We start from the raw sequence: 72,089 nt of genomic DNA, 5'->3' as shown, positions 1-72,089 counted from the left end.
GGTATGCATTTTTTTGGGGTTTTAGTCCAAACCTCGACTTTTTTTGGCTTCGTGGTCCTTTTGACCATGTTTGCTTGTGATTTTGATCCCTTGGAAAACTAAAAAGACTAAAATGCCCTTTGTGATATATTTTTTATCTTCTTCCATTTTAATTTAAAAGAAAAAGAAAATAATTAATTAATTGGGCCCACATCCTCTCTCTCTCTCTCTCACACTCTCCTGATCGTCTTCTTCATCAAACACACATTGAGATTAAAAGACACACACTGAGGTAGCGACCGACGATTCCTCAAACTCTGATGCATCCTACTTGTCCGGTAACAGTCAGGCCACAAACTCCTCAGGTGCGAGTCGAAGAGGTAGGTGGGTGGTGTTTTGTATGGTGGTTTGAGGTTCCATATGCTCCCGCTACCCCAACACAAACAACATCGACCCTCTCCAGCCTCCTCTACCGTTGCCATCTCCTATGTGGTTCTTTCTTATGTTCCCGATCTGTCATTGTTTGTGGTTACCAATCTAGTTTCCCCCTTCATTTTGGTGCCCCCAACTACAGATGAAAACTCCGATCTGGTTATGACATGGTTTCTCCGTCATTGAATCATCAGCCACCATAGGTTATGTGAGGAAGAGGGTATAGGGATTTCGGTGAACCAAGAACAAAACACACATACATACACCCACTGTCTTCTCCAAACAATCCCAATCTTTTAAATCATGAGTCTCCTTCATCGAATTCTTAAAATCCCCATAAGGATTCTCAAATTCCAAGTATTAAACTTGTAAGATCAAGATCAAAAAACAATCGTGCAGGCTTACCTCACATACAACCGTCTCCTACATGCTGGAAGATTCTGATGAATTCATGAAAGATTTTGGCGAGGCTATGCTGACAATTCTGGTGACTCCGAGGATTATGGAAACGATATGGTATTTGGGCCTCATCGAGCTTTTTCTAAGTAAGGTAATCGATTAGTAATTGCTCCGGCCCACCTCATTCATCGATCGATTCATCTTGTAAATCAGAGTCATCCTAAGGAATTTTTCTCTGTTATCGGTGTTATCAATAAGGGGAAATGGCACCAGGGGGAAGAAGATGAGGGAGCGGTGAGTAGTCAGGTTTGGAGAGAGAGGGAGAGAGAGAGAGAGAGAGAGAGATAGAGGTATGGTGGATATGTGGGCCCCAATTTATTTTTAATAATAATCATAATTTTTAAAAGTGAAAGAAAAATAAAAACTAATTTCATTAAGGGTATAATAGTCATTTTAGTTTAGACAGGGACCAAAATTGCATGTAAACTAACTCAAAAGGACCACAAATCCAAAAAAGTCGAGGTTTGGACTAAAACCCCAAAAAATGCATACCACAGGGACCATTTTTGCAATTTTGTCTTTAAAATTTGATTAAAATTTTTAATTTTAAAATATTAAATTCTAAAACCCTAGTATTTTAAAAGTTTAAAATACACCCTTATACTATTATAATATTAGAAGTTATATATATATATATATATATATATATATATATATATATATATATATATATATATATATATATAGGGGAGAGTTCAATTGAGAAAAAAAAGGTTGAGAATGGGGGAATCATTCTCAGCCAATCATTTATTTTTGCCGCAAAAGCCTCCAACGTACCGGCGGAAATGGGAAACGAATGAACATGTGTTTTCCAACATAACATATTTCCTTAAACTATGTTAATCATTACCTTAATATATACAAAAACATAGTTTTTTCGTTTTTTTTATAATTTTTATAAGCTATTTTTATCAAAAAAATGATTTTAAATATACCAAAATTCATGATTTTTTATTCTCTACAAATAGACATCCATATTGATATAGTTTTAAGATAAAATAAAAAATTTATTTTTTTTATATTTTCAGCTATCGTTATTCATAAATGAATAACAATGCATCAGGTTTTATTACAGTACATTCGTTATTCACGTATAAATAAAAAATATGATTTTTTTTTACAATTGAAGGATCATTCATATATGAATATAGCATATAATAAACATAGTATATTCATATTCTAATATTGGATGATGAATTCACTTGTGAATATTAACATAATATATTCACTTGTGAATATTAGATAATATATTCACTTATGAGTATTAAATTATATTTTATATTTAAATATTACATGGTATATCACATGTGAATATTACAGAGTATATTCACTTGTGAATATTAGATGATATATTCACTTATGAATATTACACAGTATATTCACATATGAATATTACAAGGTATATTCATTTATGAATATTGAAGGTATTTTGACAAATATATATAATTTTTATATGTTATTCACATATGAATAATATACAGACTTGCATATTTGTTTTGTGTTTTTAATAATCATATACTGATTCAGGTGAGAAAACATATCCATATGTGAATATAACATGGTAATTTAGTTTATGCATTTCATCAAACAGTTGGAGTGCAAACAAGTTAACTATTTTAAAAATGTTAAAAACATCAAGTTAAGAATTCCAAATCATCATATACTTCCGATTTCGACTTCAGATGCGACATCCTATCTCTGATCGATTTCTCAATTTGATTTTGATTTCCGAAAATCTGATTAGGAACCTGTGATTACCGATTCTAAGTCCCTCAATGTCGACTTTGACTGCGAGTCCATAACTCCGATTCCAATTTCATGAACAGCGAAGAAATTTCGGTTTAGTTGAAGAAATCTGGATGATTATTGAAGGTTGGAGGAAAATTTTTGATAATGAACGCACAGTTATCGAATTCTCTATAGTTACGTATTTGAGATTGAAGGTTATTACGATATTTACAAGTTTGTCATCGTGTCTTTTATGCTTAGATTAAATGAGTGGCTGAGAATGATTCCCCCATTCTCAACCTTTTTTATTTTCTCAATTGAACCCACCTCTATATATATATATATATATATATATATATATATATATATATATATATATATATATATATAGGGAAGAGTTATATGGAAAATGAATGATTAGGGCAACACATATTTGAACCAATGAAAACATGACAACACATCACTTCCACAATAACTTCCACAATACATTACTTGTGAAGAAAGAAATGGACACATGTCATTTGATTATTGGTTCCGGTAGATGTTGCCCTAGTTATTTGTTTTCCATAGAACTCATTCCTATATATATATATATATATATATATATATATATTGTTGGGTTTTGAGCAATCTAACACTTCCTAAGTGTGCATGCAACCCTAATAAACCTTGGATCTATGTTTGTCTAAATACATGCAAAATAATAATTTTCCAAGGTTCATAACCTATCTAACATGGCATGGGGAACATTTCAACATAAAAGAGTTAGAAGAGATTACATACCTTTTTGATGAGTTTGGTTCTTAAGGAGTTTGAGGGCCAAGCACCAATAGTGTGAATGCCTCAAATGGAATCACAAAACACCACAAACTCTTGGAAAACTTTGAGAGAGAATACACACTTGTATTTTCCGCCACACACAAGCACACACACACACTAGTTCACCAGTTTCCCTTAAGGGCCATTTCATGCAACATAAGCATGCTTATATAGTGTACATGATTAGGGTGAAACCCTAATAACCCATGACTTTTCCTTTCCAAGGATCCATGGGTTAAAAGCTCCATGGATCATCCATGGACTTCCATCAAAGCCTAGCCCATTAACAAATGAGTGTTAGCCCACACTATATAATACCAATAGCCCACAATCTAATTAGTCTTCCTTTTAATCTCTAAATTAATTCATAATTAATTTAAGACTAAGACTAATTAAATAACATGACTTCATATTAATATATTATAACTTGTAATATATTAACAAACATATGTGTATAACTCTCATAAAATTATCCATAATAGTTCGGGTGAGATGCAACCCAAATGGACCATGCCGGGTCGGGTCAAGTATATACCAAATAAGTTATGGACTTAGACACCTTATCCAACAGACTCCCACTTGGATAAGTCTAATAACTATATTTGCGTATGTTACTTCAGGAACCAACCAACAATCGTAGCTCTCGAAAACTCCGTTGAACTATGAAGCGCCATTTTAGATAAGTGATCAAATAATCCTCTGTTCTCATGATATCAGCCGGACAAATACATGGAACAACGTCGTACTTATTGTCCAGCAGTTTGTTTCCCGATTTTCTGATTTGTTTGACAAAGAACTTAATCGAACACATCAATTTTAGTTTTGACCGGCCGGTACATAGGTCACAACAAAATAATCGAGAGGCCCAGATATCGCTTCTATTTCTAGAAGGAACAGATAAACTTCGACTCATATGCATTGTCTACTATTTGTTGAATTGTACACAAAGGCACGTTTTATAACATCAAGTTACTGATGCGTTTACGTGCAATCAATGCACAACCAACTCATAGGTAACAACTCATATCTCTAGGTTTGAAGATTTATATGATATTACCGTCTCACGATCACTCGAGATAAATTCCATGAAGTGATACAAGTGAGCGTGGGTTTAATCCAATATTCATAACTTATGAGCACTCATGAATGTTGTAGCAACCATTGCTATGACTAAACTCATTTAGCCATCTACAAACTCGATTCATGACAGTCTTGATTCATACCTACTTCCAACATATGAACGACTGTGGAGTGTTTAAATAAGTTAGTCATTCGGAAAGAATAACCTAGCTATTTTGGAAGTCAAAACATGCAAAGTGAAACACAATAATAATCGAATCCAATATGGTCTCAGAACCCTTTTGAATATAAATAGAACCACCTTTTATTTATCACCATATTGATTACACATTATTCATTGTATAATGTTTCAAACAATCAACTTAAGACTTGAATAAAAACAACAGTCGTCCCATGCTCCTAGCATGTACACTTTGTTTTTCTAAACAATAGTTATGCCATACTCCAAGTATGCACACTATGTTTGTCTATGATCCTTACATTGTGATATAGATCGATTGAACATGATTCCATTGATACTCATTTCACAATCCCAAATCCTTATTGTAAATGTGAGAATCCCCGATTCCTATCATTTACCAAAAAAACTGTTAGATTTTAAACTTTTATGCAATGTTCCTCTTGTAATGATTATTCACAAAGTCACCAAAACCTTGTCACCAATCATTACAGAGTATTCCAAAGAAGGTCAACTTCTATGGAACGGAAGTCTCATATTCAAAGTACATTGCTTTGAACATCCTTCTTGCATTAAGGTTTTCTAATCTTACATAGATTGAATAACTTCCACCTATGGAGACATTTCCACAGTCCCATTTTAACTATCACTTCCGAACAAAAGTTACTTCTTTTCAGAATATGTTAATATGGTCCTTTCTGACAACTTACATCATACTTCCAACTTTCCCTGAGCAACCAATCTTTGGCGAACCTCAGATTTTTCCTCGACAATTGCTTAATCACTTTAGTCATATCCAGTTCTAGACTTTTCCCTTCTCAATGCCTTAAGCATTTGGAAATTTAGAAAAGATGAATATTATAGCACAAGCAATCGATCCTATATCCGAAGCATATGGGACACGATTTATGATGTTGGACATAAAGACATGATACTAGACCAGTCTTTTGCTACAATATTTTTTTATTTGCCATATTTTCAAAATTTAACTATGAAGAGGGATGCCGTAATCATAATCGAATTTTGAAAACGCAATATATATAGAATTTCTTCAAGTTGAACCATTCCAACATAAAATTCATATATATATATATATATATATATATATATATATATATATATATATATATATATATATATATATTCTTGACTAAAGATGATTAAAATCTCAATCTAAGCTTTAGAATTGAAATGCAGTATAATTTCCTCTCCCTTAATTATAGCAAAACAACTTTGCAACTCCTGCAACTTCACGAATTGAAACTTTGTTTTCTATAATTAACATTGCTAACTTGCAACACTAAACGTAATAATCATGCTCCCACTAACATGATGATTATCAGCATAACACTTATGCTCCCACTAGCTCTGACATATTTCCAGAAATCTGTTGGACTTCTGAAATTTAGATTCATACACCCTTTCTTAGATAGCTCACATGTGTGTCTAAACAATTTTCAGAACTATGAAAAGGGATGCCGTAATCATAGTCTCAATTGCTTAGGCATTTTCCATTTTTCACAAGTCCATGTTAGTGTGCCGGTTAACCACACACGCTCCACTAACGACTTTTGAAAATGCAAATAACACAATTGCTATCTACTTAAAATCTACTTAGTGAAAGTGTTTCCTCACCATCATTCTCATGAATCGGAGAGAAACCTTATGACACTTAGATTTTATGGTGTATGAGTTGCTATCCATGTGAAATTGTCAAAACCATAATCACAAGATAAGGTTAGTGACAATTCAGCCCTACATGGATTAAACTTGTGCAATCTTAGTTTCTTGTCACCTTGGTAGCACAAGGCCCACCAATGCTTCCAAGTTGAACTCTGATAACTCACATGCAAGTTCAACTTATTTGAAGTAGGTACAGAAATAAGAATTATGTCAACACGATAGGTTGCAAACCTTAAGTCGTGTGCTAGTGATAAATTACAGGTTTTACTCTTGATTAAATCTTGAAACTCTTTCAGGATCTTTAAGGCTCCCACTGTCCCCTTGACATATAAGTTTCCCCAGTCAAGAACCATTCCTTGACAAAACAAATATTCAAGGGACAATGCGGATTCTTATCAAGACTAACACTTTACACAATTGGTCTTAGTTGGTCTTTGTCTCATCCAAGACATCACAACTTACCAATCTCAAATGTACAAGAGTAGAAAACATTTTACTCTTACATTTGACTAGTGTTAATAAATCTTCCTTTATGTTACTCAAAGTTACAATCTTGAAGTATGACTCTAAGAATTGTTTTGGAACGAAGTATGACTCATCTTCTTGATCTTAACCAATCCAACAATTCATGACCTCTCTTCTTAGCCATAACAATGCACTAAGACGCCCTTAGAGTATGAATTTGTGATATGGTTTCATAATCATCAAGATGATCATGAAATACGATACTAAAGTACTCTCCCATCCTTTCAGATATGAGAAACTTTTATCTTTCTGCCTAATTTGATTCTTCTCATTTGTTTTGTCATACATTGTAACCTTTCTAATGTTACAGAATTTTACTTAACCTTATAAGTATAATCATATTTACTAATCTTTAGTAAATCATGACAAATCAATCTTTATGGTGGACCTTGACCAGCGCACACCCAATGTATCTAATTCCTTAGTCCTTCAATTGACTCACATATACATGTGATCAAAGAATTAGTCTTAATTTTCAAAGATGAAAATTCTCATTCATCATACAATACAACTTGTATGATTCCAAGTTTCTATCCAATTGAAACTTGGGTGATGAAAAAACTTTCTTCATTTGGTAAATTCAGACACTACCACAAATGAAGGAATCAAATCCACTTTCCAATATTGCTATTACTGGAAACATATAAGCAACAATTTTCCACAGATGCCATTGTAAGGATATTTTTAAAATAAATAAACTTAAAACCCTTTTTTTCTTTTATTTTAAAACTTTGCGGAAAAACTTATCCTTACAATCCACATGAAAACCTTGTTGTTATCTATTCATAAGCAATATATTATAACTCTTAAGCAACAGCTCAAAATTCTGATTGCCGAACCATGCGATCGAAACCCACCTTTGCAATCAGAATCAACATATACTTACTTTAAGCTTCCTATCTTTTCTTTGATGCTTAAAAACATCAGCATGTGACCCATTCACATTATGTAATAAGAATCTCCGAATAGGAACTTAATAGAGTTAGACAGTGGACTTTACCCGAAGTAGAGTCAAACCTCTTGACTTGATCAACCTTATGACCTTTCAGGCGAATAGGGCAGCTTCGCAACCAATGCCCCTTCCTTTGGCAACAAAACACATGGACCCTTTGGTAATGGCACATGAGACTATCTCAGACTTAGCATTTCTCTTTACCATTTGGTCAACCGAGTTGACTATGACCGATCCCTTTCCATTGGGAAGAGAAATGCTTTTCTAGATATCCAATGCTACCATTGTCAATGTCCATTTAAGACTTGGGAAGTTGTTCTTTTAATCAAATTTGCTTTACTGGTGTTCCAAATCATTGCTGATTCCACAACACCATGCAAATAGATAACATCATTAAGGGTCATGTCATAGTTTGTGTCATAGTAGTCCCAAAGAGACTCACTATGTTACTAAGAAAGTGATTGAACATCCAACCTTCACGATACTTTGACACCCAACTCTCCCGGCTTGTCAATATGTGACTTTATCTCCAAGATGTGAGCACACATAGACTATGCTTGCCAATAGGGATTGAGTGACTTTAAACTTTTCAAGAACTTGTGGGTGAGGGAGAATAATTGGAGGAGGTGGAGGAAGTGAAGCATGATGTTGAGGGACACCATCTTCAATAGATTTGGGAAGATCATAGTTGTCTGAACCAGACATCTATAATGGGAGAAAATCAAGTTAGTTGATTCAAAGTCCTTAATATAACACCCAATATGAAATATTAAGGCTAGGACCCAACACAATATTTTATAATTTGGAAGAGGGATGCCGTAATCCAAGCTATAAAATATTTGAAGGTAGGCGAATGACGATTCACCAATTTCCACCATGAAAAACGAAATAATTTATTAGGTTTTAATTGGATTTGAAATTCCTAGATCTTTTTAGATTCATTGAACTTTTCAATGGCATGTTTCAATCTCGAGTGTGCCCTCTCAAATTTTGTGACTGGGATGCCGAGGATCACAAAACATGGTGTGAATAACCATGCCAATTCACTTGGTACCCTTAATATTATCTCCCAATCAATGTGCCGGTTAACCACACACGCTCCATTGATCTATGACAAACATTAAGTCACCCTTCGTGATCCTTAGTAGTCCAAGTTAGTGTGCCGGTTAACCACACACGCTCCACCAACGACTTGGTAAGGTACAAAGTGTGAATTCCATGGGCTAGCACCAAATTCATATTTTTCCTAAAGTAACTAAGATTGGGAATTAAATAAAAAAATATTTAGTTACTTTATAATAATCATTATACTTTTAATGAGGATTTAAAGTCATTGTCCTACCCGTTCGGCTAACGACCCTCCACCGATCAAGCAAGCGGTGGGTGAGAGTGGACACCCATTAAGTCGCCATTTTATAGGCAACAACCTTATACCCACCTTATAGACCGGCTTCGTGAATGAGGCCTACTAACGGTAAAACGACTTGTTCTTATACATATATATATATATATATATATAAAAGTAACCATTAATGTTATAAATAGTATAAGTGTTGAATTTTAACTTTTAAAATTCTAAGTGTTGGAATTAAAGTTTATTAAAGTGTGTGAAACTTTTCCAAATTCCAAAACTTGAGGACAAGTTTTGAAACTATTCAAAACTAATTAATTCCACGATTTATGTGTTTAAAGTAGTTTTAATCCAAAAACTCTTCAAGTTCCATAACTCGAGGACAAGTTATGGAAGACTTTAAACTAATAAAAGAATTACTTTTCTTTATTTTATAACTTATGGAATTAATTAAGGTTACACTTTATTTATATATTTATAAATGAAGTGACTCTTGAACCTCCATAACTTAAGGACAAGACTCTTCATCTTTTGTAACCATCCAAGACTTTTCATTTCATAACTTATGAATTAAAGGTTCATAAAAATGAAGACTCTTCATTTTCATGTAACTTATGTGTTTTAAGTGTGTGTTAAATAAAAGTGACCTTTGGATATCCATAACTTGAGGACAAATTATGGACTCCATTAAAACACATAAATGATCAAGAATTAATCCTAAACAATTCAGCAAATAATTCCTATCGTCTTCTAAATTCATAAGAACATGAACATGATCATCAAAATTTCAAGAATTATATGAACACATAAAAAACATGGAATTTTGATATATGTTATTGTAAATGGATTAGAACAACCATTACACCAACTAAAATAAGTTTTAAAACATCAAAACAGTTTAGGGTAATGTTTCTAGTCCATTTCCAGCAGCAAAAGTCAAAAATCTGCACTCTGTGGCTCCTACTCGTCGAGTGCATGAACCTACTCGGCAAGTAGGTTGAAGATACACATGGACTCTGCGAGTCCCCCCATGGACTCGGCGAGTTCATCAGTCAGACAGCAAGTTTTTCGACTTTTTCAACTATTTTGCATCAAGTATCAAACAAGCAAGCCTAGGCTTTGATACCACTGTTGGGTTTTGAGCAATCTAACACTTCCTAAGTGTGCATGCAACCCTAATAAACCTTGGATCTATGTTTGTCTAAATACATGCAAACAAGTTAACTATTTTAAAAATGTTAAAAACATCAAGTTAAGAATTCCAAATCATCATATACTTCCGATTTCGACTTCAGATGCGACATCCTATCTCTGATCGATTTCTCAAATTGATTTTGATTTCCGAAAATCTGATTAGGAACCTGTGATTACCGATTCTAAGTCCCTCAATGTCGACTTTGACTGCGAGTCCATAACTCCGATTCCAATTTCATGAACAACGAAGAAATTTCGGTTTAGTTGAAGAAATCTGGATGATTATTGAAGGTTGGAGGAAAATTTTTGATAATGAACGCACAGTTATCGAATTCTCTATAGTTACGTATTTGAGATTGAAGGTTATTACGATATTTACAAGTTTGTCATCGTGTCTTTTATGCTTAGATTAAATGAGTGGCTGAGAATGATTCCCCCATTCTCAACCTTTTTTATTTTCTCAATTGAACCCACCTCTATATATATATATATATATATATATATATATATATATATATATATATATATATATATATATATATATATATATATATATATATATATATATATATATAGGGAAGAGTTATATGGAAAATGAATGATTAGGGCAACACATATTTGAACCAATGAAAACATGACAACACATCACTTCCACAATAACTTCCACAATACATTACTTGTGAAGAAAGAAATGGACACATGTCATTTGATTATTGGTTCCGGTAGATGTTGCCCTAGTTATTTGTTTTCCATAGAACTCATTCCTATATATATATATATATATATATATATATATATATATATATATATATATATATATATATATATATATTGTTGGGTTTTGAGCAATCTAACACTTCCTAAGTGTGCATGCAACCCTAATAAACCTTGGATCTATGTTTGTCTAAATACATGCAAAATAATAATTTTCCAAGGTTCATAACCTATCTAACATGGCATGGGGAACATTTCAACATAAAAGAGTTAGAAGAGATTACATACCTTTTTGATGAGTTTGGTTCTTAAGGAGTTTGAGGGCCAAGCACCAATAGTGTGAATGCCTCAAATGGAATCACAAAACACCACAAACTCTTGGAAAACTTTGAGAGAGAATACACACTTGTATTTTCCGCCACACACAAGCACACACACACACTAGTTCACCAGTTTCCCTTAAGGGCCATTTCATGCAACATAAGCATGCTTATATAGTGTACATGATTAGGGTGAAACCCTAATAACCCATGACTTTTCCTTTCCAAGGATCCATGGGTTAAAAGCTCCATGGATCATCCATGGACTTCCATCAAAGCCTAGCCCATTAACAAATGAGTGTTAGCCCACACTATATAATACCAATAGCCCACAATCTAATTAGTCTTCCTTTTAATCTCTAAATTAATTCATAATTAATTTAAGACTAAGACTAATTAAATAACATGACTTCATATTAATATATTATAACTTGTAATATATTAACAAACATATGTGTATAACTCTCATAAAATTATCCATAATAGTTCGGGTGAGATGCAACCCAAATGGACCATGCCGGGTCGGGTCAAGTATATACCAAATAAGTTATGGACTTAGACACCTTATCCAACAGACTCCCACTTGGATAAGTCTAATAACTATATTTGCGTATGTTACTTCAGGAACCAACCAACAATCGTAGCTCTCGAAAACTCCGTTGAACTATGAAGCGCCATTTTAGATAAGTGATCAAATAATCCTCTGTTCTCATGATATCAGCCGGACAAATACATGGAACAACGTCGTACTTATTGTCCAGCAGTTTGTTTCCCGATTTTCTGATTTGTTTGACAAAGAACTTAATCGAACACATCAATTTTAGTTTTGACCGGCCGGTACATAGGTCACAACAAAATAATCGAGAGGCCCAGATATCGCTTCTATTTCTAGAAGGAACAGATAAACTTCGACTCATATGCATTGTCTACTATTTGTTGAATTGTACACAAAGGCACGTTTTATAACATCAAGTTACTGATGCGTTTACGTGCAATCAATGCACAACCAACTCATAGGTAACAACTCATATCTCTAGGTTTGAAGATTTATATGATATTACCGTCTCACGATCACTCGAGATAAATTCCATGAAGTGATACAAGTGAGCGTGGGTTTAATCCAATATTCATAACTTATGAGCACTCATGAATGTTGTAGCAACCATTGCTATGACTAAACTCATTTAGCCATCTACAAACTCGATTCATGACAGTCTTGATTCATACCTACTTCCAACATATGAACGACTGTGGAGTGTTTAAATAAGTTAGTCATTCGGAAAGAATAACCTAGCTATTTTGGAAGTCAAAACATGCAAAGTGAAACACAATAATAATCGAATCCAATATGGTCTCAGAACCCTTTTGAATATAAATAGAACCACCTTTTATTTATCACCATATTGATTACACATTATTCATTGTATAATGTTTCAAACAATCAACTTAAGACTTGAATAAAAACAACAGTCGTCCCATGCTCCTAGCATGTACACTTTGTTTTTCTAAACAATAGTTATGCCATACTCCAAGTATGCACACTATGTTTGTCTATGATCCTTACATTGTGATATAGATCGATTGAACATGATTCCATTGATACTCATTTCACAATCCCAAATCCTTATTGTAAATGTGAGAATCCCCGATTCCTATCATTTACCAAAAAAACTGTTAGATTTTAAACTTTTATGCAATGTTCCTCTTGTAATGATTATTCACAAAGTCACCAAAACCTTGTCACCAATCATTACAGAGTATTCCAAAGAAGGTCAACTTCTATGGAACGGAAGTCTCATATTCAAAGTACATTGCTTTGAACATCCTTCTTGCATTAAGGTTTTCTAATCTTACATAGATTGAATAACTTCCACCTATGGAGACATTTCCACAGTCCCATTTTAACTATCACTTCCGAACAAAAGTTACTTCTTTTCAGAATATGTTAATATGGTCCTTTCTGACAACTTACATCATACTTCCAACTTTCCCTGAGCAACCAATCTTTGGCGAACCTCAGATTTTTCCTCGACAATTGCTTAATCACTTTAGTCATATCCAGTTCTAGACTTTTCCCTTCTCAATGCCTTAAGCATTTGGAAATTTAGAAAAGATGAATATTATAGCACAAGCAATCGATCCTATATCCGAAGCATATGGGACACGATTCATGATGTTGGACATAAAGACATGATACTAGACCAGTCTTTTGCTACAATATTTTTTTATTTGCCATATTTTCAAAATTTAACTATGAAGAGGGATGCCGTAATCATAATCGAATTTTGAAAACGCAATATATATAGAATTTCTTCAAGTTGAACCATTCCAACATAAAATTCATATATATATATATATATATATATATATATATATATATATATATATATATATATATATATATATATATATATATATATATATATATATATTCTTGACTAAAGATGATTAAAATCTCAATCTAAGCTTTAGAATTGAAATGCAGTATAATTTCCTCTCCCTTAATTATAGCAAAACAACTTTGCAACTCCTGCAACTTCACGAATTGAAACTTTGTTTTCTATAATTAACATTGCTAACTTGCAACACTAAACGTAATAATCATGCTCCCACTAACATGATGATTATCAGCATAACACTTATGCTCCCACTAGCTCTGACATATTTCCAGAAATCTGTTGGACTTCTGAAATTTAGATTCATACACCCTTTCTTAGATAGCTCACATGTGTGTCTAAACAATTTTCAGAACTATGAAAAGGGATGCCGTAATCATAGTCTCAATTGCTTAGGCATTTTCCATTTTTCACAAGTCCATGTTAGTGTGCCGGTTAACCACACACGCTCCACTAACGACTTTTGAAAATGCAAATAACACAATTGCTATCTACTTAAAATCTACTTAGTGAAAGTGTTTCCTCACCATCATTCTCATGAATCGGAGAGAAACCTTATGACACTTAGATTTTATGGTGTATGAGTTGCTATCCATGTGAAATTGTCAAAACCATAATCACAAGATAAGGTTAGTGACAATTCAGCCCTACATGGATTAAACTTGTGCAATCTTAGTTTCTTGTCACCTTGGTAGCACAAGGCCCACCAATGCTTCCAAGTTGAACTCTGATAACTCACATGCAAGTTCAACTTATTTGAAGTAGGTACAGAAATAAGAATTATGTCAACACGATAGGTTGCAAACCTTAAGTCGTGTGCTAGTGATAAATTACAGGTTTTACTCTTGATTAAATCTTGAAACTCTTTCAGGATCTTTAAGGCTCCCACTGTCCCCTTGACATATAAGTTTCCCCAGTCAAGAACCATTCCTTGACAAAACAAATATTCAAGGGACAATGCGGATTCTTATCAAGACTAACACTTTACACAATTGGTCTTAGTTGGTCTTTGTCTCATCCAAGACATCACAACTTACCAATCTCAAATGTACAAGAGTAGAAAACATTTTACTCTTACATTTGACTAGTGTTAATAAATCTTCCTTTATGTTACTCAAAGTTACAATCTTGAAGTATGACTCTAAGAATTGTTTTGGAACGAAGTATGACTCATCTTCTTGATCTTAACCAATCCAACAATTCATGACCTCTCTTCTTAGCCATAACAATGCACTAAGACGCCCTTAGAGTATGAATTTGTGATATGGTTTCATAATCATCAAGATGATCATGAAATACGATACTAAAGTACTCTCCCATCCTTTCAGATATGAGAAACTTTTATCTTTCTGCCTAATTTGATTCTTCTCATTTGTTTTGTCATACATTGTAACCTTTCTAATGTTACAGAATTTTACTTAACCTTATAAGTATAATCATATTTACTAATCTTTAGTAAATCATGACAAATCAATCTTTATGGTGGACCTTGACCAGCGCACACCCAATGTATCTAATTCCTTAGTCCTTCAATTGACTCACATATACATGTGATCAAAGAATTAGTCTTAATTTTCAAAGATGAAAATTCTCATTCATCATACAATACAACTTGTATGATTCCAAGTTTCTATCCAATTGAAACTTGGGTGATGAAAAAACTTTCTTCATTTGGTAAATTCAGACACTACCACAAATGAAGGAATCAAATCCACTTTCCAATATTGCTATTACTGGAAACATATAAGCAACAATTTTCCACAGATGCCATTGTAAGGATATTTTTAAAATAAATAAACTTAAAACCCTTTTTTTCTTTTATTTTAAAACTTTGCGGAAAAACTTATCCTTACAATCCACATGAAAACCTTGTTGTTATCTATTCATAAGCAATATATTATAACTCTTAAGCAACAGCTCAAAATTCTGATTGCCGAACCATGCGATCGAAACCCACCTTTGCAATCAGAATCAACATATACTTACTTTAAGCTTCCTATCTTTTCTTTGATGCTTAAAAACATCAGCATGTGACCCATTCACATTATGTAATAAGAATCTCCGAATAGGAACTTAATAGAGTTAGACAGTGGACTTTACCCGAAGTAGAGTCAAACCTCTTGACTTGATCAACCTTATGACCTTTCAGGCGAATAGGGCAGCTTCGCAACCAATGCCCCTTCCTTTGGAAACAAAACACATGGACCCTTTGGTAATGGCACATGAGACTATCTCAGACTTAGCATTTCTCTTTACCATTTGGTCAACCGAGTTGACTATGACCGATCCCTTTCCATTGGGAAGAGAAATGCTTTTCTAGATATCCAATGCTACCATTGTCAATGTCCATTTAAGACTTGGGAAGTTGTTCTTTTAATCAAATTTGCTTTACTGGTGTTCCAAATCATTGCTGATTCCACAACACCATGCAAATAGATAACATCATTAAGGGTCATGTCATAGTTTGTGTCATAGTAGTCCCAAAGAGACTCACTATGTTACTAAGAAAGTGATTGAACATCCAACCTTCACGATACTTTGACACCCAACTCTCCCGGCTTGTCAATATGTGACTTTATCTCCAAGATGTGAGCACACATAGACTATGCTTGCCAATAGGGATTGAGTGACTTTAAACTTTTCAAGAACTTGTGGGTGAGGGAGAATAATTGGAGGAGGTGGAGGAAGTGAAGCATGATGTTGAGGGACACCATCTTCAATAGATTTGGGAAGATCATAGTTGTCTGAACCAGACATCTATAATGGGAGAAAATCAAGTTAGTTGATTCAAAGTCCTTAATATAACACCCAATATGAAATATTAAGGCTAGGACCCAACACAATATTTTATAATTTGGAAGAGGGATGCCGTAATCCAAGCTATAAAATATTTGAAGGTAGGCGAATGACGATTCACCAATTTCCACCATGAAAAACGAAATAATTTATTAGGTTTTAATTGGATTTGAAATTCCTAGATCTTTTTAGATTCATTGAACTTTTCAATGGCATGTTTCAATCTCGAGTGTGCCCTCTCAAATTTTGTGACTGGGATGCCGAGGATCACAAAACATGGTGTGAATAACCATGCCAATTCACTTGGTACCCTTAATATTATCTCCCAATCAATGTGCCGGTTAACCACACACGCTCCATTGATCTATGACAAACATTAAGTCACCCTTCGTGATCCTTAGTAGTCCAAGTTAGTGTGCCGGTTAACCACACACGCTCCACCAACGACTTGGTAAGGTACAAAGTGTGAATTCCATGGGCTAGCACCAAATTCATATTTTTCCTAAAGTAACTAAGATTGGGAATTAAATAAAAAAATATTTAGTTACTTTATAATAATCATTATACTTTTAATGAGGATTTAAAGTCATTGTCCTACCCGTTCGGCTAACGACCCTCCACCGATCAAGCAAGCGGTGGGTGAGAGTGGACACCCATTAAGTCGCCATTTTATAGGCAACAACCTTATACCCACCTTATAGACCGGCTTCGTGAATGAGGCCTACTAACGGTAAAACGACTTGTTCTTATACATATATATATATATATATATATATATAAAAGTAACCATTAATGTTATAAATAGTATAAGTGTTGAATTTTAACTTTTAAAATTCTAAGTGTTGGAATTAAAGTTTATTAAAGTGTGTGAAACTTTTCCAAATTCCAAAACTTGAGGACAAGTTTTGAAACTATTCAAAACTAATTAATTCCACGATTTATGTGTTTAAAGTAGTTTTAATCCAAAAACTCTTCAAGTTCCATAACTCGAGGACAAGTTATGGAAGACTTTAAACTAATAAAAGAATTACTTTTCTTTATTTTATAACTTATGGAATTAATTAAGGTTACACTTTATTTATATATTTATAAATGAAGTGACTCTTGAACCTCCATAACTTAAGGACAAGACTCTTCATCTTTTGTAACCATCCAAGACTTTTCATTTCATAACTTATGAATTAAAGGTTCATAAAAATGAAGACTCTTCATTTTCATGTAACTTATGTGTTTTAAGTGTGTGTTAAATAAAAGTGACCTTTGGATATCCATAACTTGAGGACAAATTATGGACTCCATTAAAACACATAAATGATCAAGAATTAATCCTAAACAATTCAGCAAATAATTCCTATCGTCTTCTAAATTCATAAGAACATGAACATGATCATCAAAATTTCAAGAATTATATGAACACATAAAAAACATGGAATTTTGATATATGTTATTGTAAATGGATTAGAACAACCATTACACCAACTAAAATAAGTTTTAAAACATCAAAACAGTTTAGGGTAATGTTTCTAGTCCATTTCCAGCAGCAAAAGTCAAAAATCTGCACTCTGTGGCTCCTACTCGTCGAGTGCATGAACCTACTCGGCAAGTAGGTTGAAGATACACATGGACTCTGCGAGTCCCCCCATGGACTCGGCGAGTTCATCAGTCAGACAGCAAGTTTTTCGACTTTTTCAACTATTTTGCATCAAGTATCAAACAAGCAAGCCTAGGCTTTGATACCACTGTTGGGTTTTGAGCAATCTAACACTTCCTAAGTGTGCATGCAACCCTAATAAACCTTGGATCTATGTTTGTCTAAATACATGCAAACAAGTTAACTATTTTAAAAATGTTAAAAACATCAAGTTAAGAATTCCAAATCATCATATACTTCCGATTTCGACTTCAGATGCGACATCCTATCTCTGATCGATTTCTCAAATTGATTTTGATTTCCGAAAATCTGATTAGGAACCTGTGATTACCGATTCTAAGTCCCTCAATGTCGACTTTGACTGCGAGTCCATAACTCCGATTCCAATTTCATGAACAACGAAGAAATTTCGGTTTAGTTGAAGAAATCTGGATGATTATTGAAGGTTGGAGGAAAATTTTTGATAATGAACGCACAGTTATCGAATTCTCTATAGTTACGTATTTGAGATTGAAGGTTATTACGATATTTACAAGTTTGTCATCGTGTCTTTTATGCTTAGATTAAATGAGTGGCTGAGAATGATTCCCCCATTCTCAACCTTTTTTATTTTCTCAATTGAACCCACCTCTATATATATATATATATATATATATATATATATATATATATATAGGGAAGAGTTATATGGAAAATGAATGATTAGGGCAACACATATTTGAACCAATGAAAACATGACAACACATCACTTCCACAATAACTTCCACAATACATTACTTGTGAAGAAAGAAATGGACACATGTCATTTGATTATTGGTTCCGGTAGATGTTGCCCTAGTTATTTGTTTTCCATAGAACTCATTCCTATATATATATATATATATATATATATATATTGTTGGGTTTTGAGCAATCTAACACTTCCTAAGTGTGCATGCAACCCTAATAAACCTTGGATCTATGTTTGTCTAAATACATGCAAAATAATAATTTTCCAAGGTTCATAACCTATCTAACATGGCATGGGGAACATTTCAACATAAAAGAGTTAGAAGAGATTACATACCTTTTTGATGAGTTTGGTTCTTAAGGAGTTTGAGGGCCAAGCACCAATAGTGTGAATGCCTCAAATGGAATCACAAAACACCACAAACTCTTGGAAAACTTTGAGAGAGAATACACACTTGTATTTTCCGCCACACACAAGCACACACACACTAGTTCACCAGTTTCCCTTAAGGGCCATTTCATGCAACATAAGCATGCTTATATAGTGTACATGATTAGGGTGAAACCCTAATAACCCATGACTTTTCCTTTCCAAGGATCCATGGGTTAAAAGCTCCATGGATCATCCATGGACTTCCATCAAAGCCTAGCCCATTAACAAATGAGTGTTAGCCCACACTATATAATACCAATAGCCCACAATCTAATTAGTCTTCCTTTTAATCTCTAAATTAATTCATAATTAATTTAAGACTAAGACTAATTAAATAACATGACTTCATATTAATATATTATAACTTGTAATATATTAACAAACATATGTGTATAACTCTCATAAAATTATTCATAATAGTTCGGGTGAGATGCAACCCAAATGGACCATGTCGGGTCGGGTCAAGTATATACCAAATAAGTTATGGACTTAGACACCTTATCCAACATATATATCAAATAACCCTTCCCTATATATATATATATATATATATATATATATATATATATATATATATATAGGGAAGGGTTATTTGGAAAACAAAAAAACCCTAAAAATCATAAAAATGCATAAAAAAATACCAAGACATCACAACACTTTTTTTTTGAATTTTTGTATCAAAAAACCGCAGCATTTTTTACAATTTCGGTGGAAAAAAAAATAAAAAATCAATTTTTTTTGTAAAAAAAAATCAAATTTTTTATTCAGCGATTTTGACCTAAAAGTTGTGATTTTTTGATAAAAAAGTTTTGTGATCTCTAAGTATTTTTTTTATGAATTTTAATGATTTTTAGGGTTTTTTGTTTTCCATAGAACCTAAACCTATATATATATATATATATATATATATATATATATATATATATATATATATATATATATATGAAAATGTCAGTCTTACCGTTAGTAGGGCTCATTCACGAAGTTGGTCTATAGAGGGTGTTAAAGAAGCGGTTTGTAAAACGACTGCCACTGTGTGTCCACTCTTACCCACCGCACCTTAACTAGTGGAGGGTCGTTAGCCGAACGGGTAGGATAAGACATTAAACTCTTATTAAAAGTATATTGAATTATAAAGTAATTAAACCCGTTTATAAATTCTCAAATCTTAGTTACTTTAGGAAAATGTGAATTTGATGCTATCCCATGAAATTGCACATTGCACCTTATTGGTCGGTTAGTGGAGCGTGTGTGGTTAACCGGCACACTAATATGGACTAATGAATGATGGCGATGGGCTTCTCATAAATTATCATAGATCAATAGAGCGTGTGTGGTTAACCGGCACGTTGATTTGGTGATAAATGACAATGAGAGTACCAAACTAATTTGCATGGTTATTCACACCTTGTTTGTGATCCTCGGTATACCAGTCACAAAATTGAAGGGCATAATCGAGATTAAAAATGTCATTGAAAAGTTCGGTGAATCTCAAAAGATATAGGAATTTCATTTAAAACCTAATTTGTTTAAAATTTTGTTTTCATGGTGGAATTGGTAAATCGTCATTTACCTACCTTCAAATAATTTTCAACTGGATTACGACATCCCTCTTCCAAGTTGTGAATTATTGCGTTGGGTCCTAGCCTTAATATTTCATTTGGGTATTATATTAAGGATTAAATCAACTAACTTGAATTTCTCCCCCTTTTTTGTAGATGTCTAGTTCTGACAACTATGGTCTTCCTTATCCTTTTGGAAAAAGCTTTCCTCATGAAGATGATCTTCCACATGTCGATCAAAGTGAAAGATCGATCCCTTCTTCGTGCATTGGTGGAAGCATAAATCATACTTCTCGTCCTCCACCTCCCCCAGTGATTCTTCCTGATGCACGTTTTCGTCAACTTGAAAAGTTTAAGGTTACTTAAGCCCTATTGGCATGCAAACATAAAGATGGAAACTCTGTATGTGCACATGTTCTAAACATAAAGTCACACGTTGAAAGACTAAGAATGTTGGGTGTCGTTTTCCCGAGGAAGCTGGCTGTTGACTTGGTTCTTCAATCACTTCCTGAGTCGTATAGTCAGTTCGTTAGGGACTACTATATGACAGACCACAACATGACCCTTGTTGATCTTACATATTTGCTAATTGTTGCTGAATCAACAATGATTTGGCGCACTGGTAAAGAAAAATTGATTGGAAGATCTACCTCCAAAATTTCCGTGGACGTAGGCGATGACAATGATAATCCTGAAATGATTTCTTCTCCTAAGGGAGAGAAATCAGCCATGGTCGAAAAGTTTGACACTAAGAGAAATGTAAATTCTGAAATAGTCCCATGTGTCATTCCCAAAGAGTGCATATGTTTCTATCGCCAAGAGAAGGGGCATTGGATGCGAAGCTGCCGTATCTACCTGAAAGATCGCAAGGATAGTAAAGTCAAATTATATGACTCTACTTCAGGTATATCCACTATCTAACTTTATTAAGTTCCTATTTATAGGTTCTTAATACATGATGTGATAAGATTGCATTTTGATATTTTGTAGGATCGAAGAAAAGGAAAGAAGCTTAAAAGAAGAGTAAGTTGAGGTCTGATCGTGAAAAGATGGATTTCGGTCACATGGTTCGATGATCAGATTTTTGAGCTGCTACTTAGGAGTTATGATAAATTGCTTTGGAATATTTAGTAACATAGTTTTCATTTGTACTTGCATTGTAAGGACAATTTTTCCGCACGTTATCAATAAAATGAATTGTTTGTTTTATTTATGTTTCCTTGCAATGACATTTATGAAAATTGGTGTTTATATTTCTTTTGTTAGCAATGTTGAAAATGGATTTTATTCTTAGTTATATCATTTGTGGTAGTGTCATAATTTACTAATTAAGGAAAGATTCTCGTCACCCAAGTTTCAATTGGACAAAACTTGGAATCATGCGGTGTGAATTGTGCGATGAATGAGAATCTTGATCTTTGGGAAATTAAGACTAACTCCTTGTTCATATATATATATATATATATATATATATATATATATATATATATATATATATATGTGAGTCAAGTGAAAGACTAAAGGATCTAGTACACATTGATGTGGACTGGACAGATCCGCCACGAAGGATGATAAAGTTTGTTAGTTATGATTTACTGCTGGTACAGTGAATATGGTTATACTTAGAAGATTAAGTATAATTTTGATACTTTGAAAAGTTTCAAAGTATAGCATAATGATTAAGAAGAATCAATTAGGCAAAAAGATAAAAGTATCTCCAATATGAAAGGAAAGGAGAGTACTTTAGTATCGAGTTTTATGACCATCCTAATGATTATGGAACCATGTCATATTTAATCCTCTAAAGAAATCTTTTTAAAATTGATCCAACTAAGAAGAGGAATCAATTCTTGAAAGGGTTTATATCAAAAAGGATGAGTCATACTTCATTCCGAAATCAAGTCTTAGAGTCGTACTTTGGGTACTCCAAGTTGCACCTTGAGTGACATGTTTTAAGTAGGTTTATAACGCCTCATGAAATGTGGAGTAGTGGTGTTTTCTTACTCTTGCAAATTTGAAATTGGTAGTTGTGACCAACTAAGACCAATTAAATGAATTGTTTTCTTGATAAGAACTCACACTAACTCTTGAATATTTGTTTGTCAAGAAATGTTTCTTGACAGAGAATCTTATATGTCAAGAGGTTAGTGGCAGTCTAGATGTTCTTGGATAGTTTCAGGAACTAATCAAGAATAAACCTTGTAGTTATCACTAGCACACGACCTGAGGTTGATAACCTATCGTGTTGACATATTCTTGTTTCTATGTCCATTCCAGTAAAGTTGGCTATGCGTGTGATTTCTATGAGTTCTCAATTGATTACATAAGGCAAAGCACCTAATTGGTGAAAGTGCATTAATCTATATGGGTGAGCTGCTCAATAACTTGGAAGCACTGGTAGGCCCTTGTGCTACTAGATGACAAGAAATTAAGATTAAAGAGGTTCAGTCCATATGAGTTTGTCATGAACCTTGTCTTGTGATAGTGGTTGGAAATGAAAATTTCATATGGATAGGAACACATACACCATAAAATCTAGGTGACAAGAGGTTTCTCTCTGCTTCATGAAAAATGATTGTGAGGAAACGCTTTCGCCAGTAGATTTTAGTTAGCAGTTGTGATAGTTGCGTTCTCAAATTCGAGTATGATTACGACATCTCTCTTCATAGTTCTAATTGTGAGAAATGGCAAATAGTTTGAACATTCGGGTGTTACTGCAATAAGTTCTTAAAAGGTTTAGACACACACATAAGCTATCTAATGAAAGGCGTGTGATCTTGAGAAGTCTAGATAAAGACTTATCGAAGCACCACTTATCAGAAATCTGAACTTTGGTAAGAAAGCCAATACGTATTGATTTCTAGAAGTTCAATTGATTTCTGGGTACATGTCAAAGCTAGTGGGAGCATAATTGTTATGCTCGCAAAGGTATAATTGTTATGCTAGTGGGAGCATAATTATTGTACTGAGTGTTGCAAGTAGACAATATTGGTTGTAGGAAACAAAGGTTACAAATTTGCAAAGTTGTAAGGTTTGCAAGTTCTTTCACTATAGAAATATTTAAGGGAGAATATACTAATACTTCATTTCGAATCTAAAAGTTTAGATTGAAACTTTAATAAAACTTAGTCATGGTCATATATGAATATCATGTTGAAATGTTTCAACATAGGAAATTCCATATATGGGAATATTTTAGCAAGAGATTGGTTAAGTATCATGTCTTTATGTAAGACATTATGAATCGTATCCCATATGCTTCGGGTATAGGATCGATTGCTTATGCTATAATATTTTCCTGTTCTGACTTTTCCAAATGCCTAATATGACTAAAGTTGTTAAACAACTTTCAAAGGACAATCTAAGGTTTACCAAATATTGGTAGCTTATAGACACTTGGAAGTATAGTAATGGATGGACCATATTGACATAATTATGAATAGATAGAATTCTATTAAGAATGGATTGTCATATGGAAATTGTGGAAATGTTTTCATAAAGGGAGTTGGATGTCAAGAATCTATGTGTAAGTTAGAAACTTTCATACAAGAAGGATGTTCAAGGAATGTACCTTGAATGTGAGACTTAATCTCCAGTGGGATGTTTTGTAATATCATTGGCAAAAGTCTCTATGAATTTGGTGCCTTTACATTACAAAAGGAACATTGCATGTAGGTTTATATCTAACAAGATTCTAGTAGTGGCAAGAATTTGGTATTCTTACACTTGTGATAAGGATTGGGAATTGTGAAATGAGCATCATTGGATATGTGTTCAATTGATCTATTTCACAAAGGGAGTACCATAGATAAACATAGTGTGCATGCTTGGAGCATGGGATGACTATTGTTTTAATTCAAGTATGAGTTGATTAGTCGAAACATTATACAATGAGTAAGGTCTAATTAATATGGTAATTAAATAGTAAGTGTTCTATTTATATTCAAAAGGTTGAGACCATATTGAATTAGGTTATTCTTGTGTTTCACTTTGCATGTTTTACTTCCTAAATAACTAGGTTATTCAAACATCCATAGTCGTTCATACATTGGAAGTAAGTAGTGAATTAAGATTGTCATGAATTCGTCTCTAGATTGTCTAAGTGCTTAGACGTAGCACAAGTTTGCTACAGTGTTCCTGAGTACTCATGAAATAGGATTTGAGTATTAGATTAAACCCACGCTCATTTGAATCACTTCATGGAGTTTATCACGAGTGATTGTGAGATGATAATATCTTATATTCTTGAAACGGAGAAATATAGTTGTTGTTTACGAGTCAGGTGCGCATTGATAATACGTAAACGCATTAGTAACTTGATGTTATAAAAAGTATTGTTGTGTGTGATTTGATGAGTAAATAGTATAATCATATGAGTCGAAATTTATCCATTCCTTTTACCCTAAATGGGATAAAAGCGATATTTGTGGGCCCCTCGATGATTTAGTGATGACACCCTAAGCGCTTGGCCAAGCCGACTAAGTTGATGTGTTCAATTGTAGTCTGAGCCAATCGTCGTAAATCGGAAGTCAGGAAATAAAACTTTGACAGAGAGAATGATTACAATACATTTCTCATGTACATACGATATCTTGTAAAACGGAGGAATATTTGATCCCTTATCTAAAGGACGCGTTTCTGATAAGATCAGAGTTCGACATCGGCTTTTGAAAGCTACGATTGCTAATCAGAATTTGAAGTCATACTTGCAATAATAGTTATTAGACTTATCCAAGTGGGAGACTGTTGGATTAGGTGTCTAAGCCCATAACTATATCTGGTATATACTTGATTTGATTATGAGCATGATCCTTTTTGTTTGCCTTCACTTATGCAACTTAATGGGATGACTATTGGAGAAAGAGAGTAGGATTTATTATATAAATAATAAACTGATACTCAGAATGATTTTATTAATATATTATAAGATTAATATATTATTTGGAAATCATATTATTATTAATAGTAACTGATCAGAAATTAATTTGATTTTTTATTTTGGCATTAAAGCAACTAATTAATAATGGAGGGTTTGTTTTGCAAATCATTGATAGTTGTAAAACTGGGCCTAGGGACTTCTTGATGGTAGTGGATGAAATTTATAGCTTGGGCTTATAAGATTTCGTCCAAGGCATCTTATAGAGGTCCATAGGTTGTTGTGGGCTTAAGTTAGGAACTAAGGTTTCCTTATTCAAGTCCAGCTTCAAGACTAAGCAACCTAGCCTTATATAAACCCTTTAAACCCTAAAGAAATCGTCCCTAAGATTCTAGGAGTTGCCCTAGCCGATTTTACACCTCTCTTCAAGTCATTCTTTGAATTGGGTGTTTGTGACTCCATTAGAGGTGCATCACTTGGTGCACTAAGCTTTCAAGAGTCAATGATTGTTCTTGTTATTACAATATAACAAGTGAGGTAATCTTCCAACCCTTTTATATATATGAATTTCGAAATTATGTATGCTAGATCTAGGGTTTTGCTTTGGATGGTTATTTTGCATGTATAACTTGAGAAAAACTTAGATCCAAAGCATTAGGGTTGCATGTGCACCGTAGGAATGTTGTAATGCTCAAAACCTACCAGGTCTAATTCTACCTAGTGAAGGCTACGAGCCAAATCATAGACTGGCAACGCTCTAACAACTACTCGTTGACATGGTGAAAGCTATAGGCCTCCTTGAAGTCTTACGACACCTCCGCACTGCCTATCATCCTAGTGAATGCTACGGCTTCCCTATAGTCTTACAACACTTCCACAAATTCCATGGTCCCAACCCATGGTCTTTCCCACTACCCACAAGTATACGTAACCACAAATCATTACGAGCTGAAACCCCATCCTGCTAAAACCTAATCAGGTGTTCGGGGCATGCTTCGAACCCCAAGACTTTATCAGACAGGAATAGCTAGAGTGGTACGAACACAACCCTCAACCTAAGACTAAACATAAACCCAAAATGCGCCATTATTGATGCTTGACGTCCTCGGACGAGATATCCTGAATCCCAACCGGTGCCTCTCTGATTACAACTGCCCAACGAACCTTATTCATTGAATACATTTTTTGGACCATTTCACGATCAGAACTAACTATTCCCTTTCCATTGGCTTTCCATTCTATGTTGACTCTCATTGGGAATATTTCCATTAATCCCTAGTGATTCTCCCCCACTTGGAATCATCTATGCCCTACTAACCACGAGATCAATGGATTTCCAATCCATCTCGCAACCTTAATACTCAAATTTGTCGACAACCTAAGCTTAAAAGAACTAACATTCCATGACTAGCCAATCCTAGCAAACACACACCTTCCAAAATTAGATGAATATACCTTGAAATCTCAACGAAATCAATATTCCCAAGAACAAAATCTCAATTATTGAAACGAGTATCCAACCAATTCAACGACCTATATCAATAAACAACCCAACCATATACCTTCTCATCTCAAAGCATTATCTCTATCGCAAGTAACTAAACAATTCCCTTATAATCACAACTTATAAACAAAACTCCCTGAACTGAATATTGTTGTTTCAACATCCTAATTCGCAATTCAAATGTTTGCTACTCCATTTTTACCGAAAGATTGACGTGCTCGAAGCCTCAATAACTGGTACAACTCGAACGCCTTCGAACAATCCCAATAGTTGAACAAGTCCACACAAAAGTGTACCAACCACACCTAGAAGTTGATGAATCACAACAAATCCTATCCCAATAGCAATAGCAATCGATTCAACGAGCTAACCAACCTTAGAAATGACATTTAGCCTGAGCAACACAAGCACCTATGAACTCCATCTGTGTTGTCTCTATTTGGATGACCAGATACAAAAAGATCATTTTTTGGAAGTTTCTGATACGTGTACCACATGCATGTCCATGAAAACATGAATCTGACAGCGACTCACTCCATACCCGCGCTCTGACCAATCGTTTACCTCTCAACCTTGAAAGATTTTGATGATCTCGAACTCCAAACTATGATGAACTTACATCACACTCTTCGCCGACCCATTGCATTGACCCCATTAGAACCAATTCAGTTGATGATCCTCCAAGAAGAACACTCATATTACATCTACCTATGCTCACACCACTGTTTCCATGTCACCTCCCGAACTGACGCCTACAATCGGATCCACCGACTACTCTTCTAACAAGACTCTCGGTATGTAAATTGTCATAGAACGATTCTTTAATAATAATTACCAGGCAATCATAAAGAACTATAATCCCTATATGTGATATCTAAAGCTTTCTAATATTCCAACTTCAAACCCGACGAAAGCGATCTATACACCATCTGTTTTACAAGGCACTCCGAGGGTTGAATCTTGGATCCATTGAAATCTAACGACGTCCCAATAAAAGCTTTAACTTAGCAACCAAAAACATGTCCAAATTAGATAAAATAAAGGTCAACATACATACCAATACCACCTGTCGAACAATAGGTGTTGGGGTCGACACTCCTTCCGGGCCCATGCAGGACAATCGGGTTTGAGATGACCCGATTTGTGGCAATGAAAACACATCTGCTCCTTTTTTTCAGTCGCACACAACATTCCCCTTCTCTCCATATTTGTAACGTTTGAACTTGAGGCAACCAAACCTGTGGGCTTCTCCACATTTGCTACAAATGTTGAAGTCCCCTCAACTTCCAATACCCAATCTAGCCACATCGACCTCCTTACTCATCACCAAAAGTGCTAAATCATGTGCTCGTTTCCTCTTCCCTTTTCGTATTCCCTCTTCAGGATCTCCGTCCCTAGTCGTCTCAGTACCTTCTGTCACAGTCCGAGTGACTGCATTCCGCTTCTAAATCTTGACAAGCAACTTGTCAAGGATTCGACCAATGATACCAGCCAACTCTTCTAGAAAAATATGTGAAACCTCAACAACAATCCAATCATGGAATTGATCCCCTAGGAGGCATGATGCATAACTCACCTTCGATCTCTCGAAGCAAGAACTTCAAATAGGGTCCTCCTCTCCGAAAAACTTTGGGTCTCCACAATCCTTGAACCCTTGATGAGAGAGAGTTCGAGCCCCCAACTGACCTACTGCAATCTTGGCCCTGAAAGCCCCAAGATGCTCATCCAAGAGCTCCATGATCCCTTCCTTGATGGTACCAAATATCACATGAGTCGCATCCACAATACCGCGAATGATCTCTGACATAACAAAATCATGTATCCTCTCATCAATCGGCTTAGTACCAAAGCCTAAACCTGAGCCAGAACCTCCTCCATAAGTGCTCATCACCATACTGTAAAGCAACCACACAAATAATCAGAACATTCCCAATAAATCCTCATCCTACAAGCTTCCTAGATTCTCCATGAGTTTCCTCGAGTCAAGTAGGGATCTTGTGCTTTCAGTAGTACTATCCCAATACTACCTTCCATACCTATCCATACTTTCCTAAAAATTATCCCGAATCCTCTAATTCACCTTCTCATCTGGTACTCCAAGTACTCGCTAAACAACACATCCAAACCCATTAAAACATTTCCTAGGCTCTCATAGGTTCCTCACCCTGCCATTAGCTACTAAAGAACTCTCACTAATGTCAGCTAGCCACTTCATGAATACAATCACATGCAGCAAAGCTTCGATAATCCTTCGACTAAAAGACTCAACCCTACAACGATTAGAATCAAATGAGATCTGCGTAATAGGGGCAAACTAATCACTCTAAGATTATTTAACCTTTGCAACATGTGACTTAACATATTCAGTTGATAGTTAACTCACATCATTAAGGGTCCCACAAAGCACAAAGCAAGCAACATTCATGCAGTAATATTCAAAGTCACAAAACAATCTAAGGACATCCCAAACTCACTTGCTACTAACATGCGAGGAACTTCCGCTAATAGTGTTGGTTGCCTTATGCATGAAAATGATGCACAATATAAGATCAAATAGACTGTCGAACAAATGACTCAACCCTAGAAACAAGAAATAAGGCTAAATCAGTCATTCTAGGGCTATATAATCAAAACCGTATACATGTTTTAAAGCATACACTTAGCTATCACTTCCACCAATATAGATTCCAACTCTAACATAGCATCTAATTATTCCTAGACTAAAAGGCATCACAATAGGTCCAATCTATCATGAAATTCCTGAAGGTCCTTAGCCTTATCCTAGCATGCAAACATTCCATATCATATAACATATTAACATGTACGGGTATTCTAGGAATCACATACTCGAGCTTGAATGATTACACACATCAAACCCCTTCTTCTTTTTTATAAAAATATTTTTAGAAAACTTATTTTCTTTCAAAGATATTACCAATTTCTCAATTTGAGTTCAGATACACCCGAGAGTGTGACCGATCCCTCAAACCAAGGCTCTGATACCAACTTGTAACGTCCCAATAATTCATAGTAAAATTTTCATTTTTAAAAAATTAAACCACACAAACAGGTTTTCCCAAAATCGGTCAAAGTGAATATATTATTTAAACATCAGAGTATAAATCACAGATAACCAATGCGGGAAACTGTGGAGGATGTTATGCAGTCATGTTGGGCCCTTCCCTTTCGTATCGGAAATACCTAGAACCATAAACATAAAACCGTATGCACAAAGCTTAGCGAGTTACCCAAAAACCACATACAATCACACATATATAAATATAACATCACGTGTCTGTGTCGGGTCCGTATCAACCCCCATAATGACTCCGAGCCCAAATTGGTTTTATGCATATAACATACAATCATGCTAGTAATAGTCACATAGACAGTCAAGCACACACAGACATATCAGCAAGTGTCAGAAAGACATCTATCATCCTATAATCATAATCCAGTGGGCCAGTATTGGTGCCTTAGACCCATGAGTACAGTGAAGAGACTCACCTGAAGCACAACGCCGACTAAAACCCAACTCAATGTCGCGCTGACCACAACTAATAGCTCTCACCACCAAAAGATGGGTGCTAAACACCTCTTATCAATCCACAGAAGGATAACCCTAAGTCTATTGATGTATGTAAAATGCACTTGTTTTATTCCTACTTTTTATTGATAAATTTAACACACAAAGGCAGTGAACCTGTCTTTTAGTGGTATAGTTGGATAAATAGGGTGTCGGTCTCAGGGAACGGGAAAATTAAACTAATAGCTAATTTTAACTAAGCAAATAATGAAAGTAAAAAGGTTTTTTTTCTCTAGTTTTGCAAGACTAGAAACTTAAACACACCATAAAAACACTTAATTAACTAAGTAACTAAAGCAAACAACTAATTCACCAAATTTGATAAAGATGTTTCTATTTAGGTTCAACCAATTCACTCCTATGGTTATTTTGAATTTATGATAGATTAATTGTTATTGGCTACCAACTATAGTGGTTAGGTTCATGTTCATTACTCCTAACCCTTAGACAATCAATTAATTCAAGCGGTGATCAAGTGTTTAAACTAATTAATTCCCTAGATTAATGATTTGGATTAAATAAGATTTGTAGTGGTTAATCAAATTAGTGGTTCAATTAACCTCTTGTTTGTTGGTTTCTCAAACAAGCTCACACATTAATCTACCCATTACCTTGTTAATCTTAGTTTCATATTCATTATTCCTAAGCATATGATTAAGTGTTCACATAGACATATGAGGTTAACAACTAAGAGATGTTCATGCAGCTTAATTGTCTTCCAGTTAACAGAAAATAGTTGTGATTAATGCATAAGGTTCTTTAACAAACTTAATTTAATAAATCACCAATAAACAATCAATCAAAAGCTATGAATTAAACCATAGGAGTTCCTTGGTATTCCCCAAACAGAAACAAAAACGTATTTAGCTCATAGTTGCAGTAAAAACAAACACAAAAACAGGTTTAACTAAGCTAATCATACTCAATTCCTAAAGCTAAGTGGAATAATTAACCTAGTTGCCTTGATTCTTCAAGAGATTGAAGATTAGAGTTCCTCAGCACCTTCAAGGGTTCTCCAATCGCAGATGAATCTCCAAAAAACGCCAGAAAAGTAGTCCCATCGGATAAAGGCTCGGTTTTTATAGCTATCTCAAAACAGGGTGTACTCGGCGAGTAGCAGACCCAACTCGCCGAGTAGGTTCTTACTTATCCGTCTCAAATCAGGAGTTGTGACTTATCTTCTGCAATATTCTAATGAACTCGCCGAGTAGGCTCGTGTACTCGCCGAGTAGGAAAGCTTTTGTCCCTCAATCTTCATTCTTTGGTCTCTAATTGCTTCCCATTGTTCCCTTTCACTCCCAATCATGTCTTTTGGACTGAAAACAAAATTTAAACAGTATTAAGTATCTTTTGTCCATATTATTCACATAATTAGTTAAAAATGAATAAAAATGTATGCTAAATAATTAACTAATTATGCACATATCATCTACCATCTAAAAATAGAAACATGACCATAGTCAACCCATGTCAAAAGTCAATGGTCAAAGTCAACGACCAATGTTGACTTTAGTCAGCCACCATGGCGTAGCCTGCCTTGGCCACGCTGTGGCCCTCATGCGATAAAACTGATGGAAGATTCCCAATCGTCACACTATGACAACCTATGGTCACAGCGTGGGAGCCGAGATTCCAACAACTTAATGTATTAAGCTATTTTCTTCGATTCCAAGAGCTCCAAAGCTCACATCTGGTCCATAGTATGGTCTAAATGGATAAAGTTTCCAACTTTATCAACTAAGACACCTAAAGAGATCAAGATCTCAAACCCTAAGTCCATGTAAAGCCAAAACCAACAATGTCTTAAACATTAAGTCCTTAATCTGAAATAGCTCTTAATCCAATCACTCCGAAAGCATTTATAATATCATATCTATCATAAAGGTGAAAGATTATAGACATGCATACCCAAAAACATGTCTAGAATCCATTTTAGGTCATAGTAAGCTAAGAATGCCCAAAACTCACGCAATGATGAGAACTTCCAACCAAAGTCTAGATCTACTACATATGTTGCTATTGGGACCTAGGAGAGTCATAAAGTTGGCAACTTTATGAGTTCCTTCCCTCGACACTTTATTAAACATGAATAACATTGGACAATTTTCAAGATCTAACCACAAAAGCCATAAAGTTAGAGCCTTTGACACTTACAAAGGTCCAGAAGCTATGAGGTATGTTGATGGTGTTGCTTCCTTGCAATATCCCATAACTGAGCACCTTCTTCTCATTCTTCCCTTATTCTCCAAGATAACAAATGCTCAAAAAAGGCCACAAACACCAATGGAATGGAGGTTAGGGTTTCTCTGAGATATAATAATGTTGGAGGTTGAAGATGAACCCTAGGAATGGCTTAGAGAGGTTTAAATATGAAGCAAACCCTACAAGAATCATGGGATTGGACTAGAATAGCTGCCACACTATGGCAACCCTTGGTCACGCCATGGAGGTTCAATAAAACACATGATCCTCCAAACATTTTCCATGTCGTGGGCATCCTTGCCCAAGTCGTGCCATAGAACTTCCTCCAAAACTTCATTTTTTTTGTCCTTGATAAAAGTAAGCTTAACCCATCTGGAGCACAAGTGTTACACTAGAAAGTAGATGTGTAATACCCAAAAATTTGATGCCAATATAAAACTTTTTCAAAACATTTTTAAAACCAATCATCATTAAAAAGTTGTTTTCAAAATATATAACATCAGTGTTTTCCCAGAAACATAAACAAATCATGAGGGGCTGTACGATCATGCCTTCGCCTTGTCGCGGTCCCCCAATGTACCTCAAACAATAAACTAAAACTGTAAGCCCGAAAACTTAGTAAGCTCCCCCAAAATACCCATACCCGTAACAACACACATATAATCACAAACAACATACTATGGGTCCAATTAACCATCGGGTTGGAATACCCCACGCCTTCAACCATCTGGTTAGAGTGCTAATCATACTATGGGTCCAATCATCCTCGGGATGGAATACCCCAGGACCACAACCAACAGGTTGGAATGCCCACATACTATGAGTCCAATCATCCTCGGGATGGAATACTCACGATCCACTACCAACAGGTTGGAATGCCCAGGTCTATTGGCTTTCGCACAAAGCAAATAAGCCTCAACCGCCAACCAAACATTTGCACATATAACAGATAATCATATAATAGTGTATAGACATAACTGATCTAACAGATCATACCATACACCACATAATATTATCCTACCCTTTAGGATACCGAACTAACAGGTCATACCACATGTCACATAATATCATCCTACCCCATAGGATACCGATCTAACCGATCATACTAGCATAACACAACCAATAACAATTTAAAGGTTCGTCCTTGGTGCCTTAGACCCTTGAGTATAGTGAGGATAAATCACCTCACAATGTCGCACTGAAAATGATAGGCTCAACTCTCGAATCACCAACATGAACTCCACCACCTATAGTTACCATAAAACCCTTTTTCCCATAAATCTCCAAATTACCAAAAAAACCCCAGAGGTCAACTGGTCAACCCTTGGCCAAAGTCAAAGTCAACAGTCAAGGTCAACAGTCCATGTTAACCCAACTCGTCGAGTGCAGATCACCGAATCGTCGAGTTCTTCCTGAACTCGATAAGTCATAAAATCCTAGGTTGGCTCGTCGAGTTCCCTTATAACTCGTCGAGTTCATATGTGTCCAAAGGTTGAGAGAAACCCTAGCCGACTCGCCGAGTCTAAGGCAATCTTCAACGGACTTGCTGAGTTGTTCATCAACTCGTCGAGTTCATGACCATCCTCATATGACTCGCCTAGTCGACCTTGCGACTCGCCGAGTCCCTTCAATCCCTCAACCATACAGATGCTTTTTAAGCCATGCCAAGGCTCCATATTGTAGATCCAGCTTCCTAAGGCATGTTTATCAAATAAAGTTGCAAACTTTACGTGCATGAAAGGCTCTAAAGGCTCTAAATGACAAATCTAAGATTATATTGGAGTTTTACACTCAAGGAGGCTTCATGCAGGACCAAACTCTAAACTTTATGAACCTAGAACCCAAAAAGGGTCGAGATATTTTTAGTTGCAACTTCAGATCTAGCTCATACATCGCAATATCATCATAACCAAGCCAAAAATACCCTAAACTCCACCCAAATGAGATCTAGAAAGAAATGAGGTAAAGGTGACGACTTGATACCTTCAAATGATGCTAACTGAGGTAGATTTCTGATCCCCACAAGTTCCTTGCTTCTAGCCACTTGTTTCTCCAAGCTTTCCTCACTAAGAGTCACCTTCCAAAACTTATAACACACAAAATGAAGCACACACACAAATTAGGATTGGTTTGGTTCTCAAAAGACTGCAAGGGGGTAAAGGGAGGCTGTTGATCCTTTAAATAGGGTGCAAAATCCCAGGATTTAGGGTTTCATCTGCCAGCTCCTAATCGTTGAGTCCCTTCTTAGACTCGGCGAGTAGGTCATTAAAACGCGTGGACTAACCCGCTGCTACTCGACGAGTAGGGCAACCAACTCGTCGAGTAGCCCATGAAACCAACAAACTTTATATTAAATCAATACCTGAAAAATCGGGGCGTTACAAGATGAAGGTTGATCTCTTTAGTTTCCAAGCTCCAAAACCAAGTCTTTGAAGAATAACACATTCAAAAGCCACAAAACACCATAAAAAAGGATGAGAGGAGAGAGGAGGAGCTTAATATAGGTTTGATTAAAAGATATGTTCTTGATCTAGTGGATGTAACATCCCAAAAACCATGATAAAAGTTTTTCATTTTGAAAAGACATTTTCATAAAATCCATAAAGTAAGCAATCATTGTTTCAAAACAAACCCATAAAAATCAGAGTATCTATATTATATCTCAGAACATAAATCAACATAAGGATGTGTACAATCATGCCTTTGCCTTGCACCGATAATTTGAAGTACCTGAAACATTTAAATCCATAACTGTAAGCCAAAGCTTAGTGAGTTCCCCCAAAATACCCCACAAATAAATACACATACAATGCATGCACACATGAGTCTATAGTCGGCTTGGACTGCTTCGCAAGACCTGTAGGATGCTTGGACTGCTCTATGATCCTACAATCTACTTGTAACATTCCAAAAAATTATAGTAAAAGTTTTCGTTTTCAAAACCATTTAATAATCCATAAATCATACAAAACATTGTTTGCAAAATCCATAATCATTAATCAGAGTATCCCAAAATCATCTATCAATAAAATATCCAAAGATGATGTGCACAATCACGCCTTTGCCTTGCCCTAATTATCTGATGTATCTAAAACCATGAAATCAAACTATAAGCCAAAACTTAGTGAGTTCGCCTAAAATACCCCACACAATCAAACATATACAAACATGCATGTTGGGTCCACCGTCATCAGTCTGGATTACCCCTGGGTCCACAATCATCGAAATGCATTACCCCTAAGCCCACAACATAAGTCTGGATTGCCCTCCCAACCCTTAACTTATGACTGGATTTCTCTCACACCCACATCGTAAGTCTGGATTGCCCTACCGACCCTTAACTTCTAACTGGATTGCTCTCGGGTTTTTTTGCTTCTGCACAAAGCAATATCGCCGCAACCCACCTATACTATGTCGACATATGCAACATATAAACCTAAACATATAACCAGAAAGTACAAGTAATCATATAGATCTACAAGTCTAACAACTCACTACAACATAGCAACATCCTATATACAAGGGTCCATATAACCAGAAAGTACAAGTAATCATACAGATCTAGCGGGCCGACATTGGTGCCTTCAACCCATGAGTGCAGTGAGGAAAAACTCACCTCAAAGTCTAGAAAATAGTTGAAGTGCTCGTTGATCCAAATATCGGGTCTACTGGTCACTTGTACAACAAACAGGGACGAAGCCTCAATCTACAACTTAACATACCCCAAACGACCTAAAGTCAAACTTAGTCAAAGTCAATGGTCAATAGTTAAAGTCAACATCCAGCCCGAGTACAGCCAATGTACCAGCTCTACGCCCAACGTAGATCCCAAGATGGAAATTACGGGTGGAAATGAGGCTACGCGCTACGTAGCCAGAATTATGCCCCGTGTAATAGGTTGTTGTCAAACTTATCCAATTAAGTGCTTAATACAGAAAGTTAACCATCAAATTCTCAGATCTGGTTCCTAATTAGGATGGTCTAAAAAACCAAGATGTAGTCTTTAAGTCTCAAAGGGACCAAAATGCATCTTTCTCAACTTAATCCATTAAGTCCAAGTCTCCAACATTCAGATATGAATCAATATAAAGTTTAGATGGATAAAGTTTCCAACTTTATCCATAACAAGGTCACAAACTTTCAAGATCTAAATTTTATGCAGTAAAATAACCAAAGAGTGACAAAATGGCCAATAACAAGATCTAAGAAATCAATGAGCAAGATATAAGCTTTTTACTCACAATGGTCTAGAAATAAAGCAACCTTGTTAGATCTATACTTGAATCCTTCTTGCATGTACTTTAGAAACACATTGTTCTTCAAGATTCAACCTTCCAATGGAGAAATAAGCTCATAAAAGATGCCAAGGCTCAAAACAAGCAAGAGGAGGCTAGGTTTTCTCAAGGAGAGAGGGTTTCTCATAAGTTAGAGCCCTTATATAAGGGCTTAAAATCGAAGAATTAGGGTTTTGATCTGCCGCAATTACGACCTTTGTAACCTAAGTTACGCCATGCATATCCCATTAGAAGCGCGATCCACATTCAACAAGTTACGCCATGCGTAGCAACTATGCCCTGCATAACTTTCCTACGTCGTGTGTAGGACAAAAGCACCAATTTCCAACTCAACTTCAAACGACCATAACTTCTTCGTTTCAACTCTGTTTTCGGCGTTCTTTATATGCACCGAAAGGTATTGAAGAGCCCCAAAATCTTATATAGTTACTTTGGAGTAAAAACATATCAAACTAAAATCCTTAATTCATGTAAGAAACCCAAGATATCACCTTTCCAATTTTACCCTTTGCTTCAAGGCACAAATCGAGGGCTTTATTACTTAATCTAACGTTACCAACATTCGAAAAGGGCTAAAACCCTATTCATTTGAAGCCCAACACCACCACTTGATCAAATTTCCACCCGATGTCTCGAAATTAAAACATTACTAAAACCAGGTGTTACATTAATGGACCGCCTCGTAAGGCCTACGTTAGCCAGACCGGTCCCTTGGGCCTATAGTCTGACTGGACCGTCTCGCAAGACCTATAGTACACCTGGACCACAATCGCCTTAACCCAACCACAATATGTCGACATATGCAAACAGATAAACAATAACCAACAAAGCACATGTAATCATAACAGATCTACCAATCCAACATATTAGTACAACATACCAACATCCTACACACAAGGATACATACTGCAATACAAAGTATAGTGAGAAAACTTACCTCACATTCTAGCTGATAACACAATAACTTTCATGAATCCAAGAAATGGCACTATGAGTCACTTATATAATAAATAGGGACCAATCCTCAATCCATACCCCCAAATTCCTCAAGTTGACCAAAAGTCAGTTTGATCAAAAAGTCAAAGGTCAACGATCAAAAGTCCATCAGTCGGTCATCATGTCGTGGCCAAGCATTTTCCATGTCATGATGACCTCATGAAAAAAACAGGTGCGAAGACCACCTATCGCCACGTCGTGGGACTTATCCTCCACGTCGTAGGAACTGTTCTGTCCCGCTTAATGCATTAAGCTCTTAATCCTTCAAGCAACTTACTCATACTCTCAATTAAGCTCTTAATCCTTCAAACTCTCAATCCTTCTTGGTATCTTGTTTTCCCTTTTTCTTTTGGGTCAACTTTAGGATCTTGAACCGACTCTTGAACGAGTTCTTTAACGGGTCCTTCATCGGAATAATCTGTTTGCTCATCGAGTAGGCAGCATGGTTGGGATTAAAAACTAATTTAGGGTTGAGGTTGGGAAACGAATTGAGTTTCTTGAACCGACTCAAATGGATCAAGATCGAAATTTAGACGAGGTATTGGTTAGGATTGGAAATTAGTTTGGGGATGTTTTGGTAAAATGACATGAGTTGAGATTGGAATTAAGAAGAGTACGAATTGAATGAATATATTTGTGGAGCCATAGTAGGATAATAATAACTAGCGAGTGAATGAACGAGTTGATCAATTGAAAGTCGATAACATGTTGGTGATGAAAGGTTTAACGATGTAAGGTTTGGTGATTGAGGATTTGGAGGTGAAAAGTTTAATGATGAAATGTTTGAAGATTTTTTTTGTTTCTTCTTGGGGTTTTATTTAGTTAGGTGAACACATTTTTGTTTAGTGAATTGAAAATTTTTGTGAGAGAAAGAATAATATTTTGTGTGTGTCAAATGTTGAGTGTAGTGTTAATTTATAATGCTGGATAAAATTTTTTAATTTTAATGTTTTAAGGTAAATATCGGATTTTTTATAAAGAAGATATTTTTTTTTGAATTTGGTCAAAACAAAAATAGGATCCGGTCAAAAGTCAAAGGACCAATCAGAGCCAAGACAATTTTCTCTCTCTCTTGATGAGCACCATGAGGCGGTGTTCATCTTCCGTAGCGAGCGTTCTTAGCGCTCGACTCCCTCGAGACTTAAGATTTATGATCTTAAAAATCAGAGCTACATAATGATTTCACAAAAAATATATACGATTAAATAAATTACAATGTATAATTGTATATCTTTGTATAATCTGATTTAAATTAAATATTTTTACGTTCAGTTTTTTCCAGAATGCTAAAAACCCATTGGACAGAAAAAAGAAAAGTTACTGGTTCGCTTATAAAAAGCTATTTATGTCCCCTTCTGCTGTTCTGCATTAACGTCCCACGCACCAAGTTACTCCACCGGAAACAATGGCGTTTCTCAACCGAAATTCGTCGCTCTGTTTTCTCGTGCTAACTTTCGCATATCTGGTGTTGCTAACCTCTCCGGTGCATTCTCTCAGCTGTTCATCACAGAAGTTCACCAACAAGAAGCTCTACACCAAGTGCACCGATCTACCAACCCTCGGTGCATCGCTCCACTGGACTCACATCCCAAAAAACTCCTCCCTCTCAATCGCATTCGTCGCGCCTCCTGCTAAATCAGAGGGATGGATCGCGTGGGCTATTAACCCGACACAAACCGGCATGGCCGGTTCTCAAGCACTCGTCGCGTTCAAGGACTCGAACGGCTCGATGACAGTGAAGACATACAACATCAGCTCGTATTCCTCCCTTGTTGAAGGCAAGATCTCGCTTGAAGTTCCAGAGTCCAGCGCGGAGTACAGCGACAAATCGATGAAGATCTTCGCAACGGTGAAGTTGCCTAAGACGATGACGGAGGTGAATCATGTCTGGCAGGTCGGTGGTTCGGTTGAGGAGGGAATGCCGGTGAAACATGAATTTCAGCCGGCGAATTTGAAGGCGATGGGGAAACTGCAACTGCAATTGACGGAGAATGCACAGAGTAATGGTACTGCTACAACCCCCGTCGGCAGTCCTAGCATTGCTCCGACCACATCCATAACTCCATCCCCAAGCCCAAGGACTAACTCAGGTTCTCGCAATACCATATCGTACGCATTCTTTATGCTTATGATTAGGGTTTTGATCTTGAATTAGGATATAAACATAGACATTATGTTCATTTCCATGTTTTTTTTTCAGTCGTTTTCATCATATGATCGTGTTTACATAATATATATTACAATTTAGTTCTGTTATAATCATCTGATTCTTATTTGTTGTAGCGATTTATCCTTACTGATCTCTGTTATTCAACTTGTTGGTTCGTGATGCTTTATATAAAATAAGATCTTAAATTACATCCTCATAAATCATCATATAGAACGTAAACAACATTGAATTGAATAATGAATATAGTTGAGTATCATTGTATGAATGCATTTTAGGATTTTTCCTGATAAATTTCGATGTTGAAACTGCAAGAGTGTTTGGATCTAATAACAGATTATTTTTCCAATAAATCATGACATTTATAAAAAATATCTGATTATTTTAATTACAAAATCCTTAAAATATACGGGACATTGATTACTTAACCATTTATGTTTTTAACAAAAATAAAAAAAAAAATTTAAATGACCGTTTTGTCCTAAACTAGAGTTATTTCCAACTTGTTATTGACCAACCGTACTTAAACAAAAACATTTAATGTTTATTAAAAAAAAAAAACTCTCTAATAATATCCGGGATATTTATATCAAAATGTCTAATATCAGAATTGTTTTTTTTTTTAAATTTTAAAACGTCTTTTAAAACAAAATAAATGTTGGCCTTTTAAAACAAAATATTGGTTATTTTTTAGTAGTAACAAATCTAATCAATTAAATATTAGTTGACTTAAAAGTTGTTTGATTGGACGAGATTTTTTATTTTTTTATGAGCATAATGTCTTAGACATGCATGATTAAAGAATTTAAGTGCCATTAGTTTAATGTCATTATGTAATTGAATGTGCATTAGTTAAAGGGACAGACTAATAAGCATGAGATATGGAAATGATATTAATTGTTAATCTGTAGAACAAATCGAATCTTGTAACAGAAATAAGTTATAAGTTATATAATAGATTTAACAATGTCAATAAGTAAATTACAATTATGATTCAAATTAATATAATTACTTTTAAATAAATTAACATATGCCTCTACGTTTTTTCAAAATCTTATTTATTTAAGAAAGGTTGAAAATGTTTCATTCTCTTAAGTCTCAACATCATATTCTCATGATGTATTGTGGTCAACGACGTATATGGGTCCCCCCCCCCCCCCCAAAATACCCACCCACACCTGAAACCGACGTTAGTTTTCACATTTCACAAGCACTTTACTGAATCACACATTCTTTGTTTTGTTCCCAATTTTCATCATAAATTATTCATAATTCATAAGTCTGTAGCATATCAAGAAACTTGAAATCCCTTTTTATTTTTAAACACTCATATAGGAGTATTAAAAGGACACTAGAAAGAAGTTAGGTTAAAAACCAATTACAAAGTATTAAGTGGTTGTTGAAGTCAACAAAACCCAATTACTAATGTATTTTCTATTTTTATTACTATACCACAAAAAAAAAAAAAAAAAAAAAAAAAAAAAAAAAAAAAAAAACTTTCTAATACAATAAAAAATACCCTCTTTTCTCAATGCCTTATATGCAAAAAGCATGTTATTTCTATATTTCCAAATAAACTAAATCGTAGTACCTCCAATAGCATCCACCAATATTTTCTTTTTAGCAAATCAACTTTAACATGTTAATCCATGAGTAAAAATCTTGGAGTAAACTAAACTCCAATGTTTGAATATCCAACCATATCTAAAAACAACACACCAAGTTCTCGATGCAACTTCACATCTCACAAAGAGATGATCAAGCTGCTCCACCTCCATAGAACAAATTGGACACATAATAGAAGTAATATCAACAAGACTATAGGACAAATTCAATCTTGTCAATAACATATCAATCAAAGATCTCCAAATCATACTATTAACTTTCCTAGGCAAGAAGGAGTTCCACCAAGTTTTGAAATTACCATTAGGAAAAATCACCTAATTAATCACCTAAGTTACCAATATCCCACTACAATTTATCATCTTCATTCGAAAAAACGACCCAAGTTACCAATATTGTTTAATGAACCTATTTGTCATAGATATTGAATGAAACATAATATTATTTAATGAATAATTTGTTGTATATTTTGAACTATTAGGAACACATGTATATAAACACGTTCATACTCACATAATTGTACACATACATACGTATATACCAAGATTGTAAAAGTCGCTCGACGTTAGCTAGTCGCTGGACTGGGGTTAAGGGATTAATCGGCTAGGCGGAGATTAATCGGGGGATCAATCGGGGACCATTAGTTGCTAATTTGTTATATTTTAAAAAACTAAATATGACTAATATCATATAAAAGTTCGTAAATGCCACTAATATCATACAAAATAGGTTAATATGAGAAATACAACACTAATCATACCTCAAATAGTTTTTGTTGAGATATAAATTCTTCAAAGAGTTAAAATTTCATCGGGTTCTACTGTTTTAGTCATTGTGTATGCATGGATTAATCGTTAGGCGTTCTCTAATCGGTCGAGTAGCGCCTAGAGATTAATCGGGGCCTAATTGAGATTTTTACAACATTGGTATATACATAATACAATTATACATAGAAGATAAAACATGTATTACATTATTATGAAATATAAAATATAATTCATTTACTGATTTGTGATTTATCGAGCGAAAGGAAAAAAAACTAGAAAGATGGATGTTTGATAATTTGAAAAGAATCCTATGGCTAATCATAAAGAATCCCACCCATAATCAAGATATGTACCACATGTCTTACAAAGGTTAAACACTAAGATAAATGTGCAAATCATAGAGTTTCTTTACACCAACCACGCTACTCATCTCCTATACTTTAAGGGAAATTAATCATAAACAAGGTAAATCTTTTTTATCTTAATGAAGATGTTTCATCCATAGTTTACTCAGATATAAACGATAAGTACTAGAAAACACCACATTCACTTTACAATCACTTTTAGCTAGATCAACATGCATAGTATAAATAATTTCTCATATTCAACATACCCCTTAATACATTTAGTATGAATTTAATTCACACTCAATTTGTTTTTATTTTTGTTTTATTTATTTATTTCTTTTCATTTTCACATAAGCACAAACAACACTTACTCTTATAAAAGAGTATCTTTAAGCATAGTTCTTAATCAATTAAGTTATGTATCCCTAAGAAAAATTACATATAATTCACCTTACTAGTTAATGAAAACTAACTATGACTTTTGCTTCTAGCCTTCTCTTGGTGCAGTAGACCAACCTCCTTGCCAAGTCCTATTCAAATGGCACATTAAGCTCTTAATACATGTCTTATTACATAACTAATTTATTTCAATCACTCACAATGATCATTCATTTTATCATATAAATTTTATGTTCCAACTTTTTGTCTCAAAATCAATTAATATTTACAAATATTTCATCTATAGGTCTTCAATCATTAAGATACAAGCTTAATTTCCATTTTCGTAACAATCACCCATTAAGGTTTAAATTCATCTTCTTTAAATTCAATTTCACCTTGAATTCCCCTAAAATAAGGTTAGAATCATAATTACTACGCTCAATACAACATCATATTATAAATCTAGAACATTTGGAGATAGTACAAGCAATCTCTCCAAGTTTTATTACCAAAACTTGTCCAAGCTAGATAAAGGAGGATATGGTTTACCTTTGATTTAATAGGTAGAGGGTTCTTTTTGTTCTCCTTGTAATCTCTTGGTGGAAAAGCACTAAAATTGGCCTAAAATGTTGTTCTTTGAAGTGGATATCAAATAGGGTATTATGGCTGAACAAGAGCTTCTTATCATAACTTTAATGCAAGGCCAACATTGTTAAATGATCATATAACTCATTACATGACCATGTAATGTTCATATATGCAAAAAAATAGCTTCACACTTCATTAACACACATTTGGTGACTCCCACAAAGTTATACAATCATATAAACTATCGTGTAATCCTCCTAGATGGATTGTTTTTAGCATTCTACTTCCTGTACAGTCATATGAATACTTCATCGTACTTACATGTTGGTGTAAGGTCATTACACGATCGAGTAATGTACTTAGGTACACAATGTGGCAATGAAGTTCACACTATGAACTTTTACAACCTGTAACTTCTTCATACGAAATTGGATTTTTACTAATTTTGTATCGATGGAACCACATTAGAATAAACTACAACTTCCCACTAAATCATTATAACCTTTTAGTTATGATGTAATAAGTCCAAGGGTATACGTGTTGCATTAAACAACACTTCACTATTTCAATACTTTGTTTCACGTTGGTACATATTTATGCAAGATAAATATTATAATACATAATTCAAAATTTTAGGGTCATTAAAACAGATATCGATCTTGATGTGGTTGGTTCATTGATGTTGAAATGGGTTTGGGGAGATATAAACAACACTTACCTTGTCATAATAGACAACGATAACGGTGGTGGATGATTGATGTAGTTCATAAAATAAGTTGTAAAGCCAACATATCTCAAAAACGACATCACTGCATTAACAATATTGTGATACTCTTCCTCAACATTGGACATAAAGATCATGGCATGTCGTTTAGAGGACCATGATAGGAGGTGTTGATCAAGAAACATATATTAGTTGGAGGTAGAACGTTTCATGGTGCGACGACCACCCTAATCAATATATGAATAAGCAACCAACCCCAAGAAGGTGAAACATAAAGCTGAAGACCGTGATCTAATGTACCATAAATATATTGTATGATATGTTTGAGAGCGTAAAATATGGTTTTCATGGATCATATATATATATATATATATATATATATATATATATATATATATGCACATGTTATACACTATATGTAAGAACCTGAAATTTAGAGAAAGAAGACTTTTAGTCAAACATTTACCAAAAGGGCAAAATGTTCAGTTATGAGAAAAATATGAGAATATGAAGTTATGACTTCATGAAAATGGCCAAGATACTTTAAGTTACTTATAAGAGGTTAAATGAGTAAGTTTAAGAGAAATAATGCATAATAAGATACATTTTGGCTAAGAGGATAAAACTAGTATTTTATGCTTTTAGACAACTACGTGACTTAACAGATTAAGACTCGTATTAAGTCAATGAGATATGACTTAACAGAGCTTCAGATTATATTCCCACCTTCATGTAGATATAAATATCATAGAAAATAGTTAATAAATAAAGAATTTATGTGCGTTAGAAGTTGGGAGAAAAGTTGTCCCCAAAGCTGGAATGGAATCAACAATGTGCTTTGCTGATCTCCAAGTACCACGAAGCGGTACATAGATCGTCATGACCTGGTGGCGCAAAGTATATTGTCATTGACCACGATTCAACTGGCTACCACAATGTGTTAAAGGGATCATCGCAGCGTAGTATCGTATGAGAGTTCACAATTTCAAATTCTTGTTACTACTAAATGTGTTAGAGTTCAACCTTACATGCAATATCCATTTTGTGATGTCGAGGCTTCAAAGTCACAGAGACTTTTCCAATGATATTACAAAATGTTCCATTGGATCTTTTGTTACTTAAAAACAATTCCATGGTAACGAAGTCTTAAATTCAAGTTGCACACCTTGAACACCTTCCTTGCATTAAAGTTTCAAACTCACATGCAGATTTTAATAAATAACTCCCATTATGGAAACATTTTCATATTCCTATATGACCATCAATATTGATCAAGAATCATCCCAATCTTAAAACATGTCACTATGGTTCTTCCAACCAATACTATACTTCCAACTGACCACAAACAACCAATCCTTTGGTATAACCTCAGAATGTTCTTAACAGTTGTTCCAAAACTTTAGTTGCATCTAGTTCTTGTCCTTTTCCCTATCAATGCTCCAAGCATTTAGAAAAATCAGAACAATGGAATATTATGGCATATGTAATCAATCCTATATCTGAAGCATATGTGACTTGATTCATAATGTCTTACATAGAGACCTGATATCTATTCAGTCTCTATAACTATAATATTTCCATATATCGAATTTCATATGTTGAACTAATTCAACACGATATTCATATATGTCAAGGACTAAGTTCTTTTAAACCCTTCAATCTAAAATTTTAGATCTGAAACAAAGTATGAGTGCCCTCTCTCTTAAATCCTTTTATAGCGAAACAATTACCAAAATTTGCAATTTGCAAATTTGAAATCTTTGTATCCTACAATTAGTATTGCCAACTTACAACACTTAACATAAAAATTATGCTCCCACTAACTTTGACATGTACCTAGAAATTAACTGGACTTCTAAAAATCAATACTTTTGACTTCCTTACTAAAATGCAGATTTCTAATACGTGATGCTTCGATAAGTCTTCATCTAGACTCCTCATGTAACATCTCAGGTTTTCAGGTATTTTCAAATCCTTCCTTTGGTAATTAAATATGTCATTTTGGTCCTTGAAATTGGTTGGAATTAGTCCTAAGAAGCCCTAGTGGCAAATTGGTAATTCTTGGGAGCTGGAGTTGTATGTTGGGCGTACATGTGGGTACACTAAGCGTACTAGGGTGCGCCCTAGTAAACATGGCATACACATATGTATGCTAAGCGTACGTGTGTCCGGATGAAAACCCTAACTTTTAGGGTTTATGGAGTATTTAAACATCATTATGGATCCCTTACCCCCATCTTTTCATCCTTCAAGTTTTGGAATCATTTTTGGAAAACCCTATCTTCTCTAGTGTGTGTGTGTGTGTGTGAGAGAGAGAGAGAGAGCTAAAAGTGTGTTTCTTGTGTGGTTGAAGAAGAAGAAGTTGCATCAAGGTGATTGGAGAGTGAAGCAAGCTTGTATATCTTGGATTATCACTTCATAAATAAGCTCCAGAAGGTAAAAAGCTTCTACCTTTATGCGTGGATTGTTTAGATCTTCTTTTGGTAGCTTTTTGTTATTCATCTTGTCCCAAAAGTCCCAATATTATGCATGTTTTATTTTGGACGAGTTGGGCTGTCCTTTCAGACCCTAAGATGGGTCCTAAGGCATAAAAATGAGGTCGTTTGAGCTAGTTTGGTCCCTTTGTTCTTTGTAGGAGGTCTTAATGGATTAATACCATGTAGTAAGCCCTTTTTAGACGACCAAAGTCTTAAAGTTTGATACTTTATGGTTCTAGAGTACTTTTGAGTCATGGATTTGAAGTTTGAGCTTAGGTGCTTAATCCATTAAGCACTTATATTGATTTTAAGACTTGCGAGGTTACGCCCCGCGTAAGTTGATGTACGCCCTGCGTATTGAGTCAACCACCCCGATGGTGGTCAATATGAGGTGGAGTACGCCCAACATACCGAAGGGTTATGCCTCGCATACGCTTCGTGTTTGGAATTCGGACTTTGGGCTTCAGGTTTTGGGCTACCTTCTAGGATTGAGTGCTTGGACCCTCTTTGGACTTCTGGGTATGAGTGTTTTGGGCTGATTTGAGAGTTGGACCTTAGGATAAGGCCCAATAAGGAGTTGGGCCCAATTTGGAAAATTGGGCCAAGTGTGTGCCTTGAAGTAATCTGGGCCTTTTGAGTCAAGATTCGGACTTGGGCCTTGGCCTAATTGGGGAAAGGGTAAAATATACATTTACCCTAATTATGGGTCCTTGGTCAAGTATGGTATTCCAATTTTTAATTTGATGTCTATTTTCTGTGATAGTTTGGGATTTTCCGTGAGTCAGTAGTCGGAGGTCTTAGCACAATTTGACATTATGAGATGAGTCTTCCTTACTATACTTTCGGGTCGAAGGTACCAAGGTCGGCCCATTGTTTTAACAACATGATATTATTGATATGCTGAGTATGATATAGATATGCATGCTAGTTTTGATATAGTAGTCTGGTAGATCTGTAGGACTGCCTGTGATATTATCCGTTTATATGTATATGATATCATCTGTTATATGTTGACATACTTTATGGGTTGGTTTGAGGTTGTACTGCTCCGTGCTATAGCCAACAAACCCTGGAGTATGCCAGATACGAGCTAAGGGCCACAGAGGGCATGTCAGTCTCATAATGAGGACTCATGAGCATTCCAGATACGAGCTAAAGGCCGGGAAGGGCATGCCAGACTCGTACTGAGGGCTTAGCGGTATTCATTCCAAGGACTGATCAGGCCGGGAGCAAGCTAGACACAAGTTGTGGGCCGAGGGTAAGCCAGACTTATGTTGTGGGCTTAAGGGTAATCCAGTCTGTTAAGTTGTGGACCCATTACATGTTGTTATTACATTTATGCTATTAGTTATGTATCAGTATTTTAAGGGAACTCACTAAGCTTTGGGCTTATAGTTTTGGATTGTGTTTCAGGTACCTCAGAGGATCGCGGCAAGGCGAGGGCGTGATCGTGCACCTCTTCATGTTTTTGTTTTACGATTTTAGGATTTCTCTAATGTGAAACTTATTTTGAAAACAATTTGTAAACAATGTTGGTTTTGGGTTGTTTAAAAAGTTTAAAATTTCCAAGAATTTTATGAATGTTACACCTCAAGCTTATACACCTTCATTAGATAGCATATATGTGTGTGTGTGTTTAAACCCTTTCAGAACTTATAGCTATAAGTCTTGAACGTTCAAACAATTCCTTGCCATTTCTCACAATTCGAACTATGAAAAGGGATGTCGTAATCATATTGCGAATTTGAGAATGCAATTATCACACCCACTAATCATAATGATATTTACTAGATCTTTAAAATCTACTAGCGAAAGTGTTTATTCATAATCATTTTCTTGAATTAGAGCAAAACCCTTTTGCCACCTAGATTTTATGGTGTATGTGTTCCCATCCACGTGAATCTATCATTTCCCACCTACAATCATAAGGCAAGGTTTATGACAAATTCAAATTCTAATTCTAATTTAGCTTTCATGGACTGAACTTTACTTGATCTTATTTCCTTTCCTTCTGGCAGCACAAGGTCCTATCAGTGCTTCCATGTTGTTTAAGCAACTCACTTCTATTGACTAATGTACTATTACTGACCCACGTGCTCTGCCTTTTGTAGTCAAATGAGAACCATAGAACTCATATGCATTGCCAGCCCAACTGGAAGGTTCACAGAAACAAGAATGTGTCAACTTCATATGATATGCTATCAACCTCAGGTCGTGTGCTAGTGATATCTAAAAGGTTTATTCTTGATTTACTCCTGAAACTCTTCAAGATCATTAAGACTCCCACTAACTTCTTGACATATAAGTTTCTCTCTCAAGGAATATTCGTTGACGAGCAAAACAAATATTCAAAAGTTAGTGTGGATTCCCGACAAGAAAACACTTCATTTAATTGGTCTTAGTTTATCCTTTATTTTAATCAAAAATCATAACTTCCAATTCCAATGTGCTAGAGTAAGAAAACATTATTACTCCACATTTCATGAGGTGTTATAAACCTACTTAGTAAGCTTCAAGATACGATTAAGTATTTAGAGTATGACTCTCAAACTTAATTGGAAATGAAGTATGACTCATCTCTCGATTTAACCATTTCGACAATATCTGATTCCTCTTCTTAGTCATACAATTGCACAAATATGTTCTTTGAGGATCAATTAATATATAGTTCCACAATCATTAAGATGATCATAAAATATGATACTAAAATACTCTCCTTTCCTTTCAAATTGGAGAAACTTTTATCTGTCTGCTTGATTGATTCTTTTTATTCATTCTGCTACCATTTGAAACTTTTCAAAATATCGGAATTGTGCTTAATCTTATAAACACAACCATATTTACTGAAAGCATTAGTAAATCATGACGAATAAATTTATCATCCTTTGTGGTGGATCTTAATAGTCCACGTCAATATGTACTAGATCGATTAGTCCTTCACTTCGACTCACATAAGCATGTGATCAATGAACGAGTCATAATCTTCCAATGATCAAGATTCTCACATCACACAATTCAAATTGTATGAGTCCAAGTTTCAATCCAATTGAAACTTGGGTGATGAGAATTTCTTATCACTTGGTTAATTATGACTTCACCACAAATGAAACAACTAGAATCAAATCCAATTAATATTGCTAACAATAGAAATGTAACCAGCACTTTCATAAATGTCATTGTAAGGGAAAATATAAAGTAAACGAACTAGATAAAAAAAATCACTTTTATTAATAATAAACGAAAAATTGGAACCTGTACTTACAATGAAAAATGAAAAACAATGTTTCTAGACATTTCCTAAGCAATCTATCATAACTCCTCGGTAGCTCCAAAAATCTGATCATCGAACCATACGACAAAAATTCATCTCTCACGATTAGATTCAACTTACTCTTCTTAAGTTTCTGTCTTTCTCTTAGATCCTACAAAAAACATCAAAATATGATTATCACATCATGTATTAAGAATCTACGAATTAGAACTTTATAAACTAATGGAGTTAGATAATGGATGTACCTGAAGTAGAGTCATATGACTTGACTTTACCATTTCTAAGATCTTTCAGGTAGTTAGGGAAACTTCACAACCAATGCCCTTCCAATTGGCAATAGAAACATATGGAACTTTTGGGATTAGTGCATGGAACTATCTCAGAACTAGCCTTTCTCTTTATCATATGGTCAAATGGTTTGGCCTTGGCCGAACCCATTCCATTGGGAAGAGAAACCTTTTCTGGACTACCATTGTTGCTATTGTCAATGTCCATGGAAATTTGGGAGACAGATCCTTCAAAAACTTTTGCTTGACTTATGCTCTTAAGCATTTCTGCTTCAGCAACAATTAACATATGTGTCAGATCAATTAGGGTCACGTCATGATCCCTCATATAGTAGTATTTAATGAACTAATTATTTGAATCAGGAAGCGAAAGTAGAACCAAGTCAATGGCTAGATCCCTTGGGAAAACGACACCCAACATACCCAATCTATCAATGTACGATTTCAATTTCAAAACATACGCATACATAGGCTTTCCATATTGATGTTTACATACCAACAGGGCTTGAGTGACTTTGTATTTTTCAGCTTGAAGAAAACATGACTTATGGAGATTCATTGGAGGTGGAAGAGGAAAATTTGAATAAGCATGACCTCTATTTCCACCATTGCTCGAAAAAGGGAACATTCTTTCACCTTGATCAGAATGTGGAAGATCGTCTTTAGAAGGAAGAAAACCATTTCCCAAAAATCGAGGAAGACCATTATTGTCTGAACATGACATCTATAATAGGAGAAAAAGAGAATTCAAGTTAGTTGATTTTAATCCTTAATTATTAACACATCAATTTATTATGGCTGGGATCCATATTTTCAATTAGAACTTTGAGAGGGATGTCGTAATCAAAGTCAAATCTATTTTAGGTAGGTAAAACTTTTACCAATTTCAATATCATGGAACTCCTAGATCCTTCGAGATTCATTGAATTATTCAATGGTATGTTTAATCTCGATTATGCTCTCACTTTTGTGACTGGGATGTCGAGGATCACAAAGGAGATGTGAATAACCATGCAAATTAGCTTGGTACTCTCAATGTCATTTATCATCTACTTTTAATGTGTCGGTCAACCACACGCGCTCCATTAATCAACGATAATTTTCGAGATACCCATTACCATCTTTTATTAGTCCCACATTAGTGTGTCAGTTAGCCACACGCGCTCCACTAACGATTTATAAAGTGTAATGTGCAAATTCATGGATTAGCATACAAATTCACATTTTCCTAAAGTAACTAAGAGTGAGATTTAAAATAGTTTAGTTACTTCATATCATTATACTTTTAATGAGATTAACGACCCCCACCAATCAAGGGAGTAGTGGGTAAGAGTGGATACCCAATGACAATCATTTTATAGGCCGCTTCCTTAAACTCCCTTTATAGATCCGCTTCGTAAATGAGGCGTACTAGCGGTTAGACTGAATTTTCTTATACATATAATATATATTAAACTTTTAATTATATATATATATATATATATATATATATATATATATATAGTATAAGGTGAATTTTAAAACATTTAAAAACTGCAACGTTTAATCTTTTAATAAATTAAAATTTTAATTTAATTAAAATTCAAACCATTTTATGGATTTATTAATTGTCCTTTTATTAATTACTTAATTAAATTAATCACAAGATCCTAAGGATGTATTTTAAACTTTTCAAATTACCAATTATTATTTGACATTAATTATTTAATTCAATTAATATCTTGATTTATCTATACACTTAAAATAATCATATTAACAAAAAAAAATTAATTAAGTCAAATATTTATCTCCTAACTTTTAGGCTTTTAATTTATCATATAGATACACCAAAATTGGATTTGGATGATAAGTATAGCAAGTAATTATCATATAAAAGCAGATTAGGCAGTTAAGGCACAAAATTTCGGATCTGACAGCACAACACGCCGTGTTTCATGAGCACCACGTCGTTTTGGGTGCCAAGACGTCGTGTTCAAAGAACACCACGACGTGTTTAATGAACAGAATGACGATTATGTTCACTTCTCCTTGTTCAAGTTAACCATTATATCAATTCAATAGAAAACTGAACCTACGCTCTGATACCGCTGATGGGTTTTGTGACATCCCCAAATTCACGGTCATTTTAAAAAATTTATTTATGCTTATTTAAAAATCAAAGTGTCCATTTTAAAGAATAATATTGCGGAATTTGTTCCCAAAAAACATGATAAAGATATTATCAAAGCATTTCCGAAGAAATGTATTTTGTTTATATTAAAACATTGGGATGCCATCGTCAATACATAAACAGACCTTACATTCATTTACACTATACATCTCCTTTAATCTTTCAGTGTAATGTAGCTTCGTATCGACATCTGTGATACAAATAAACTGAGTGGGCCAGGTTGGGAAACCTGGTGAGTATATAGGGATTTCAATCCCACAATGTTATATCATATATATATATATATATATATATATATATATATATATATATATATTAGAACTCACAATATATATAATGTCACCTCATATAAGCAAATTTACCCCACCCCGTCGATCCTCACAGTGACACGATCCATACTCTCAGATCTAAAATTAACAAATTTACCTAATCCATACTCCCGGATCAGGTATGTTTAATCTATGCTCTCGGGTAAATGATAAATGACTATGCCCACTCCATACTCTCAATTGACTATGTCTAATCCATGCTCTCATATTAATGACAAATTATTATGCCCTCTGCATAACCTCGGACTGAGACGAATGACTGTGTCTAATCCATGCTCTCGGATTAATGACAAATTTTAAAGTTTTTCCCTCCGTGTATATCTCAATCGTACTCGTAAGAAGATACTACCCAATATTCCTTTTAATTAATTTAGGTTTACTCTGTTTCCGAAATCATCATATATCGTCAAATATGCTCTTAACACGTATTTCATGCAATATCAAATATTTCACACATAAAAATATGTTTACACTTTAATTAATACTTGTATTAAAATCATGTTCATGAAAGGGACTATTCACTCACTTGTTAAAGTGATGACTTGAAATTCGGACAAAGGTTCGCTTCTAACAATCGTCTTTTCCTTAAACAAAACCTAGCTTTATTATTGCTAAGTTTTAGTCTAATATTTATTGCGACTAATTAACTCAAGGTATACGAGCGATATTGTTTTATAAGTGTTAAACAATACTTTTCAACTACTATGTACAGACAGAGGCCCAACATGAACACCAGAGAGAGGACCATTTTGGCATTTAAGCTGTTTTGAAATCCAACAACCTTATGCGGCCCTTCAAACCAAATTCTCTGTACTGCGAATAGCTAAAAGGTAATATAATAACACTTCGTATAATTTATATTTTATTATACTTAGCTCATATATTGCTTATAGGTTCATAATAACGATAATGAACTTAAACATAAGTTATACTTAAATTAGGGTAAGCATAACTCACTTACAAGAGGGTTTAGCGAAGAATCGGGCTCCTGCCCTAGTTTGGAGTCATCACTTTAACAAGTGAGTACATAGTTACTTTCATCTTACACATAGATATGAAGTATTTAGTATAAATTATGTGCTATGTGTGCATATTATTTGTGTTCTTAATATCTATGCTGGATGAACAAAATATACATGTTTTATTTGATTTAAAATGTACATGTATTTTATACCTATAATTATGATGGGTAAATGGGTAAATGATATAGATAATGAAATAAATGATGAAAGGCCTCGATGTTTAAGTTGACTTAGTTATCTAGCGGAGTATAGATGACAACCACTGACTATTATATATAGTCTAGTGGAACGTTGGCAGGCTCGGAACCTGTAGGTGTTTGTGAACGATGTGTTCATCGGTGTACTCCATCCCCCTCATGGTTGCCTTACTGACATATATTGCTGACGAATCCCCAAAGCAGTATTGTCTTCCCGATGATGATCCTTAGGCTAGGTTCCTTAATTTAGATGCTTCAGGAACATGAAGTGAGGATAACGGGAACATGTAATCAGGTTGATTGATTTAATGAAAATTAATAAACTTAATTATTGTGGGTTGAAAACCTTAGTGGTCACCAGACTCCCAAGTCTGACCCACTCAGTTTCTTGTATTACATGTAGTGGCAATAGAACATATGAGTGATGATCTGATGAGAGATCAATGGATTATAGGCCATTAGGACAATAGATGTTGTAAGGCATGTACTATTTCTGTTTATGCTTATGTACTGTATTGACAATGACATCCCAACATTTTTAATATAATGAAAAAACACATTCAGAAATGCTTTGATAAATTACTTATCATATTTTCGGGAACAAATTCCGCAACATATTTCTTCAAAAGGATCATTCACTCTTTCTCTATAAACACGATGGCATCTTCAATGTTATTCTCATTTATGTTGACGATGTGATTATGGTGGGTAATAATGCCAACAAAATTCACTATTTCTCTATAAAATATGATCATTCACTCTTTCTCTATAAATACGATGACATCTTCATTGTTATTCTCATTTATGTTGACGATGTGATTATTGTGGGTAATAATGCCAACAAAATTCAAGAAATGAAGACGTGTCTACATGCTAAGTTTAGCATCATCTTGGAGTTCTAAAGTATTTTATTGGAATTTAGGTGGTAAATACTTCCGATGGTTTGGTTCTCAATCATAGAAATTTCACTATTGACATTTTTAAGGACAATGGTATGATGGGAGCTCGTTCTAGTTCGTTTCCAATTAAAAAAATCTTTAAATTGATCAAGATGAAAGCCAACCAAACGTTGATGTGAATCAATATCAACGAATGATTGGTAGACTTCTTTATTTGCAAGCCACTAGACCAGACATAGCCTACTCGGTTAATGTTCTTAGCCAATTCATTGCTAATATTAGACAACATCATCTTGACGCTCTTATGTGGGTTCTTCGTTTTCTCAAGGCTACCCTGGTCAAGGAATTCTCTTACCACGTTCAAGTGGTAATAACCTTTTGGATTACTCTGGCTCAGATTGGCTTGGATATCCCATGACAAGGCATTCTCAGACACATTATCTTCTTCTTTTGGGAGGAGCTCCGATCTCATGGAAAACTAAAAAGCAATTTGTTGTCTCTCGATCTTTTGTTGAAGTTGAATATCGCGTCATGGCCACTACTATAAGTGAAATCATTTGGATGCGTTGGTTATTGAAGGAGTTAGGTGTTGAACAACATGTTTCTACAACTCTTTTTTGTGACAATCAAGTTTCCCGTCACATTGCTAATAACCTTATTTTCCATGAGCGCACCAAACATGTGAAGGTAGATTGTTATTTTGTCCGACAGAGAGTTGAATCAAAGAAAGTCCAGCCTATACACGTTGATACCATGTTACAGCTTGTTGATTTGTTCATGAAAGGTTTAGGTGCTCAACATATGCGTTTTCTTCTAGACAAGTTGGGCATTTGTGACATTCATGCTCCACTTGAGGGGGAGTATTAAATTTGATTTGAATATTTTGTTTGTTATTATCTCCTATTTCCTGGCTAGTCATATTTTTTTTCCTTTTATAGTAATATATTTATAAGGATTATTGAGATCTTTGAAGAATCAATGAGAACGTATCAAATTTATGACATTGTCACAATTAAAATTGGATAACCTATAACTTAGCAGTTGACACTCTACTTGCAATATTGACACCTTTTAGTTCAATATACGACAATATATACTATAGTAAATACGAATCAACAATCCAACGTGCACGAACGAGATTGTTGATGCAATCAAGATTATATGTTGCAAGTGACGTCCATCATAGTGGGGTTGATGCATCAGGTTTTATATCCATGTGGAGTGTGAGGTTGAAAGTTCGATTCCTTTAAACTACCTCTTGTAGTGCCAAATGTGGAGATTTTTCTCTGGAAATCCCTATGAATGCTAGGTTTGTCCTATAAAGAAGCTCAAACCTGGGGTGCTCGTTGAAGTATTGCGAGTAGACTTTCAGTTAATTTGTTTGCCGTTACCAAAAAAATCAAGATTATATGTTGATGTATTATCGTAAGTCATAAAATATAATTCAGATGTACTAAAGCAGCCCCTTGCATTTAAATACAAATACCAAAATCCCCCCTTTACACATTTTCTATGCCAAACAACCATGGTTTTCGATTATTTTTTATTCTAAACTCCAAACCAGTTCGAAAGCAAATATTCAATAACCAGTTCCATACCCGATTTAACCGGTATCGTAACGGAACTTGTTCCCTTATATCTTGGTTCGGTCTTCAGTTCTAGGAAAAGTTCAGTTTCGGTTTTATGTTATTCTGGTTCTTGAAACAAACACACCCCTAACTGTAGTAACAACCATAGATGGGGGAGAGGTGGAGAGGTTTTGGCTGTGGGTGTTTGTAGGTGATGATTAGAGATAGGAATGGATGGTCTAGGGTGTTGAAGAAATCATAGGAATGACGTTACAACAATATTTTACAATAATTAATAAACGCCAACACAAACTTCATAACGATCTTAATTGATATAATAACAAGTTTTTTATTCAACTTTATCAACCGACAAAAGTTATAACTCCAATAAAGGGAGTTATGTTACTTTTGTACAACTCCATTAAAGGTTGATGGTTCAAAACAAATGCAAATGTATCGGCCCCCTATGTATGTCCTGTTACTCTCCACGTGGTATGTGCCATTGGCATTAAATATACCGATTTCAACCAATTTATTATCGTGGGTAATATGAATGCGCGCCCATGAAGTCTTCGAATTTATGTAACATAGTTGACTCATTTTATCATCTGTAAAAGTTATACAATTGATATTGCGCTTAAAGAAATATTGGACTCCCACTAATTAAATTCAAAACATAAAATTCCAAAAGTAACTACCAACAAAAAGTCGAAAATCTTCCCACAATCATGTTTGGACAAGAGTAGTAATGAGATGGATGACACCAGAAAAGGTCATTTGGAACAACAATAGCTTTGCTTTGTGTTAGCATCTTTAACTAGGCTTACACGATTGAGAGACACTTCAGATTTGTAGGAATCGGAGTTAAGGACCTTTCTTCTAACATTATCATAAATGGCACGAATCACGATCTCAAAAGCTGTTGTAACATTAGTGGAATCAAGTGCGGATGTCTCTATGAAGAAAAGCCCTTCCTCTTCTGCAAGATTTTTGCCTTCTTCAATGCTCACGTCCCTGATATTCTCCAAATCGCTTTTGTTCCCTACCAGCATCGTTGCCATTGATGTATCACAGTGAGCTGCAAACGTTAAATGTAATCTAATCAAACCCAAATTCATAACATTCAAACAAAGTTTAATTGGTTTCTCTAGATCCAAAACGTAAGCTCGATGTGAAATTGCAACATCTTCCGATTCAAAGGACTTGTTACGAAATACGAAATCAATTTCTTTTCAATTTCTTATCGTGAATAGCAAGTCAAATTGTTTTCAACGAATGGAAGGAGTAACATAATATCTTCGAGATCTAATCCTTTTGCAACCAAATGACAAATCCAGTAATAATCCAATAAAAACGATAGAATGAGAGAAAATTGAACAAGGAGTGAATTGAAATCGAAAAAGAAAAAAGGGGGAAAACTTACTGTTGAGTTCACCGAGCCAGCGCTTAATACTTTCAAAGGTAGTACGGCGACTAATGTCATAAACAATGAGTGCACCGACGGCGCCGCGGTAATAGGCGGAGGTGACGGCACGGAAGCGCTCTTGACCGGCGGTGTCCCATACTTGAGCTTTAACCTCCTTGCCATCGATATCTACGACCTGAGTTTGAAACTCGACACCAATGGTGGCCTTTGAGTGCAAATCAAACTCATCTCTAGCGAAACGCGACAGCAGGTTTGATTTTCCGACAGCGGAATCACCAATCACGACTATCTTGAAAAGGTACTCCTCTCCGCCTTCTCCTTCCTCCATTTCTAGAAAGAGAAAGTTGTGATAATGGTGTCCTCGAGACGTGAGACTTTTTAAAGGAATACAAATCCTACTCGTTGAAAAATTAGAATCAAATGATTAATTATAGAATGAGATGATATTTTGATTAGAAAATCATATAAAAACTCTTAAGTTTTTATATTATCTTATTGGTTTTTATTTTTTATTTGGTTTTCTGTGTATATTTTTTATTATTTTCCGTTTTTTCAAAAATTTTTGTTAAAAATCAAACTCATATAAAAAAGTTTACGAAAAGTTTACCGTTTCTTTTTAATTTTTTTCCTCTCAATTTTACATTATAGTTTTGATGCAAATTACTCTTTAAGGATGTTTTATATGTGTATTTTAGAACTCATGATATTTAATAATTGATGAGTAGATAATAACTGTAACATATTTAGATATGAATTTATATTTTAAGTTTAATAGTTTGATTATTTGACAAATAAATACTCAAATAATCATCCTAAAAACGAATTATGAGCACTTTGGTGATCATGCCACCATCTGCCACACCCTTCTTTATTTACCGTCTCAACATCATATAAAGGATGATCAGTAGCATTGTCAGCATGAAAAAAGAGTGAAGAAGGTGAAATCGAAAAGGAGGGATGAAGTTGCGTTGTTAATTATGACTATGCTCACCCGCTCCTTGCCATGTCACCATGTCGTGAAGGAGGGGTAGTGTTCTCTCCCGAGAAGTGCTTTACATCAACATTATGTTGCTGACATCATACTCATACCCAACACTCTTAATGATAGTTTAAATATGATCACAGTTAAGGATGAGCGCGGTGCGGTTCAGTGCGGTTATTGGCTAAAATCTCACCAGTAACCGCAAATGCGGTTAATCCATTTTCAAAACCGCTCCGGTGCGGTTAAGCGGTTATTTTTGCAGTCAGTTTTTTTTTTTTTTTGGGCTTCAGTTATTAACCGCATGGATTTGGTGCGATTATTTTGTGTGGTTTTTAACCGCAATTTAAAATTCAAACGGTTTTAATAGAACATATTATTTGTAATAATAAAAAACAATAATGTATAAGACAATTAACTTAAATCACAAACAACTAATATCTTAAAAACATCAAATCACTAGTAATTAACAATAAGCATTCTAAAATTGTCAAATTTCACAATTTTCCAAAGTTAAACATAACAAAAAATCAACACTTTTGTCTTCTAAAATTTTATTATTTTTTCATCCATGAAACTTATCTTATTTTTAATATTTAATATATTAATAATTAATAATAAAATTTGTATATAATATATGCAGTGCGGTACGGGTTTTTTTTTTTTTTTTTTTTTTTTGCGGTTAAATAACCGCACCGCACCGCAAATTTGCGGTTTTTGAAAAACCGAAAACCTCACAATCGGTTTTTATTGCGGTTGTGGTTTATGCGGTTTTTGCGATTAATTTTAGTTCCAGTGTGGTTTTTGCTCACCTCTAACAGTTAAGATGTTAAAGTTTTGATTTGACTCAAAATTAATTAGAATGTAATGATTAAAAATAAATAAACAAGACAAATCTTTAAAAGATGGTATTTAACTGTTTATTTTAAATAATCTAGAGCATAATTTTAAATATATTTATATTTATTGTAGAATATTTAAAAAACTTATTATATATTTGGAGAGGGAGTGGAGGGGCGTTTAGCAGAGAATAAATGCTTGATTTACGGAATCTTACCACGCTACACCAATTTTGGTCTCTGCCTCAATTTTGGTCTCTGCCTACTAATATTCTTTCTTTCGATTATTTATTATATTTTGCAAGGATGATACTTTGCATCTATTTTTCAATTAGCTTGTGCACCAAAGTATGTTCTGACACCACTTATTAGCTTATGATTATGATTATATGGTATATATTTTTACCATATATAGATAAAATTAACTAGTTGTGGATTTGACTAGGTTTACCTCAATCATTCATAACAAATAATAACATTAATACCAAACTTTATTTCATTATACAACTGTATACAAGTATATGTTATAAACATGAAGATTCAAGATTTGTATGACAGAATTTAAGGTTCATGGTTTTATTAGTTATGGAGTTTTCCATGTTGTCTGGGGAACGGGATCACATCTCGGACATCATTAAGACCCGTAGCAAAAAGAACCATAACATCAAATGTAACACTAAACCCTGAATGCTTCACTGTTCCTTGCTTTCGAAGATCCAAATACCATTCGTATTGATCTTTCCTCAACCCTAGTTCCTTGATCCTACAACATATCATAGCATCATACTTTAACGTATTGTACTTTGAAAATAAAATCTCATTAAGGTATCATACTTTGAAAAATCTACACAATTATAGCAACATAATATTGCTATAATTGGGTAGATATTTCTAAGCAAAACAATGAAATTCTATTGCTATTTTTTTTTTTGCACGAGTTTTACTATGAGTCGAGTTACCTTTTCGTTAAGTGGTTTAGGCGTTCCTCCTTCTGGCTTCCCCTTATCAGAGCTCCAACCTGAAAAATAAGATCAAACATGAGTCAAATCGACAAACTTTCTAGGGGTATTTTCGTCTTTCGATGATGAGTATGCATGCCAAACACAAAAATAGGCCCTATAGAAATGTGAAAATGTACCTTTGGTACAATCACATCAAAGGATGCAACAGTCTTTCCATCATCATTTAATCGCACATTGAAAGGCTTTAGTTCTTTAGGGTGATCATGGATAATAACCGGCTTCTTATAAAACTCATCAACCAAATAACTGTGTCAACAAAATGCAAGAAGCTTTATAATAATTACACAAAAAAAAAATACAAAACGAGAAAATAATATTTTCTTGAAACGCAAACCTTTCGTGTTCTTCGGTTAGAGCCACACCCCATTGGATTTTGGTCTCAAAAGTCTTGTCAGTAACCTAATGAAAACAATCGATCGATCATAATAACGAGTGAGATTTTACTTCTTTTTAACATTAAAAGTAATTAAAAGTATCATAATAGTAAAAATAACAGTATAAAAAGACCTTATTTAAAACTTCTACTGCTGTATCATAAGTGATTTTTTCAAATGACGCTGATGTCATTGATTGAAGGCGATCAATAAGGGTTTTATCAACTCGTTTTGAAAGAAAGTAAAGATTCTCATAACAATTTTCCGAAACCGAATGTGACACAAACTTTAAAAAATCTTCAGCACAATTCATCACATCCTGAAAAAACAACACAAAGTCATTAAAATTATAGATCGAACATTAAAAAAAAGGCAAAAATCTTAACCTCAAGTTCTGCAAATGCTATCTCAGTTTCAATCATCCATCTTTCGGGTAAATATTTCTTCGATTCTGATTTATCCACATGAAATCTTGGCCCCAATGCATACACATTTCCTAAAGCAGATGCACAGCTCTCGAGATGAAGACTTCCCGAAGTTGTAAGAAAAGCCCGGTTTGTAAAAAACTCGTCATATGTTTTGAAATTTTCGGTTTTTTTATGAGATTCTGATTTTGATTTTGACTTTGACTTTGACCTCGCTTCTAACTCTGCAGCCAATGCGTTTGTTTTGTGAAGATCGTGAACAGCTGCATCGAGTGCTTCTTTATTGCTATCGGTTCTTTTAAGCTCTTCAATTTTCTTGCTTTTTTCAATAATCGAAAGCTTTACAGTTTCAAGACTAATATCCGCTGTATCATCCATTGAAACAGGTTCTTCCCGTTTCACTTCTTTACCAGAAACAGTAAAAATTTGGAATTTTTTTGAATGTCCTTCAGTGTCTGTAGCAGTTAAAATCGGCACCTCCACATGAACGAAGCCTTGGTTTTGAAAGAATGTATGGCTTGCATGATTTAGAGCGTTACGTACCCTCATAACAGATGCCACCTATGAAACAAGAAATTGATTATTTTATGTTTTAATTTGGAAATTGGGAGCAAAATGGAGGGAAAGATGAGTTTTTTTTGGTTTCTTACAGTGGTTGTTCTTGGTCTAAAGTGAGCGCAATCTCTCAATCTAGCTAAAGGTAAGCTTTTCTTGGATAAAGGATAGTTGTCTTGATCAACTATTCCGATATGCAGCAATTTTTCAGCTTTGAGCTCGATGGTGTGTTTTCCTTGTAATGAAGGCTTCTGTAAAACGCCTTCTGCTAGAATACAAGTTCCGGTGGGCATGAGGAGGGTTGAAGGAGCTATGGAAGAATCAACCATGATCTGGAGTAAAGAATAAGTTTGATTAAAAGAAGATGAAAAAGGTAGGTGTGTTTTTAATTAATTACTTTTATACTGTTTTAGTTTTACCTGAAGGCTGATGACGGAAGAACCATCGCTAATCTGTAGAAATGAAATGGAAGGAGGTGGTTGTTTTGGGAAGATTGATTCGAGTTTCTCCTTGGTATGACCGGTGTTTCCGCCGAAGACTTTTATGATGGTTCGAAGGAAAGGAATTCGCGATTGAAAAACTTCAACACATTTCACGTCTTTACCTCCGGTATGCTCCTTGGTGTGATCACCACCCACTGCCGCCGGTGGTTGTGTGGTAGGAGGAGGAGGGTCTTTCCTCATTTCTCGTGAAGATTTAACCCATCCTCCAACCACGACTCTCTGATCAAGCAACCCCAAACCACCGTCTGTACGATCTAGTATGGTTTTTAACAGCACCCTTTTGGAGTACTTTGAAAGAGCCACTGGCATCGGGGATGGCATTTCATCAAGCGGTTGGTGATCAGATGACATTTTCAAGAGATTGATCTCAAGGGAGGTGAAATTACGAAAGGGTTTTGATGGGGTTTTGTGAAATCGAACTGAAGACGAGAGAGAAAGATGGAGTTGTGGTTGTATTGAGGGAATTGAGGGTGGGTTTTATGAACCGATGTAATAATGAAGGTTGATGCTTTTCTTTGGCACAAAATTGGGGAGAATGGGAAAGGAAGGAAGATGAAAGAATAGGGTTATGGGGAAGCTTAACGATGAAGAAAAATGATGGTCTTTGTCTTTGAAACTTGCCAATCGCCATTTTTAAGTGAAAGAAAGAAGAGAAACCGAGGTGTAGAGAGAAGGGTTTGGAATTCTTCAGAGGTAGGCTTCTAATCAGTTTTCGCGGGAACACTCTTGAGTCTTGAGAGTTGAGACTTGAGACCATGAATGATTCTATCTCTACAAAATGGACGGGTGGGGACAGTTGACGACAGGTAAAATGAATTTTGATTAAGAGTATCCTCTTATTTTTTATTTCCTTACTCATTAAATTTTTTAGTCAAAAGACAAATATTAAAAGGGATAAATACAAATCTAGCCAAAATTCTTAAAAACTTATAAAAAAAATAGCCAAATAAAACCATTTAGACAAAAATAAACCACAAAAGAATAGTCAACATACTGTTCGACTACTATTTTGCACGGTTATTCTTTTCCTACAATAGACTACTGTTTCATGTTTTGTATAATTTTTTTTAAGATACAAAACTGTAGCTTTTTTAAAACCTACGGTTTCCTCTCGTTAACATACGGTTTACCAAACCGTAGCCTACTGTTTTTGGGAAAAAAAATACATTTTTTTTTAATCTACAATTTTGTCAAAAAAACTACTGTTTTAAATTTATTTTTTTTATTTTTTTGTGATATAGACTATAAAAAAGATTGTTTATAATATGTAGAAATTGTTAAAATAATTCCCATTATAACTTCTCGAGGTATGATTCTATATTTTAATTTGGGTACCAGCAGGTTAAACCACTCAACTTCTCAAACCATCCCCACTTCATGATCATCGCAACTTGTTGTACCTGTCTATCTTGCTAGTGTAAATCAAAGGCGTAAATAGGTGTGGAGATAGAGAAAAGCGGAGAGACCAATAAGCTATGGGACCATGAAGAGAAAACATTTCAAAAACCAATAGTTCCAAATAAGTAAGCAAATCATCAAACAGTTGGTAGGCACAAAAATGTGGTTGTTGTAACACACAAAAAAAATCAAATTTTCTTTCAATTTTCTCATTTCCTTGTAAGAACTACAAACAAGTAATTATAAAAGAATTCATAGAAATGTGTTTTTTAAGAATTACCTATAAAATAAATGAAAAATATATGGATTATAAAATCTAAAAGTGACATTCACATTAAATAGGAAAATGGAAGATAGAAGAAAATCCATCGAGTTTACTCGAGTGTGGCTGAAATTCTCATAGTCATTGATGTTGGGAAAATTACGAGTTGTATTCCTATGAATTTCTCAGGGAAATTAAGGGGGTGTTTGGATAGGAAAAAAAGAGGTGTTTATTGCTTATTCCCACAATAAGCTAACTTTAAGTGTTTTGATAAAATCCAGCTTATTAAGTTAAATAAGCTAATTTTAATAAGCATCTCTCCCCATGCTTATTGCTTATTGCTTATTCCCACCACAAATAAGCTAATAAGTTAATCCAAACACCCCCTAAAATATCTTTCCCATGTACACACATTTTCATCTAGGGAACCATAAGATCAATTGTGGTCGGGTTTGAAGACCAGAAGAGAAGAGTGGAATACGATTTATGTGGGCTGTATAGTTGTCGTCAACAGGAAGAAAAAAAAAAGAAGGTGGCTGAGTTGAAGACCAATGTTGGTTGGGTTGAAGGTCGGCGACAAAATCATGGAACTCATGTTAAGAGAGTAGAATGATAGAGATAAAGATAAAGAGAACGCATGATGAATGAGGGTGGGGTGGGTTTTTATGTTTTTTAAAGTAAAATTACACAAATGAATAAAGAAAAATTAATTAAAAAGGACATAATACTAATTTTGGGTCAAATATGTAACAAAAAGAAACATTAGGGATCAACCATGCAAGTTTTAAAAACCACAAGGACCAAGATGTCAAAAAAATTAACATAGACTAAAATTATGACTTTTGGTAAACTATGGGGACCATTTATATAATTTTGGCTTTTTAACATTATAAACAAAGTCTTGAAATCTTAGTCCTAAACAACGGATATTATAATTACCCACTATTAGGATGTTTCCATCCCTAGAATCACAATGAGAAACTAAAACTAAAAGTGGTAAATTTATCATGCTTAAATTAATTTTGATTCGATTACATATTAAAACTTAAAACACTTATGGCCAAAGTATGAAGTAAAAAAGTAGATTTATTGCCAAAGTGTGAACTAAAAAACTTTTGCGGCCAAATTATGAATACTCAAAACTATTCTATTCAATGGATGGTTTTTATTATATATAATGATAATGATGTTTTACTTCAATCAACTCATGACCAATCCTCAGGTTTCTTATAGTTACTGTTAAGTAAAAGGTAAATCTTGATAATACTCACACCTAAAGTCGGAGGCATTCATTGTCTGGTTTCAAATCAATTCTAAGGTGTAATTATCTTCCTTGTTTAATGGAATGTTCCAAAATTTCAAAATTTTCACTCAAACGAACACTTACTAAATATGACTTGTCGATTATGATCTCATACATAATTTTATGATTACTTCAGAACAAAGAATAAAAATCCATTACTCAATTTCATCATAAGGTGTTAATGAGTCATATAAAAAATTGCACATTTTACTTTAAGTTTCATAGTGGGCTCACAGTTTTGTAGGGATGAATTTCGTAGTAAGGACAATTTTGCAATCCTTTTTTCATAATGGACCCGTTTCACAGTCCATAGCCCATACCTCATAACATGGAAAGGGGTAAAAGCGATACCGGCTTATCATAGATAGATATCCATTTTGCAATGGCAACACTAGTTCGCAGTGCCTTTTAGTCTTTTACTATCTCCTATTAATACGACTATTATTCTTTTTACATTTTCCTAATAATAAGACAAAATAACAATAATTTTTTCGGCCACTTCTGATATGGGATGTTTTAAAAACAACCATTCACATTGCTCTCAAACCTCTAAAAGAATAAAATGTAATGAGTTTTTTTTTTCCGAGTTAAATAAACTTTGGTAGTTAAAGTATAAGAAAACAAAATTTGTATGGAGCAGTTTCATTTCAAAAAAAATTTCTTTTCATTTTGCTTATAAATATAGAAGCTCTATACGCAGGGTTTTTTCATAACCTAATAATTCTTTTGTTTTATTGATTGCAAGTAAAAGATTCTTTGTAGGACCTAAATAAATTTTTTGAAATTTTTTTCATATGCTATAGTTGTGTTACAGTTTTAGATTTGTTGATATAGTGTGACACCAAAAAACACTTTTTAAAAATAATTATATGTTAGGAGTAGATGTTAATTTTATGGGTTCAATTCTCGAAACACATACTTCAATGTTTTTAGAAAAAATGACTTGCGAATTTAATTATCTTTTTATCTTGTTCACGTTTATATAACTTCATTTTTTTTGTACACATTAGACCATTTAACTTATTAAATGCGTTCACACATTACCATTGTCACCTATTATAACAGGTGATAATGGTAATATGTGAACGCATTTAACAAGTTAAACGGTCTAATATGTATACAAAATGAAAATTGTTTAAATGTGAACAATTTTTTTTACAAAATTTTAAGAATTTTTATAATTTATTATAACATTTTATGATATTTTTTCCTATAGGTTTTTTTAATACAGTGTTTTAAACTTTGTTTATAATAATTTTTTTAACTTTTTTTATATTTTCATATAATTTTAATTCAAGTGCTTTAAACCAAATATTTTATAAATGTTTAAAAATTTTCTTATAAGTTTATAACTTGGTTTTTTTTTTCTTTTACATTTTCATACAATTTTTTATAACTTTCATACATTTACTTCTAAACTTTCTTTTATAACATTTTTATAGTGTTTCACAGATTTTGTATAACAATTTAATATTTTTTATAACATTTTAAAATACTTTCATTAAATACTAGTTTAAAACGTTGTATTAAAAAAATTAAAGTTTATAAACTTCTAATTAATAGGTATTAAAAAGTTGGAATAATTTTAAAACATTTATATTATATAGATTTCTTTTGTTTTTTTATTTGCTAAGTAATAATTTTTTTAAAAGACTCTCCATACTTATTGTTACATATTTAATTTATTTAACTTTATTGATAGAAAAAATATAAGAGGCTATATAAAATATTTCACAAAACAAAAACATATTTATTAATTAAAAACTAAAGTTTAAAATTGATCAATATTTAATTAATATTTAAAAAATTATAGATATTTTAAAAATAACTTTTGAAAGAAATAATACAAACAAATATGAAAATTAAAATCGTTATTAAAAGTGGGAAAAAAAGACTTATCATAGTAATTAACTTTTTGTTTTGTTTACATTTAGACAACTTTCTTTTTTTGTACACATTTAATCATTTAAATTGTTAATTTGTTCACATATTGTCATTTTTATTGTCACCTGCTATAGCCGGTGACAATGACAATATGTGAATTAGGTCTGTCGAAAAAACCTGAAACTCGTTCTACCCACCCTACCTGTTCTGAATTCGGGTAGAATGGGTCGGGTAGAACGGGTAACTGGTATGAACATTTGGGTAATAGGTTAACCCGATAATAATATAGGTTGGGTTTTAGGTATGAATATATTTATTTTCGGGTATATACCCGAATTCGTTTTTTAAATAATACCAAATATACAATGCAGTCACATATGCACACTTCAAATAAAACAAAACCTTTCGTTTCCTTCTTATGAACGACGACTCGACAGTCGACGCAAACTTGCAAAGAGAATACGACGCTGAAGCTGAAGTCCTGAACCGTTATCACAATTCTCAGTTTCTCACTATCGCACAGAATGGAATTAAAAAAGTACATAACATATTATAATGATTTGTATTGTTATTATATATGTACTTGTTAATTGTATGAAATATTTTCCTACCCAATTCTTTATTAAACCAACCAACATGTAAAAATAAAAATAAAATAAAATATAAATTATCAATAAGCGTCATTTAAGAAATTTTCGGGTATACCCGATAATTACCCGACCCGACCTCAAACCCGAATACCCGAAACCCAAAAACCCGAATTACAATATAGGTCGGGTATCAGGTATTATTTTCTTAAGGAAATACTCGTTCTACCCGAAACCCAAAAATTTACCCGTTCAACACCCCTAAATTGTGAATACATATAACAAGTTAAATGGTCAAATGTATACAAAAATAAAAAATTTACTTAAATATAAATAAAAAGATAAAGATGATTATCATGTTAAATTATTTCCTAATGTTTTTATGTAAAATTCTTTGTCGTACATAGAAAGTCCTTTTTTTAGTTGATATTGAAAATCCTATAAGCTTTTTAAAATTCAATAATAATAATAATAATAATAATAATAATAATAATAATAATAATAATAAAGAATGGAGTAGTTCAAAAAAAAAATTGTTTGATACTTAGATCCAAATTATGTATTAACAAATCATCGCCGACAACGTAAATCTTTTCTTTATCGTCATCTTGACATTTTTTTTAGATTTGTACCTCTAAAAGAAAGAAAGTATTTTTTTAGATTTGTACCTCTAAAAAAAAAAAAAGTTTAAGTGTGAATATCATATATATATATATATATATATATATATATATATATATATATATATATATATATATATATATATATATATATATATATATATATATATATATATATATATATATATATATATATATATATATTAGTTTAAATTGTTTAGGAACCATGATTATAAAATTAATTAAACTTTTATAATAAAAATTTATAATTATTAAACAGTTATTTTAAATAAATTATTAATTATTAATTAAGAGATATATCAAAATTTTAAAGTCACCAAACATGATAAATCATGCATGGAAAATCAACACGTGTTCATACCATTTGCATTTGATACGTTTGGTTTCCTCGCACCGGATGCGGTAGAGCTTCTTAAAAGAGTACAACGAATCATGCATAGTAATATTATATCCCCTAGATCTTCGGATGTAATCTTTAAAAGAATTAGCTTTATCATTCAAAAAGGCTTAGCAGCGCAGCTTGTTGCCCGTTTGCCATCTCACTCATTGTACGATGACAATTAAAATATATGAATAGAATTCCATTCTCTAAAAAAAGTTGTTATAACTTCAAATTTAATATATAATTAAAAAATATAAATATGAATTTTAAAATGAGTTGCCTAATACATCTACATGACAAATGTCATAATATTAATGCGGGTGTTGTATTAGAGTGACATTTGGCAAATGGAAGTTAAAAGTATTTTTTTATTAGAATAGGGATATATCCTAATGGATGTTCAATTCATTGTTTTTTAAATGATCTATTTTATTTTACCTAATCATAAGGTGTCACTTAATTTTATCATGAGGTTAACGGGTAAGGCTAGAGGGAGTGGCAACACTCCTAACACTTTGTCAAATCACTTTTTTGAGTGTCACACCATTTTTTTTGTCTTAGGCTCGAGGGAGTAATGCAATAGAAACCACACTTCCTTTATTGTTACGTCGGCTTTTATCACAAAAGAGAAGTTCTTTGCCATACACAAAAAGCGGTGCCACACTTTCTTTCTTTCTTTTTAACGACTTAATTTAAATAAAAACTTTAATTTTTATAAAAAAAAACATAACATTTCATTACTTAAAAATTAAAATTTGTAACATCCCAATCCCTCAACTCGACGTGTTGATGTAACGACCCAATTTTCACGACTAAAAATTTTCTTTTAAAACATAACTAAAACCACATTTATAAAAACCATATCATAAGTCATAACATAATTTCATAGTATTAATTTCAAACATAACTTATTATCAGGGTAAAACATCCCATGCTAACTGACTATGGTGTGTGCACTGCAACCTCTCTGAGCTCCTCCTTTGAAAACTGAGTACCTAAAACCAAAAACTAAAATCGTAAGCACGAAGCTTAGTGAGCTCCCCCAAACTACCACATACCATACAAACATATAAAGCACATACTGGGCCTTGCCCACTGCATCGGACCGAGGTCTGGACTAACTGGGGCCTTGCCCCCTGCATCGGACCGAAGTCCGGAAACTGACTGGGACCTTGTCCCCTACATCGGACCGAAGTCCGGACTAACTGGGGCCTTGCCCCCTGCATCGGACCGAAGTCCGGAACTGACTGGGACCTTGTCCCCTACATCGGACCGAAGTCCGGACTAACTGGGGCCTTGCCCCTTGCATCGGACCGAAGTCTGGACTAACTGGGGCCTTGCCCCCTGCATCGGACCGAAGTCCGGAACTAACTCAACATAGCATAGCCTAAACATATCAACTAGCATGAACACATATACTGCATACTGCATCGGGCCGTAGCCCGGAACACATAACACATAAATCCTGTCTGAGCCACGAAGGCATCAAACATACTAACTACTGCATCGGACCGAAGTCCGGAAACTACTGCTAACTAAATGGGTCGGCATTTTGGCCTTAGACCCGTTCCTACTAGAAGGAAACTCACCTACACTGCTAGAGTTTTTGCTGATACCCTTATGGCTGCTATTAGACACTCTCGAATTGCTGCTCCAAAAACTCCCCGATCTACTAATACCAAATATAACACTTAGTCTAACTGTCCTCCAAAAGTCAACTAAGTCAACTCTGTCAAAGTCAAAGTCCTGGTCAAAGTCAACCCTCCAGACTGACTCTACTCGCCGAGTCAGCGCGTTGACTCGTCGAGTCCTTATATTCTGAAACTCTCATAATGTGACTCAACTCGCCAGTCACCCCAAGACTCATCGAGTTCAATGATCTCTGAGTCCCATCCTGCTCAACTCACTGAGTCACCTCCTGACTCACTGATTCGAGGCTTAACCAGAAAAGGTTTGAGGTTCTGCAACCAGACTCGCCGAGTCCAAGAACAGACTCGCCGAGTCCAAGGCAATCTTCAACAGACTCGCCGAGTTGTTCTTCCAACTCGCTGAGTTCATGCTCATGTTCATACAACTTTCCGAGTATTCCCATGTGACTCGCCGACTCTCTTCAGTTCTTAATCCATATAGTGGCTTTTCGAGCCATGCAGGGGCTCAAATCCATAGATCCAATCCTCTAGAGCCTAACCCCCATGTAAAGTGGCAAACTTTACATGTAACCAAGGAGTTATAGGCTTAGAACACTCTAGGGC

The 72,089-nt window shown here is 34.3% G+C and overlaps 3 protein-coding genes across 3 annotated transcripts; 1 reads left to right on the top strand and 2 right to left on the bottom strand.

The window, feature by feature from the left end:
• The first annotated feature begins 39,646 nt into the window (after nt 1-39,646).
• LOC111900648 (auxin-induced in root cultures protein 12) lies at nt 39,647-40,722 on the top strand. The gene has a single exon (XM_023896529.3). The coding sequence runs from the start codon at nt 39,846-39,848 to the stop codon at nt 40,593-40,595; it is 750 nt and encodes a 249-aa protein (XP_023752297.1). The 5' UTR covers nt 39,647-39,845; the 3' UTR covers nt 40,596-40,722.
• Nucleotides 40,723-57,834: 17,112 nt separating this feature from the next.
• On the bottom strand, nt 57,835-59,074 carry LOC111900647 (ras-related protein RABA5b). Its single transcript, XM_023896528.3, has 2 exons — nt 58,681-59,074; nt 57,835-58,335 (listed from the first exon to the last, which is right to left on the bottom strand). The coding sequence occupies exons 1-2, from the start codon at nt 59,009-59,011 to the stop codon at nt 58,031-58,033; spliced, it is 636 nt and encodes a 211-aa protein (XP_023752296.1). The 5' UTR covers nt 59,012-59,074; the 3' UTR covers nt 57,835-58,030.
• Nucleotides 59,075-60,974: 1,900 nt separating this feature from the next.
• LOC111900646 (asparagine--tRNA ligase, cytoplasmic 2) lies at nt 60,975-63,991 on the bottom strand. Its single transcript, XM_023896527.3, has 8 exons — nt 63,297-63,991; nt 62,973-63,209; nt 62,284-62,883; nt 62,031-62,216; nt 61,858-61,922; nt 61,640-61,769; nt 61,461-61,519; nt 60,975-61,264 (listed from the first exon to the last, which is right to left on the bottom strand). The coding sequence occupies exons 1-8, from the start codon at nt 63,729-63,731 to the stop codon at nt 61,081-61,083; spliced, it is 1,896 nt and encodes a 631-aa protein (XP_023752295.1). The 5' UTR covers nt 63,732-63,991; the 3' UTR covers nt 60,975-61,080.
• Nucleotides 63,992-72,089: the final 8,098 nt, after the last annotated feature.

This window comes from Lactuca sativa, chromosome 5, assembly GCF_002870075.4.
Source record: "Lactuca sativa cultivar Salinas chromosome 5, Lsat_Salinas_v11, whole genome shotgun sequence".
NCBI lineage: Eukaryota > Viridiplantae > Streptophyta > Magnoliopsida > Asterales > Asteraceae > Lactuca > Lactuca sativa.
Note: the sequence above shows the minus strand (reverse complement) of the source record. Positions and strands in the feature narration are given on the sequence as shown.

Excerpts from the sequence above, each read along its gene's own strand:
- LOC111900648 (XM_023896529.3), top strand. The coding sequence starts at position 39,846 with ATGGCGTTTCTCAACCGAAATTCGTCGCTCTGTTTTCTCGTGCTAACT.
- LOC111900647 (XM_023896528.3), bottom strand. The coding sequence starts at position 59,011 with ATGGAGGAAGGAGAAGGCGGAGAGGAGTACCTTTTCAAGATAGTCGTG. Across the intron at positions 58,336-58,680 it reads CTGGCTCGGTGAACTCAACA|CTCACTGTGATACATCAATG; the intron begins GTAAGTTTTCCC and ends TAACGTTTGCAG.
- LOC111900646 (XM_023896527.3), bottom strand. The coding sequence starts at position 63,731 with ATGTCATCTGATCACCAACCGCTTGATGAAATGCCATCCCCGATGCCA. Across the intron at positions 63,210-63,296 it reads CTTCCGTCATCAGCCTTCAG|ATCATGGTTGATTCTTCCAT; the intron begins GTAAAACTAAAA and ends TCTTTACTCCAG. Across the intron at positions 61,923-62,030 it reads CAGTAGAAGTTTTAAATAAG|GTTACTGACAAGACTTTTGA; the intron begins GTCTTTTTATAC and ends TGTTTTCATTAG.